The sequence below is a fragment of the Choristoneura fumiferana genome, chromosome 15 (assembly GCF_025370935.1).
Source record: "Choristoneura fumiferana chromosome 15, NRCan_CFum_1, whole genome shotgun sequence".
In the NCBI taxonomy this organism is placed as follows: domain Eukaryota; kingdom Metazoa; phylum Arthropoda; class Insecta; order Lepidoptera; family Tortricidae; genus Choristoneura; species Choristoneura fumiferana.
The window spans coordinates 13,794,834-13,866,922 of NC_133486.1; the positions used below are offsets into that span (position 1 = coordinate 13,794,834).

Genomic DNA, 72,089 nt, shown 5'->3' on the forward strand with positions numbered 1-72,089 from the left:
CGTACAAAACTACAAAGAGCTGCGCATTCATGGAAAGAAAAACAAGAGAGAATCGATAATTATGGAATTTTGATTGAGATTTTGATCTTTCTGTAAGTGGCCAGTTGCGCGAAGAGAATATGTGTGGTGTTGTGTTATTCCAATTTCATTCTTTGCCATGTTACGAGTATAATGTGTTATTCCTTTTTTTTTTTAATTCTGTGGTCATTTTTAGTATGCTTGGCGTTTGTTTTTTCGTTACGAAGATAACTTTGGGCCCTGTATTGTGTAATGTGTTGATCTGATCGTGTTTCCATTGTTAGGCAGTTGTCTCACCGCCGGCGAGGAAACGATTGGCTATCGACTATTTTCTCGCTCAAGAAACGAACAAAATATATAAGATCCTGTGTGAGTAAAAAAGACATATATATATTAATAGTTGATCGCTGGCGGTTCACACTGCCGGCGAGAACTCGCTCTTACATCTTTTGTCGCAGCGACAAGAGCTATAAAACTCGCTGAGCAATAAAACTAGCTCAGCGATACTCGCTCAGCGCTGTTAGCTTGGCGGCCGCCCGGCTCGAGCGAGTGGAGGGAGTAATCGCCCGTCGTGCTCGAACACTCGCTTTTCACTGCTCGCCCACTCGTTTCTAGTTACTCGCTCTGCTCGCTTCTCGCTCATCGTCGGCGGTGGGACAAGTGCCAGTAACTTGATAATTCAACCATTTTAGCCCTGAGACGTACGCTGTTGGAAGTACTTCAAGTCAGTTTCGTTTTTATTGTTTCAGGAATGTCAGCATTTTTTGTCATGGCTATAGTATTTTTCTATTTAATGCGATGTTGATAAAGGCACATTTGTATGTTTCTACTTATATAAGTTTTTTTTTTCATATTTTTAATGAAATATGAAACAAGGTGTTGCTAGAATTAATATTATACATATAAGTCATGGTAACTTGTGCTCATATAACATACTGTAAGTGATATAATATAACGTGTACCTAAGTACCTATGTTGTAATTTGAATGTATAAATAAATTAAAAAAATAAGTAATAAAACAGTCCAAATCAAAAAATAGCTTAATTATTGATACCTTTTTTTTTACTTGCAATCATATTTAATTTGTTTGTGAGTTGTGGTTTAAAAATTTGTAAACAGTTTTTCGATTTTGGTATCTAATTTAGCTGAATTTTGGTATCTTTATAGAAGCTCGGTGACAATACAATAATCTGATGGTGAATAAAATGGTGAAAACTTAAGTACAGTCAACAGCAGTCAGAAAAATACAAAACATTTTCTTTTAGATTGAGTTTTCAGATATATATTTCAGATAAACTCTATTACCCAAATGATGCCAACTTAATCATAAGATGTATGACTTATAAAATAAATGAGGTTAAAAAAATACCCAAATGATTCTCGTGATATGTAAACAAAATCTGTTCAAGATTTAGGAGTCTCCAGGATGAGAAGCCCCAATATGCCCGCTTGGTCGTTATCAAACCCCATAGGACGTCCACTGTTGGACATAAGCCTCCCCCCCCCACCCCATAGCTCCAGTTGTTCTGGTTGAAAGCGGCCTGCATGAACCCGCGGCTTTAACCAGGTCATCCGTCCATCTCGTTCGTGGACGTCCTGCGCTACGCTTGCCGATTCGTAGTCTCCATTAGAGAACTTATTACCTGGCCATGCCACTTCAATGAGCTAATTCGCTTGGCTCTACCGGTGACCCTCGTTCTTTTTTTAAATATTATATACTAGATTTTGCCCGCGGCTCCGCCCGCGTGGTATTCGGTTATCGCGCGCTGTTCCCTCGGAACTGTGCATTTTCCGCCTATGTCACTCTCGGACCCATAAACTATCTCTATGCCAAAAATCACGTCGATCCGTCTCTCCGTTTTACGGCGTGAAAGACGGACAAACACACAAATATACTTTTGCATTTATAATATTAAGTATATGGATGGATATGGATATTTAAGAGAAAAATATTTATATTAATACATATAGTCTTATATCAGACAGAAAGTTGAATTATTTGTTGACCAACATACGAAACATAGCGATACTAATACTACCCAGTGATTAAATTGAAACGGTTCATTCAAGTGTAAGTTATTTTTTTGTTAGAAATAAATTTTACTCGTTTTGTTCTTACATTGCCGTCCAATCTACTTAGATTAAATTATTTTTTTTTATTTTTATTTGACTGGATGGCAAACGAGCATGTGGGTCTCCTGATGGTAAGGGATCACCACCGCCCATAGACACCTGCAACACCAGGGGGATTGCAGATGCGTTGCCAACCTAGAGGCCTAAGATGGGATACCTCAAGTGCCAGTAATTTCACCGGCTGTCTTGCTCTCCACGCCGAAACACAACAGTGCAAGCACTGCTGCTTCACGGCAGGATTAGCGAGCAAGATGGTGGTAGCAATCCGGGCGGACCTTGCACAAGGTCCTGCCACCTGCAATTTGAAGTATTGTTTAAAAAAATTGTTATAAATTATATTTTTAATATAAATGTTTTTGCTAACAATACTTTTTGTTGACTGTTCTTCTGTTCTTGTAAATTATTGTCATATCATTGTGTATCCTATGTTTATTGTACACCAAATTTTAAAACAATCCAACCAGTGCAAGTGAACAAAAATTAACTTGCAAATTTGACCCACCAACAAATAAACAGGGCAAGTTAAATAAAAGCTTTTAAAAAGGCGTGATAGCCTAGTGCAGACGTCTTCAACCGGTGTGCTGTATTTTTCAGGTGTTCCGCGATTGCCGCGAGTGTATGCTGCATTGAAATCATGTATAGCTATTTTAATGAGAAAATAGTACGAAAATAACTGACGCGTGCCCTGTGCGTTTAATAAACCTCCGCTGTCCGTTATGTTATTCATATTATTATTGGTATACTGTGAACCCTCTACGCGCCAGTCCGACTCGCACTTGCCAATTTTTTACTGGTGTTGCGTGAAACTTTGATAAACGAAAAGTGTGCCGTTAAAACCAAAAGGTTGAAAACGCCTGGCCTAGTAAGTATGGCTCATAAGCCATAGCCTATTAACCCGAATGTTGTTGATTCGAGTCCGAACACACAGTATCCGAGGTTTTCAGAACTCATGTGTGAACATTTAAAGCTAACCTTAAGCTTTTCCGTGAAGAAACCTGCAAAAAAGTTAATTGTTCGTAGTTGTGTGTGTGTTGTTGTGTTTTCCAACCCGCGTTGGACTCGCGTAGGAACTATAGACCAAGCCTTTTTACCCTGATAGGAGGCTTGTGCTTAGCAGTGGGTTGTATATAGGAACGTATTTTTTTTTTTGCGACAACGAGGTGTAAATCTGGTCGAATGTATAGGCTGTGCCAAAGTCGTAATTAAGCGACGCCACATAAGCATAAACACTGCGCGCATTCGCTATCTCGCTTGCTCATCAGAGGTCGGCGCGCGACGGCTGTATTCTGTGACTTGCTGTTATTCATGTTATGACTATTGGAATTTTGTGTCTTGAAATGGTAGTTATTCGTGAACATGTTAGTTCTCATATTATTTCTGTATCTACCTACCTATAAAAGAGCGATCTAACTGAATGACTGACTCACAGACAACGCGCCATCTAATGCATTGGAGCTAGAAACTTGACATTTGCAAAACATACCTATTTCTTATTTTAGATATAAAATGAAGTACCAGGGCGACCGAGCTATGCTCGAGCTAAAACTCGTTAATAAGCATTTTCCTAGAGATAAAACCAAGCTAGATCTCTTTGTCATTCAGGAAAACCCCTACATACCAAATCTCATCGAAATTTTTGGAGCCATTTCCGAGATTCTGATTACTCGTTGAAAGGTTTTAAATAGATAGATAGATATTTTTGTAAAACATTAAAATCAATGCAGAAAATAGAATGTCGAATATGTATAGTATGGCCAAACTGCATTATCGTAGGTAAATGGGATTTTTCGGAATTCCCGTGTCATGGGAAATGACAATGATTTATATTTTGTTCCAACGTGTTAGTTTACTATAACGTTATTTTTCCTCTCTAAGCAAACGAGGCTCGGGGCAAAACCTAGTCTTCATCATCATCATCATCATCATCAGCCCGAAGACGTCCACTGCTGGACAAAGGCCTCCCCCTTAGAACGCCACAATGAACGACAACTTGCCACTTGCATCCACCGGTTTCCCGCTACTCTCACGATGTCGTCAGTCCACCTGGTGGGAGGCCTGCCAACGCTTCGTCTTCCGGTGAAACCTAGTCTTAATATAATATTAAATTAATACTATTATAATGAGTTAGCAGATTGAATTGATTGATTGAAAGAATTAATAAGTTGATTGCGAACTTATTAATTTGGCCCAATTCTAACATTTGTTCAAACGACGCTAATTTAATAAGCGAGACGTCAACAAAAATGCGCCAAAACTTGCTACAACAATCACATTAACACACTCGCACCACAAAACAAAAATAGAACAACACATAACCGATTCCAATTAAATTTGAATCTTAACACAAGGCAATAAAATTAAAAATAAAAACTATGATGGTTTAGACTTAATTCATACTGGCCAGCATGTCTTACGTCATGCAGTTTAACGCACTGTGGCGCTCGCGCAACTCCGCAGTTGACTACCGCGCCGCATGCACGCTACGCGTCCCAATTACGAATTCGAATTTTAAATTATTTTTAATCTTAAATTTAAACGGTTATTGTGGCAATGACAGCTCCATATGACACGTAAGTGACTGGTTTTAGGTAGATCTTTTGTTCGTTATACTCGTATTAGATGTAGTAAGATATGTAATGTGATGATGGATGTGTTTCTGTTAGCTGGCCGATTGGTTTTTGCACTGTGACTGAGAAGCATGAATATACCTATATTGTGTACTCGTACATATTCTTGTTAACTTGTGCCTATTTATCCTTGCCGGTTTTTCATGAACGATTTTCTTATAATTATCGTTTTATATCTCACTAATATTATAAATGCGAAAGTTTGTAAGTCTGTTTGTTTGTTACTCCATAATCTAAACCGCTGAACTGATTTAGATGAAATTCGGTATACAGATAGTTTGAGTTCCAGGGAAAGACATAGGATAGTTTTTATTCCGGAAAATTGCGTAGTTCCCGCGGGATAGCGCTACCGAATTCTAAGCGGACAGAGTCGCGGGTAACAGCTAGTCAGACAATAATGGCATGAATTTGCAATAAAATATTTTGCTTATATTCCACATAATGTCATACGGTCTTAGTGGATAATTAATACAATATTTTATGAAGCAATCAATAAGTATCTACAGGAAAAAATGTTGCACTCTGACGTTAATAAATACGTAATCGTTAATCGGCAAGAAAATTCGTGTAGTTAAAAATACATTGCAATTAAGTTTGAGTGCGGCACATTGATTATAATTAGCTATGCCTGTGATAAAAATATTTCAAATTAAGCAAATGGTAATAGGTATTAGGATTCAGTATGTTGTTGTAATGACATGCTAGAATATAATTTTGGTAATTAGGCCAAAGCTGAACAATTAAAAACAAGCTGAAGTTGGTAAACCTGCTTACGCTTCATCATCAGATCCTGGATACCATTTTTGTCAAAGTACCTACAGTATTTGCATTTTCATCCAAACCACATATAAAATACGTAACCGATTGCTTAGTCAATCTGATCACTAAGATTGGGTTAATATTGACTTACGTACAAAATCTGTCATTAACTATTAAAATAGAATCAATCATACGTTGCTAGTCAATGTTAGGTCAAAAAGGACATAAATGTGTGTGTGCTGCTTCAGTGTTTTTTGATTGTTTTGCTAGTAGGTATAGTTAGTATATGACTATCTTTTCTTTACTTATAAAATCGTTATTGAAACTCAAATAAAAGCTTGCAAAAAAGACAAACGAATGCGAAAAGGATAACGCGATAAAAGGGAAAATTAGATTTTTAACGAATCAACACTCTTTTACAAATACTCTCACTGAATTGAAAATCGGTGTGAATATAATCTCATTGGGAAAATGCGCCAGTGAACTTGAAAAGAATTATTAGAAGCAAAGATAGCATTAAAGAGAATGGGATGATGCTAAAACATGCAATGCCCATTATTTAAAGAAGTTAGCGGTATTTTCTTTAACAAACAATTGTTTAGTACTTAATTATCAAAGAGTAACATACTCGTACAGTCAGCGTTAAGAACGTAGCAGTCAAGATTACCAAATACTTGGAAACACCCAAATAGTCATTAACATTGACCCAATCAAATTGCTCAGAAAATCCATCGTGTAAAAATAAATCGGAGCACGCACGACGCACCTCACCACTGGTAGCGTAGCAGCCATAATATCCAAAAGTATGGGACACACTAGAAAACTGAGCTTTATTTAAAAGGTTTAAGGTTTAATCTCGAGTTGAGTGCGAAATAAATTAACACGTCATAAGATTCGACTTTTTGTTTTTGACAATCACCGAAAAGAGTACCAACTTGTCAGTGATCGTTCAGTCTTTTTCATTTGAAGCCTGACGCCTTTTTTCACATTTTTATTTACATTGTCAGTATTTCGGATTAACGGATTTCCTTTGAATTGGCCAGTATAATAACATTATAAAAGAGTTTTTATTTACTTAATTAAAAAGGTAATGACAATATTATGTGCATTTAGCACCAAGAGACTGAAAATGGAACACCGTTCACATTGATTAAAGATGACTAGCTAACTAGATCATTGGACCTTATACGGTGAGTAATAAAGTCAATTTTCCTGTGGTGTCCTATACTTTTGGATACTTTGGATGCTACGGTACTAAGGTCGGCTTGAATGTTATAAAGTATTTGGTGACGTGCGTGAAATTTGCGGTAAATGGGATCAAATTGTTACTTGTTACATGTTAGTTTTCTGCCTATATAGGTATCCATAGTCTTTTAAAGTAATGTCACATTTTTAAATTATTACTTTACTTATTAGTTACTTATTACTTTATTCCTAAGGTTAGTAATATGTAATATTAACCTGTGGTAACTTTACTGGTTGGTGTATTAGCTAAGTTTTCATATGTAATCAGCCATATTGTACCGTTTGTACCCAAATAAACATTAAAACTTGATAATTATGTACTGAAATCTGTTTTAATTAATAAGATTTACGTGGTTCTTAAAGCGAAGGATTTCAAGGAAAATCATAACATTTCCTTAAGGAAAATTGTAACTGGTATTGTTAATTTAGATAAGTATCTACAAATTGTTCAAAATTATCACTTTGTGTGTAAGAGATTTTCATAGCCCTTGTTCTTTTTTTTTCAAGGATTGGGATGAGTGGTGGCTTTGGTTGAGGGTTTATTTGCGTTTCATTGTTTATTTTTATTTTGCAAGCAGAGGGACGGGAAAAGTAACTGCACGATTAAAAATATTTGGTGAGAGAGAGAGAGAGAAAGAGAGAGAACGAGAGAGAGACATTTATTTACACATATTCGATATACAATATTCGATATAAAACTTGACAGTCCGACGATAGTATGGCATCCAAAACCAAGATGCTTCAACCCGTCCGTGGATAATTTACGTCATAAAGTTTAATCTTGATTTTGTGCACAGCTATTATTTTATAAACATTAATCTACTTAATTCTTTTCTTTATTTAAAACTTGTAGTTAGAAAATTGTGGACGCGCGGCCGGTGCGTCAATAAATAAAAAACTCGGACGATTGTTAGGCATATTGGTCGCGCACTCCGGACCGACAAGTGGTTAATGAGGAAATAACAAATGAAATAAAAAAAAACATCGAATAGTATAAATTGTGCCTCAGCGTGATACATATTTTGCTCGCAAGGCTTGACCACGGCCACTTCGCGGAAGAGCAAAATAAGGTTATCCATTTTATTTTATAACCAAACGGCCTGTCACTAGTGCCACTTACAAATGTTTGAAAGATGGTCACGGTCATTGCAGCTATTGTTTATTTACTTAATTACTTGAAGCTAAATGAAAGAGGTCAATCTCGATAAAAGAGTGACCGTCTCGTCTATTAATAATTGTTGTTAATTTAACACAGTGATGTCACGACTCATGGAGTTGTCAACCAATTGGAGAGATCGACTGTTTAAAAACATACACTTCCAATTTCTTTCTTTATTTCTTTCACTTATAGGTTTTATAATACAATTCCAAAACGAAAAAGCTTTGTCTAAATAATCTCTCCACGTGTTTATCTAATTATCATGCGCTGTTAAATTTGTTTTATGTAAAAAAGGATAATCAAAACATTAAAATAAAATAAAAACGTAATCGTGACATTAGAAGGGAAAACTCATTTATTTATAAAATGTGACACAGAAGACAGTAATTGTAGATTCCTTAATATTATTTCTGTCTTATACAAATAGCATTTTAAGTTTGCTGTATGTTTTTTTTAGTTATTTTTTTTAACAAAATAGCACCTTTTTGAGTAGGGCAGAGTTGATTAGCAAAAATTTTACTTTAAATTAAATAATGTAGGGATATTCGTCGTACAACATAAATGAAGACCACAACGCTTTATTTATCAATGCTACCAGACTTAATGATTCACTTAAACAAAGCCACGAGTAAAAGCTTGTGTGTGAAACGCATATTGTTGTAAAACTGATGTTTGTAAATTCGTCAAATTCAAACTCGTTCAAGCACTCATGTAACTAGACATTCTTTTACAACATAACATTGTGTTGACTCATTGTTTGATAACTACCGAAGACAATGCAATATTTTATAAACAATCTTTATAACATCCGTAGGTAATGCAATACAAGATAGCTACAGTCTGTTGTAATTAATAAAACAACAGAAGATTAGGTATAATAATTACACTGTAGGTTTTAGTAAATTTATAAGTATTACGGCAATCAAATTACTAACTATAAAAATAAATTCATAAATTTGAGAGTTAATTATTTAATTGGTTATTAGACATTTTTCATGGTTAATGTTTTTATTACGTTTAATAAATAATATTGTTGTAAAGAAATATCTGTTGCTAGAGTTTATCCGCGGCTTCGCACGTATAATAATAATAATATCATTTATTTCAGATATAATAATATTATCCATAGTTTGTATAAATCTTAGATCCGGTGGTTGAATTGGATTCCCAAAAATTTTATCGTGAATTTCATTAACATTTCATAAAACTCCGATGACTTAGGAATAACAAAAATGTATTAAAGTTTATTATTTGTCTTAAAGTGTCAATATTCGATCAAAGCCGATAAGTTAAACGAATATTATACAGAAACTTTGAATTTAAAAACATGTCTCAATTACCTATTGTTCTTTTCTTAAACCAGGCAATTATATCGAGTTATCGGCTTTCATCACGCAATTATTGAAATATGCAAACTCTTATGCAAAACTAAATAATCCCTTTTTTCAAACTATTCTGCAATTCATATAATAAATTCTTGAGCTTGGCAGCATACACATAAAGTCCCTAGCAAATTGTGTCAATTTTCTTCTAATGGCTTTCCTGGTGTTGATTTCAAATTCAATTTCAAGTCCCAACCCAGGAGTCAACCCAGAGAAAATAATGCTATGATAGTGCCAATTAAATAATGATTAACCAATAGCCAAGACTGTTTAGACACTGCTCGTTAAAGCCTTCATGCACTGAATACTTTTCCTTAAAGGTTGCAATACTGGTTTTGTTTAATGAATGGCACGCCGAGTTTTTAGCGCATTTATTGCATTCATTTAAACCTTTACTGTATAATTACTAGTAAAGCTTTAGTTTTTAACTCGCATGTAAGATATTTATTTGAAGAATATCATACCTACACTGTAGAAATGCGATCACTTGTAGGTAGTTTGTTGAATAGAAAAAATTCCAAAAGAGTCTAAAAAACAAAACACCTACACTTAGTACGGCGTAAATATTGCGCATCAGATCATGAGTTTTTGAATGACAAGAAAATAAGATGTTTTGTATCGAAAATACCCTAACCATTTTGTTTTAGTAATACAAAGAAAATACCAAAAACGCGTGCGTTCTGACCAAAATATCTTGAGCCGCCGAGTTTCGCGCCCCTATCCTCCTTCACTTCCCTTCCACATTGATCCACATTGATTACCGCAAAAAACTCTGTAGCCCCTTAACAAGTACAAGCACATACTTAGGCGAATATTGCCAGAAAAGACTAAAGGGACGATTACACTGAGTCGTTCACCGCATGCTGCGTGTGGCGACCGCAAAAGTGTAAAGAATACGGTAGTATAAGACGCCTAAGTAATTTGACAAGTTCGGCGATCGCGTTATGTGAACGCATTAGGTGAACGACTGAGTGAATTCGTCCCTTAATAGTTACAATCATTAACTACTTTACTATGGTTAATAGGTCAAAGGCAGCATCATACAGGGGTGCCTGTCGTATCGCACATTCGATACATAGAAAAAACTCGTTAGGAAGAAATAATAAATAAAGAAAAACATCGAATAGTATAAAAAATAAAAAAGCATAATATTCCTAACATAAAACCTCCTAAAACCCATACGTTGAAGCGAACGAGCGAAGCGAGCGAGCAAGACCTTCCGGGGCACCCCGACTCGGATAGGTTAGGTTAGAAGGCTAAGGCGGGAGCTTCGCTATTTTGAGGTTATTTTTTTGTCATCCCTAACCGATCCCTACTATAATATAACAATTACAATTATGCGCATCAATCATTCGACAGTTGAATCTTAGCCACATCAAACGATGGGACAAATAATATTTAGGACAAACGATAATAGGAGCAACAATTTCGGACAATCAAAAATATGCGGAACAAAGTGTATGCCATACGTTATTAGGACAAAAGATGTTATGCGACACAACGATAGGACTAATAATTGTATGCCATCCGATATAGACCCATCATACAGGATGTCTCTGACCGCTTTAAATGCACGGTTCGATTGTACTGCGAGTAATAATCTGAGCTATTTTTATTTGTAACATTTTGAAATAACTTTATATACATTTTTTAAAGAAAATCATGAAAACTCGTGAAATTAACACACTGCTGAATATAATTAACACCTTCGATATTAACACTTCAAAGATATTTAAGGAAGGTGTCATTTAAATTCAACACGAGAGTCCGTGAGTAAGGCTGCGTGTCCACTGGCTAGTGCTGAGAGGGTAATGCGGAGCGAAGTTGCGTACAGTATCTATCCAATCAGTGGCGTAGCTATTGTATGGCCAGGTGGTACAGTGCACCAGGGCCCCGGAACTCAGGGGGCCCATTAACCTAAGCTTTGAAAAAAGAGGAGCATAAAAAAATCTTGTGAGCAAGCTCGAGCCATTTTTTATGTTTTGAAATGTTTTTGAAGGCCAATATAACTTCATGCTACGTGAAAAGAGGTGGTGAGGGCCCGATTCTTTCTCTATGCACCGGGGCACTTGTCCACCTAGCTTTGCCACTGTATCCAATACTTCGTTTTTTTTGGCATTAGAAAAAGGGTAAGAAATCTTGGCGAGTCAAAAACGTTAAAACGTTAAAAAACGTTTAAAAAAAACAGTAACTATTACTTATTAAACCAAAAGCATGTAAATGATCACAATGTCCTTGCTAATCGTTACCATTTGCTGTTATTTATTTTTCAAAAGTGTTTTTCAATAAAAATACACGTGATAATCGCTTATCTTCTTTCTAATGCTAAAAAAACGAAGTATAGGTGCGGAGCTAGATAGCGGAGTGAGAAAGTAATGAGGTGCGGAGTTGCGGACTGTTTCCATTTGCAGCGCTACCATGCTTCCCTGCTCGCGCCTCTTTCTCCGTTCCGCTTCTCCGCGTCATCCTCGCTACGCTTCCCGTTTTTGTATGAATTTTGCAGAGGAGCGGAGATTTTATGCAATACGGTATTTGACAACTCCTGATTTTGCCATATCTTAATACTAGCTTTTGCCCGCGGCTTCGCTCGCGTTAAATGTGGGGTAACACAGATTTACTTTCTACGATCTTTATTTTCGTGTTTTAATTGATGTTTCGTAGAATTCTATTTGCAAATTTTTGAATTTAAAAATCAACCTAGATAATCATAATTCGTACAAACTTTGAACCCCTATTTCACATCTTTAGGTCAGGGTTGTAATTTTAGGAAACCCACGTGTTTCATTTGCCCGCGACTTCGTACCTTACGCGGCATAGATTGTTCCCGCGGGATAGGAATAAGTAAATTCAATAGAAAACCACACTGTCCGCGATTGAATTGAAACAGGTTTCCATTATTTCAGGTATCGATTTTTAAAAAGCTTTCACTAATAGATTTTTTTAAATCAGCTCAGTTTTTCCAGAGATTCCCCCAAACCAAACAAACAAAGAAGCAGACAAAGTTAAATATTTCCTTATCCCATGGGAATTTCGAAAAATCTTTACTTAGTGCACTTCTATGATACTTTATCTACATGTGTGCCAAATTCAGGTCTGTAAAATCTGTATTTTAACTACGCGTCGTCTGTCAGTCAGTCAGCCTGTCACAGTATACTGTTGTATAGGTATGGATACATTTTGTTACGTAATGAGTTGATTGGTTTGGTGTAGGTACTTAATGTGTCCTCCTAACCGTTAAGGAGTTATACCTTCTATCATCAGCTCACCTGAATAAACAGAAAGAATACAACTAAAAGTGTACCTATACATGCATATGATATTTAAAGAAACTTCCTCTAACTCCTAACCGTTAAGGAGATTAACCTTCCATCATCAGCTCACCTAGATAACATGAAAGAAAACAACTATCAGTCTACACGTAAATATAATATTTAAAAAAATATCCTCTACTCCTGACCGTTAAGGAGTTTTACCTTCCATCATCAGCTCATCAACATGAGAAGATGTCTACCAGACGGAAATACTTAAATAACTCGAGAAAATATTATAAAAAACGTAATGCGTGCCTACAAAATTTGAGGGTTGCCCTTGATTTCCCTGAGATCCCGTCATCAGATTCTGATTTGGTGACAATGGGACAACCTCGGGAGTAGATATTCCTTCGAATAAAAAAATCATTTTAAAAATCGGTCCACAATTGAGTAAGAAATCAGTGAACATACATAAATAAATATATATAGCGGAACGCATAACCTCCTCCTTTTTTGAAGTCGGTTAAAGGGCTTTTTGCAGCGTACGTGCAGTATAAACTTTTGAATTTTGAAATTTACGCTTTCTACAACCAGTAAAACGCAAAATCCTGTTTTTTCCCGTTCCCATAAGAATTTCGGGAAATGCTCTCTCAATGCTCCCCTACACTCCCCAAGGAACCCACTTGCCAAGTTTCAGCTTTCTACGACCAGTAAAACGAAAAATCCCGTTTTTCCCCGTTTTCGTGTGAATTTTGGAAAGTCCTCTCTCAATGCTCCTCTACATTTCCCAAGCAACCTACATGCCGAATTTCAGCTTTCTACCAGTAAAAGAAAAGTCCCGTTTTTTCCCTTTCCCGTGTTTTCCCGTTGACGTCAGAATTTCGGGAAATCCTTTTGTAGTGCTATCCTACACTCCCCAAGGAACCTAAATGCCAAATTTCAGTTATTCAGATATTTTCCCGTTCCCGTGGGAATTTTGGAAAGCCCTCTCTTAACGCTCCTCTACACTCCCCAAACAACCTACATGCCGAATTTCGTCTTTCTAGGACCAGTAAAACGAAAAATCCCGTTTTTTCCCCTTTCCCGTGGGAATTTCGGGAAAATATTTCTTAATGATTCTCTTCACTCTTTAAGCAACCTACATGCCAAATTGCAGCCTTCTACGACCAGTAAAACGAAAAATCCCATATTTTCCCCTTCCCGTCAGAATTTCGGGAAATTCTTTTGTAGTGTTCCCCTACACTTCTCAAGGAACCTAAATGCCAAATATCAGTTTTCTAGGACCAGTAAAACGAAAAATGGATTCCGTTAAACTGAATATAAATCCCGTTTATTCCTTATCCCGTGGGAATTTCCCAAAATACTTAACTGTTTTTTTTATTATAATCACCTACTTCTATGCCAAATTTGAAGTCTAGTACTAATTATAGTTCATAGGATTCCATGAAACTGAATATATAAATTCCGTTTTTTCCTTATCCCGTAGGAATTTCCAAAAATCCTGAAATCGATTTTTTGATTAATGTAATACCTACTTGTGAATCAAATTTGAAGTGTCTAGTTATTATAGTTAACTGAGATAGGGTCACTCGGAATCGAATATATAAATCCCGTTTTTTCCCGTTTCCGTAAGAATTTCCAAAAATCCTTTCTTATTGGATGCTTACATTGTATAAGGTATCTATGTGCAAAATTGTAAGTCTCTAGGTCCAGTGGTTTCGGCTGTGCGTTGATATATCAACGATTGGTTTTTGATTGACTTTGTCACCACATTACCCCCTTTTAGGGGTTGAATTCTCAAAAAACCTGAAACACGTAATTGCTTATTTGTTGTTAAGAATACTCCTGTGAAGTTTCGAATAAAATAGTCTAACTAATCTTGTTTCCCCATACTAACTTTGGACCCCCATTTCACCCCCTTAGAGGGTGAATTTTGAAAAATCCTTTCTTAGTGCACCCCTAGACCTTAAAAGGAACCTCCGTGCTAAATTTGAAATCCCTAGAACCAGCGGTTTGGGCTGTGCGTTGATACATCAGTCAATCACTTTTGCCTTTTATATATATAGATTATTATGAAAATGTAGATATACAGATAGTGTTTAGCGAAGAGAAAATTTAAATCGGTTGAAAATTAGATTTATAGTGATTTTTTGAAAAATCTATATACCTGTCTCTTTCTCAAACGCTTTTCTCTATGCAGCAAGTATGGCGGTACTGGCGTGTGACGTCACATGCCACACAGTCTGTCTAATCTTCAATTTCAAACCTTTAGAACTTTGTTATTTGTGAAGGTAGCTTAAAAATTGTTTTTCTATTCGATAACAGGCATTGTGTAGTTTTAATTTATAAAACATATACAAAATAGTCAAATACCGTATTCTATTGGTGGTTTTTTATCTCGCTCACACCGCTGCCTCGCTCCGCTCCAGTCGACAGGCAGCCTTACCCAAGAACACGATACTGTCGTGTTCACTTTAATGACCGTATCTTATGTTCTTGAGACAAGGAAAAAATACACGAGCAAGCAATAACGATATAAACAACATAAGAGGTAGGTAACGTCGCAAAAACTGAGTTATGTTACGTACATAACTCAGTTTTTGCGACTAATTGATTGTGGCTTCATAATTATTATCTTCTATCATCTCGGTCCCACTGCGTCTTCTCAGATTGAGATTGGGTTGAAGTGCCCACCCAGGTTCAGTGCGAATTGAGAACTTCGTGGGGACTACGGCCCAAACACTATGTCTGAGGGTCGGACAGTGAACAGTGGACCTGCAGTGGAACGTAATAGGCCAAGATCATGATGATAATGATTGTAACCCCCTGTTTCACCAACCATTGATTAAATTTAAATTTAAAAATTATTTTTTGACGACCGGATGGCCAAGTGGTTAGAGACTACGAAGCTTAAGGTCACGGGTTCGAATCCCGATCGGGGCAGATATTTGTTTGAATAATACAAATGTTTGTTCTCGGGTCTTGGATGTTTAATATGTATTTAAGTATATATTTATCTATATAAGTATGTTTATCCGTTGCCTACTGTCCATAGTACAAGCTTTGCTTAGTTCGGGACTAGGTCAATTGGTCTCAAGTTTCCCATGATATTTATTTATTTTATTTTTTATTTGACGGATAAATGTGATGCCCTCTTGTGCGTTTGCTCGAATAGACGGAGACGGCATCACATTTATCCGTCAATGAAAATTAATCAATGGCTGGTGGTATACTCTTTATTGTACAAAAGAAAAGAAACAAAACGCAATTGACAAACTCTACCAGTCAACCTAAGAGTAGATGAAATTGAAAATACAAACTTAGGTTTTACGGGATGACCGTAAAAGTAAAAAATTTGAATTGAAATAAAAAGTACAAAAATATTCCAAAAAAACAATCTTAATTTGATTGCTTCGTAACGATATCTCTTGTCCGGGTGAGCGGTTAGTTCCAATGGAGTGCCGAATAAGTTTCTCGATGAGGGCTACGGTATAGATGTCGCTAGCGTCACTGCTTAAGTGACTAAGTAAGAAACAAACAAGCTGAGATATGAGGTGCATAGGGGAAATTCGTGTCAGTACCGTTGACCATCAGTGGTGTAGCGGTATAGCACGCGGTACGGATTACCGAGGACCTGGGTTCGATTCCCAGTGATGGTCTTATTTTTCTGTTTTTTCTGTGCATCTATATTTCAGTTTGTATTTTCAATTTTGTAATGAGAATTACCAATTAGTACGAATAGGTAATAGCGACAATGCATAAAACATCGACGTAAAGTGGCAAAAGGCTGTGTGAAACAAAAATGAATTTATAAAACTACGCCTAATTACAATGTATTTTTCCAGTATTTCTACGACGTCTCAGTCGCGGACCGACACGCTGTTCACAAAATGCTGCTGCTGGATTCCACTGCGGCAGGGGTGTTTTATACTCGGATATCTGAATTTGGTAAGAATTAATCTGCTATTCTTGTAATGAGGGTGATTTTCAATCGGTGATCAGGAATAACAAAAAGCGAAAAAAATACCCGGGTTTCATTCATTGAGGCTGGTGTGGTGCTGGTTTTCTATGAAATAGCTGATTTTTTTACCCCGATTTTTGTATAGGTCCCATGGGAAAAGTTGTTCAGTATGACCGTCCTTATCGCTTTTTACCCGACTGCAACCGTGCAATAAAACCTTGGTGGACTAGTGACTATGGCTATGACTTGGTGGACTATGGTCTCTCAAGTAGAGGGTCGTGGGTTCAAACCTATACTTAGTTTGGATAGGTATTTTACTAAATGTAAACAAACTTCAGCTGCCAGGTTTGGTATATTCAAGGTTTTTAGACATTTTACTTATCTATCAATGTAATACAAACTAGACTAGTGTAATTCAATACAGAAATGTAAATGTTAAGATAGTTTAATGGGGGAGTTTCAATATTTAAGACACCAATTGACGTTGTTTTGTTTACATTTAGTTAAATACCTATCCAAACCATGTATAAGCTCGCATCTTTGAGTTTTTCGTAATTCATTTGCAAAACCACATTTGAAAATGACCACGAGGTTTACGTTGAAGTTTCCTTCGGCGTGACATCGTGAGGAAACCTTGCACATTTGTGCAGATTGGGATTTCCCACAACTACACAGCAAGCGTAGGAACTACTCGGATGAAGTTGACGAAATATTTTCGATTAATTTACTCGTGTCATGTACCGCTTATACCTACTATCCTAATCTCGCTACGCTTCCCAAGGCATCTTTATGTTCTTCTACTGTCAGTAACCTATTCAACAAAAGCAAGACTAAAGTCGAAGTCGATTAAACTATGGAACCAGCTTCCTGGGACCACATTCCCGGAGCGGTACCTACAACTTTGGGATCTTTAAAATGAGCCTATCAATCTCTTAAAGGGCCGGAAATAAAAAAAAATCTTCTAAACCAATACGAAATACAATAGCCTTCACGCATTTCAGGTCTTCAACACCTATCACACCCTCGCCCTCTTGACCTTGACAACTTACATCGGCATCACCACCCATGGGTTCGACCACTTCGACTCTGACCGTCCACGAGAGGTTTCCGACCAGATGCCGGACATCGAGACCATTGAAAGACCCTTCCTGAACCAAGTTGGCATACTTCTAATGGTGGTGCTCTGCGCTAATATAGCGTGGCTTATGGTTAACGTGGCTTGCCTCGTGGGATTGCATAAGGTATGTTACGAAATCCAAAGATATTTGAGATATTGAGACGCACCCAAAATTATTCCAGCGCTAGCTCCTCCCGTACAATCAATAAAATTGTATGTTGCATAGATAGGCCTCAAAAAAAATCGAAACGTTTATTCTGTAAGTACGGCATTGCAGTAGCATGGATGAATTTAAAACATTTTTTTTTGTAGAAAAGTCCCGGTCCCATTCGCGTGTACATTGGCTTCGCGACAGTCCGTCTGCTCCTGTCCCTGGCTGGCTTCGTCTACCTCGTCATGACTGCCAGCGCCAGTACCCAGTCCATCATCATCCACAGCTTGGACCTTGGTAAGCCATATTATAATCCTACTAATATTACAAATGGGTGCTGATAAACTTGAGCTTTCACTATAATGAGCATTCTAGTAAACACAAACATAACAAAAACAAAACATAAATATAAAACAAACTAAAATATAGATGTCGCTAGTGTCGCTGTTTAAGTGACTAAATAAGAAACGCAACATACAAAGTAACATGTTAAAAAAGCTTATAAAAAGTCGACCAAACCAATTCCACGAATCAGTTCAAAGTAAGTACTTGCTTGTGTAGAGTTGTCCGGCAAAAAATATTTTCATGGAGAGTTGGATCAACGCCCCGAAGCATAGTACAACACCCTTTGCTTTTTCTGTTTGCCAGAACTCGTCACAAGTCTCACCTTTGACATTTTTCACGGTTGGCCCGGAACGATTTTCCGACCAAACGAACGAATTCTGTATCCGGGAGTTATTGTACACTTAAAGTTGTTTTTTTTATTGAAAATGTTGGGTTCAATTTAATACGTCAAGTGCTAGGGAGAAATTTCGTAACATTTACTTGACAAAAATGGGGGCTACTTAAGTTTTATCGGTTTATGTTGTATTGTTTTTGTATTTTGTAACTTTGTGTGTATGTACCTATGTATTAATAATAATAATAATAAATAATAAATTCATTTATTTCAGGCAACTTGGCCCATACAATAAATACCTTACAGACTAACATACATATTTATATTTAAAACTAATTTAAAACTAATTTGGTGACAAAACGGCGTGACCCCGTTGAGTCACCGTCCCCGACGTCGCATTCATCTGCGGCATGGTGCCCCGGTACCGCCGGAACACGACGTCTTTCGGCCAGAAGGCAGCACTCGCGATGGTCCCCATCAGCAGCCGCGGCACGCGCACCACAAACGAGCTGAAGTGCACGTAGTGGCGCGACTGCAGCTGGAACACCCTCAGCGTGTATCCACTCTTCCGGCGGACGTATTCCACCACATCTGCGACTGCGACGGTGTGATGCAGACGCGACACATACAGTGCCGTATTCGGTGTGGCCGCCCTCAGCCCGGAGCCTGGATCCGGTTCAGCAGAGCCACACAGACTCTTACAAGGTTTCTTGCGAGCCTTGCTTTTCTTCTGCACCAATATGAACCCCTCCTCGTCCACTTTAGTGCTCAAGGGCCTGTTCGGCGTCGAAGTAGCCCTCGGTTCAGTAGCCTTAGGCGGCGCAGGAGGCTGGCGCGGCGCGGCGGCTCGGCCGGCCGCGTCAGCATACCCGCGCCCAGCTGGCTGCTTGTTGGCGGAGTGCTGCGGCCCGCGCGGGGGGCGCGCGGGCGGCGGGGTGGCGAGCGGAACACGAGGCTCAGGCCTCTCACGTTGCACCGGCGGTCGTTTCGACTCGAAACTTGATGCCGCTGAATCGGCATCTGCTTCCAGTCGATTGTTTACATTAGAATTCGACGCATCAACAGGTGACCGAGTTACCGGGGCACTATTGCGTAAACTGGTGATTTCTTTACGCAACTCGGTGATAGTATCCTGCGATACATCGAATTTTCTTGAAAGTTCGGCCAGATTTGCCTTAAGGGTCACGATGTCCTTTAGCAAAGTGGTGACGTCGACGTGGTCGAATGTGACAGGGGGCAGCTTCCGCAGCTCCTTTGCCACAAAAGAGGGCACTTCGTCCGGATCGGTCGCCTTGAACATCGTGATGATGTCCTGGAGACTCTTTATTCCTCCATCCCTTCTGCGAGACGGCATCTGGTCGGCCTTGCCGAGCGTCTGGAAGAGCAGCGCCTTGCCACTGCAAATCTCATCCTCCTTGAAGTTGGACTTGCAAATCTGCACGATGCTGACTTCATCCATGGTGTCGATGGCGTTTTGAATGAACGCCAACAGTTCATTCGCAATGAGTTGTTGCGAACTCATAGCGTCGTCAACGGGCAGCGGCTAGGCCGCGCTACGCGATTTCGCAATCTTTCGGTGCAGTGAGACACGTCCGTTTCCGAGCGTTGCACGCACTGCACTCCATGTATTATGTATTATAAGCCTATTTTAAATGTATGCCATACGATTAAATAAACTTCCTGAGATATTCATCTTGAGACAACCCTCAGAGAAAATTATGAGAATTGTGATAAATAATGACACGGAAATTGTCACGCGTGACCTCCATTTTTCTTATCAACTTGTCAATTTAAAACCGCATTAAAAAAATAATAATTTTAATTCTGAAAAAGTCATTACAATTGTAAGTGGTCAGTTAGTAGTCAGTGCACACTTAAAAAGCTTTTAATCTAACTCACTCTAACCCTGTTTCACCATCCATTGATTAAATTTATTTGACGGATAAAATTAAATGTGATGCCGTCTTTGTTAGTTTTGTTCGAATAGACGGAGACAAATTAATCAATAGGTGGTGAAACAGCCCCAAAGTATCTGAGTACCGATAGTTTCGGTGTGCTCTAGTACCACAAAAACAAATAGGTAGTACGTAAGTTACATTGAATAACTAGATGTAGTTGATCCCGTTACATTGTACCTTAAAAACTTCAAAGTCCACTCGCTTTTCACAGTATTAGTATCACAATAAAATGAAACGTGGTTTCTATGTTTGTATCTTTTTCAATTTCTCACTCCCGGCTAGCTAAGCACGTTTAATGGACGTGGTTATAAACTCCCACATTGTTGATATAATGCCATATTGTTTTGATTCGTATTTCTTTTTCTCAATTTTAGAGTACGTGTAGGCTAGTCGACTGGGAAAAAGTTTCATAAATTATTTTTCTTTATTTGCTATGTTTATCTATGAATAACTGTTTTCCGTGACTTCATTTGCGGGAATTATGTAGGTAATTTTCCGGGATAAAAACTAATGTTCATAGGGTCTCAAACTATCCACAAAAAAAACACATAGCAAGTTTTTACTGGCAACATTTTATCATAAATCTTGCTAATATAACGCTTCCTTAGTTTATTTAAAGTTCATATTGTTATGGTTCCATCGGGTATGTATTATAAGACCGATAAACGAAAGACCGAATTTCACAAGACCTATGGACGGAAGGCCGAATATTAAAACGTCGAATGGATATATGACCGAAAGTTTGAAATCCCGAAAGTACATTTGACCGGCAGCCTTAAACCCGAAGACTACAATCCCGAAGATCAAAATACCTACACTCGAAAGGTCGAAAACTCATAATGCCGAACAGTCATAATCACTACAAGTAAATAATCGACAATCAATATATCGAAAATGAAAATACCGAAACTGCCGTTATACCAAAGACGAAACAAATATAGCAGGAAAAGATTTGTGCGAGCGAGCGAAGCGAGCGAGCAAGACGGTTCGCAGCAGAAGCGACTCGGATAGGTTAGGTTCAGAAGGCTAAGGCGGGAACGAAGCGGAGCGGAGCGGAGCGTAGTTCCCGCCTTAGCCTTCGATGTTAGGTTTTTTTTTATAGCAGGCAAGATACTTAACTGCCACTAAGAAAGTAGGTTGGATAAGATTCAACAGCAAAGATCATTTGTGAAGCAATATTATCCGGGCTGCTATAAAAAAAAACCTAATATCGAAGGCTAAGGCGGGAGCTACGCTCCGCTTCGCTCCCGCCTTAGCCTTCTGAACCTAACCTATCCAAGTCGCTTTTGCCTCGAACCGTCTTGCTCGCTCGCTTCGCTCGCTCGCACATATCAAACTTTTTTTTACTTTCGGTATTTTGTACTTTCGGTATTCTGAATTTCGATTTGTTAAGTGTCGATATTTCGACTGTAGGTAATATGATTTTTCGGTATTATAATACATACCCCATTTTCGGGATTTTGTACTTTCGGTCATTTAAAAATAGATTTTTCGACCTTCGGTGTATCGGTTGTCGGTATTTTGTACATTCGGTATTCTGAATTTCGATGTGTTATGCGTGCGTCGACATTTCAACTGTAGGTATTATGATTTGTCGGTCTTATAATACATACCCGTTCCATCGTAGCAAGCAAATAAGCCAAAAGTATCTATTGACTTCAAAATTAATCTTTGAATTTCTATACTACTACCAAATTAAGTTTTTAAAAAGGATGCATTCGAATAAGTTGAATTTTAATGGCCCAGTGATTTCACAAAAGTTAAGACAGTAACATTTTAGAGACTTAGCTATTTTTATTTTTATAGTTATTTTAACCTACAACAAGGCTACTGATTACTAACGATACAAGTGGAAAAACAGAACTCAAAAAATAAAATAAAAAATTGCATGGAGATATAAATCTTCCTGTGACTCAACTTTCATACAATACTTAAATTATTTTTATCAATTTAAAATATTTTTTTACTTATACGAGTACATACTACTAAAATAATTATAATCGTATTAGTAATCGTAGTCTTGATGTAGGTTAAATTAGCGTACAGGATTTTTTAACACCATGTACATTTATAATTCTGTCTCTAGCCTGTCGCTATCATTTTGCATTATTCAACTCAAGGTTAACTATAACTTTACACCATACCAATTAACTACGTAACCTTAAACCTGCACCTTAATACGGCCACATAGAGTCGCATATTGAAGTAACCTTCACACAATGCTGATGACGCGGAATGTCCAGCTACGAATCATAATTGTTGTTTACTGATTATTCTTTTTTTTGTAATTTTTTTCTTTAATTTTGAACTGTAGTTTTTAAGTATTTTATTTGTTCGTATTTGATTTTGAAAAAAAAATGACTTTCTGCCATGTTTCTTGCGGCGCATTCTTCTTGGCAATGATGGTCTTTCTGAAAGCGCTGGTAGTTTAAGGGGCTACCCGAGGTTTTCATCGATTTTTGACAAGTTTTGAATCGTATCTCCTACTTTTGCACTACAGATAGAATTATAAGACAAACGGCTATCGGTCCTCCAACTTTTAATCTCCATTTTTGTCTACCGGATTTTGAAAAAAATGAATACTTAATGTTGTATAATTTTTTTAAACATTGTCTGAAAAAACACTTAATTTGTATCTCTTTTGACGTGAAAGATCTAACATATACGAAATCTAAATACTTGAGTTCGTCTGTGACGTCTCGAAAACTAGTCGAGGGTTTTGATTTGAAACTAATTAACACAAAAGTTATGGCCAGAAAACCAGTTTTTTGGCCTAAAATTGTTAAAATTTGATACCAAATATCTCAAACAATGAACTTTGAAGTAAATATGGGATACTATATTTCTTAAAGCCGTTGTTGTTAATATAATAAGCTACAAAAATCATTAGAAAACTAAGGAATTCAGATCGAAGGTCATTGGGGCATGGGATCCCCTTAAAAAGTTACGTGTAAAAGTGCCCATTGCGGCCTATTTACTGAATAAATGATTTGAATTTGAGCTATTTGATTGAAACGGGACCCCATTTCATAAAGCCATGGTTCTACCAGGTGGGCGGGCCCTTTAATAGGAGCAAATAATTAAACACAGATCGTACTTGTCAAACTGAACGACATTAGTTCAGTGACATGTGGCAACAATTGAAATCGTGTTTTAATTATTTGCTCCTATTAAAGGGGGCCCATTGACCCCGCCATCTGAGACTCAATACCTCAGGTCTCTCTTAATTGACATAACATTATGTCCTAACATAAAAAACGGCCAAGAGCGTGTCGGATACGCCTGGGATAGGGTTCCATAGCCGTTCGAAAAAAATAACGACGTAATCCGTACGTTGTAAGGATTTTCCGCAATGTAGCGCCTGATTCAATTATTTTTACATTTAAAATGAATGACGCTTTATTCCAGGTCTGGCTGCCTACTTCATCCTTGTCTATTACATCTACGCTATTCACCTGGAGAGAGAGATAGAGACACGAGAGCCCGAGCCAGCCGCAGATGTCTCTTTCGTGTATCCTGTCAAGATAGACAAGGAGAAACTCGTCTTGTAAAATGGGAAATTATAGGTGTTTCAACTTCAAACATTCACGAAATAAAAAGACTATCTGTAATGTCGTCTCTGTTTGTTTTGATCCAATAAGCAAAAATGACATCACATTTATGTCTATCACATGAAAATGATCAATGAATTGTGAAATAGGTCCTAAAAGCCAGTTGCGCCTCTGATACACTATGACACTGCTGTCTGATAATAAATAAAAACAAAACAGATATAAGCTCATAATCTGTCACATCACATCAATCATCAGGAACTTTATCAGAGAGTAGTCAAATAGGCCCTTGGTGCAATGTCACGTCTAAAATTAAAATTTAACTAGCACATTATAAACCTAGCTAAGTTTCAATAAATCAATTTAAAATAAAATGGACTACTCGTTATTATCTTCTGATTCTGTATTTGTATCTCATATATTCTCGAGGCAGTTTCTATTTTTTTTATTGCGAATGAAACAAATATAGACAGCATCGCAGATATATCTGTCACATTAAAATAACTTAACAGAGTGTGGTGAAACAGGCACTTAATCTTTAGTATTTTTAGTGTCAGTTCACACCGCGATGCTACGCGGGACATTCTATTGAGGAAACGTCATGGGTAAACTCAACGTAGTTGTTCCACGTTTCCCCTTGTGAAATGAACCTAAGCTTTTATTTAAAAAAAATGAGGCTGGTTGCAACTGGCTTGGCAAATAGAACATTATTACATTTTTTGGACAAATATGACCATATGCAAGTGCATAGCATGTGCATATTAGCAACATGTTTTCATAAATAAATGAATAAATGCTGTTGATTGAACTAAACGCTAGGGGCATATTAGTTATTTATTTCATTTAAAATTACGTATTGTAATAAAATATGACTAAGTAGTTTATAAAATAATTTAAGCACGACTTTATTATTATTTCACAATTTATTTGTTTGAAATATTGTAATGAGATATTTTGCTGTGCAGAAAAACCGTTGCTCAAGTGTATTACTATTTACTTATGTATTGAAAATATCGTTTATTTCATAACCTAATTTTGTTTTTCAAATAATGTAATAATTATCTTTTTTTATAAAATAAATACATTTTTATTCCGACATCGGAATATAAACAAATTTGTAAGTGATAAAATTGAAAATTCAAACCATTTATATAAATAATATAGTGTTGTCCATTTACATGGATCAGTAACTCTGAAATAAAAAGATCTGTCCTATGGAACTAAGTCAAAAATTTTGGTGACAAGAATTACGGCATATTTTATATCGCAATACACATACCCCCCTGCTGCCTGTTACATGGCCCCTTTTTTATTTTGAGTGTAAAATCCTTGAATGCAGTTTTTCTTGTCCCAAAAAACAATAACACGTTTCCTAGAATAGATTTCTCTGTCTAATTGTTTCAAAGCTACCTATACTGCTACCAGCTAAATGGTTCACCCGATATAGTTTTTTTTTTGCTTATTCCTTTTTTTATTGTATTTTGTTTCTTTGCCTTTGTACAATAATGAATTTACATACGTAAGTACTTACATATAAATTCTTGCCACAAAACCATGTTTATAGTTTATAAATCAAAATTATATTTGCAACATAATTTATGTACGTTATTTAATAAAAACATAAAGCGGTGTATACTCCTCTATCATTTCGGATGTCATTTATTTTCACGCCTATTTGCGACAAATATTTGCGATATTTTTCCGGGCGAATACCAGTTCTTTTCGTATCGAAAGTGTATCGGAGAAAAATGGAATCAACTCCCTAGGGTGCCCTTACCTGTTGACTGCTTCCCGATTCACAATATCTTGAGAACGTCGAGTTATGAAAGGAGAAATAGATGATGAAAGTGTCTGAGACTGCTTTATGACATGACAATACTAAAAATGTCCTATTAAAGATTAACTGAGAGTACTCGTATCACAAGATAAAAAGGAAAATTAGAAGTTTAGAGGCAAAAATAGAATGAAAATACGTTTTCACAACAATATTAGGTATTACAAAAGACAACATCAAGGCAAGTGGTTTTGAATAATTTATTGAATCAGGCGTTACTTTGCGGAGGTCCATATCAATGAACTAAAAGAATTTCCTTGCTCACCCGCGACCTTACGATAGCTAAGCTTATGCAAAATATGCGTGTTCATGCAGTTCCTCCACCTCCATATTGTAAGAACACACACAAATCACACAAACCCATCTATCACCACCACCACACTACACTGACGCGTTTCGAACTCAACCAGAGCTCATCTTCACCGTACACCATGCTACCAGTTGTTAGACTAACGAACCACAACCACCGTTTTAATTTGTCACTGTAACTCCCCAAGTACCCACATATGTCTTATGAAACAAAACAAAACTACCCACAATTTTTTTTTTAACCGTCCTTCAAAACTACCTTGATTTTTATTTATTTACTGTCAAGGCATGTTTTATTAACTACCATTGCTGAAATTAGATCCAAGCCGTAGCAAGGGAGATGAAACTAAATTTACCTTGCTCATTAATAATAGACCCCATACTGATGTAGTATACCAGAGGATTATCTAACGTTTCTGTCACTCGCGATCACAAACAAAATGATAGTTTTTGTACGCGAAAGCTGTCATTTGATTGCGTTCACGAGCCCTCAGTAGACCTATCTTTTATAGCGCACTTGGAATCACAACTGTTTTCACCACTTCTTTCTGTTCCCAATAGTGGATGAGAGTAGAAAGAGATGGCGAATGCGATCGCAAGCGCAATTGGACAGTCAGCGTAGTTAGACAATACGATCACAGGACATTCGACTAAAAACTATTAGCCGAGAGTTAGGTAGTAAGTATTATGGTCTCGGATTACCGAACTACACACTCCCTTCTTGCTGCTAGCCAATTAGTATCTATGGTTTCTAGGTTTATTCGCTTCTTGTTTATCGTCGGCGGTGGAACAAGTGCTTTAAATGAAGTCTGGAGCGACCTTTATATGCTCATATTTGTGATATAGTTGTTTGCTTTAAGTAAATTTACAGTACCCGGGCGACCAAGCTTTGCTCGGGGTTCTTTTTTTGTCAAAATAAAACAAATGCGTTTTTTTCAGACTTAAAATTAAAAATTGTAGCCAAAGCTTGTAAAAATGGGTATTAGGCAACGGGTGAACTTGAATTGATAATGCATACTGGAATATATTTTAAAGCCCAAGACTCGAGATCAAACATTCGTATTTTTAATACAAATATCTCAAAGTTTGTCAATTGTATTTTGTTCATTTTCTTTTGTACAATAAAGAGTTTACATACATACAAAAAAATAAAATTTTTAACAAAAGAAAATAAGATAAAAACAAAAAATGGAACCGACTACAAAAACCTTGAAAATATTTTTCTAGGTACCTACCTACTAGCTCGAAGTTGGTGCCTCAGCACGAGCCAGCATTTGCTCTCCATTTCTTGATATGATCTTGACATGGCGACAATGGAACCACCTCAGAGTACTCTTTCGAATAAAAAAAAAATTTTGAAAATCGGTCCACAATCGACTGAGAAATCGGTGAACATACATTGTACACACATAAAAAAATACAAACATTGGAACGTAGAACCTCCTTCTGTTTTTGAAGTCTGTTAATTACGAAATTTCATCCTAAATTGCGGAAAAATGATGGATGAAATCGGTAAAATCGTTCTCAAGTTATGACGTGACCACAAAGCATGTACTACAACAAAATTATCACTCGAAGGAAAAATATAAGAAGGTGTCTCACGTACCTACTTAAGTAAAAGAAAATACAAGTAAAGTGCCATCGACTTGAAGTGTACGGGAAAGCTCATGTGCGTCTATCGTCTGGTTTTAGGGTTCCGTTTAAAAAAAATACGGGAAATGTAATTTCATATCTCATAAAATGGACTACATGATACATAAAGGTACGTATACGCTCGCGTTAAATTCGGGAAAATGCGTAAAGCTAAGGGATTTTTAAAGGCGTATAGCTTTTGCCCACGGCTTTGTTCTCATCAAACTAAGATTATCATCTATTATTCCCGTGGTATAGGTGGTAGTACCTTGTGGAAGATCCGCCCGGATTGCTACCACCATCTTGTTCGCTAATCCAGCCGTGAAGCAACGGTGCTTGCACTGTTGTGTTTCGGCGTGGAGAGTAAGACAGCCGGTGAAATTACTGGCACTTGAGGTATCCCATCTTAGGCCTCTAGGTTGGAAACGCAGCCAGGACCAGCAACCAGGGGTATTGCAGATGTTTATGGGTGGTGGTGATCTCTTACCATCAGGAGACCCACATGCTCGTTTGCCATCCAGCTATGCCGATGAACATCGGGATAAAAGTAGCGTGTGCATTACCTATATAAGTTAGCTAATTTCATCCAAATTCGTGTAGCCTTTTGAGCGTGAAGGAGTAACAATCATTCACACACACACACACACCATTGTCCATTTTACATGCTTTTATTAAGTTTCACCTATCCCGTTGTCTGTCTGTCTGTCTGCAATCAAATCTTGCAAGTTAAATTCGACCAAGTTCCAATGGTTGGATTGACTTGAAATTTGGTATACTTATGTAAATTGCGTGACAGTACAATAATCAATAATCTGGTAGTGACATCCTGGTAGTCCAGCCAGGAACGTCTCCACAGGACGGAACTCTTCAACGGTTAATGGCATCGACTTGAAATTTGATATGAAAATGTAGTTTGGATGACAATACAAGTACAGTCAACAAAAAGTACAGTCAGCAAAAAAATCTTACATTAAAAATGAAATATTTACCAAAAACTCATTTTGACTATTGTAAATATTGTCTCTCAGGTCAGATTGCCAATATTTGTATTATTCTAGTTCTTGCTGTACTCTTGTAAGAATATTTTACGATAAGGCAATTTATTAGGTTGATTATAAAAGCCCTGTTTGGACACAGGCCTTCTACGAATCAACTAATTAGGACGTCGTCCTGTAGGTACTCATACTCATACTCATACTCATACTCTTTTATTGGTAATATCATTATTACATGTCATTTTGTTAAATTAATCTAATATATTCTAAGAACTAATTAATTAAATAATTTCAGTAAATAATAGCCGTTGGCTGAAATTTAAGGAACTCATCAAAAGTGTAGAATGTGTGCTCGACAAGCCAGTTTTTCAGTCTTTTTTTAAAAATGTCTAACGACGGAGCCGAAGTAATTGACTCGGGCAACTTGTTGTACACCGTCGGGCCTACAACATGAGTCACTTTGCCGGACTTAGCGAGCCGTCGTTTGACTGGACGGAGCCTTTGAGGGTTACGCAGCGAGTGGGTTGCCATATCAGCGCGCCTACCATACTTGCACAGATTACTATATACATATACACCAGTTTGGAATATTACAAGCGAGGGCAGTGTGAGTATTCCTAACTCCTTAAAATACATTCTTGCTGACGTCTCCTGACTCACCCCAACGACTGCCCGTACAGCTCTCTTTTGCAACCTGAATACACGCTGGTAATCAGCCGCACGCCCCCACAACTCGGCGCCATACTGAAGGAGTGAATGTATTGTGGCGAAGTAGCACGACCGCACCGCGTACCGTGGAACAACTCGAGCCAGGCGGCGCAATGCAAAGCACGCACTCCCCAACGCACAACACAGCTTATCTATGTGAGATCCCCAACTAAGTTTGCTGTCAATCTGGAAACCTAGGAAATTCGTAAATCGCACCTGCTCCACAACTACGCCTTCAGCTTGAACCTGAAGTGGTCTGGGAGTCCTACTTCCCAAATAAAAATGAATAAAGTGTGTTTTAGTCAGATTAAGGGCCAGACCATTTAATCTAAACCAACGAGATAGCTGGTTTGCGGCATCATTCAGCCGATTTTCCAGACAGTCAACATTTGGAGCCGCAACAATCCCAGCAACGTCGTCGGCATACATCAAAATATTGGCCGCCGAAACAGATTCAGGCAAGTCATTTAACAAAATAGAAAAAAGAATATTTGACACCGAGGATCCCTGGGGCACGCCCATTGCCGTGGTCAGTGGGTGCGACCTGATTCGTCCCCCGTCGCCCACAACAATCTGCGATCTACCACGTAGAACGTCCGTTAAAAGATTATGCGCATTTCCTCTTATCCCGTAATGCTCCATCTTTGTCGCAAGAATTTGATGGTCAGCCACGTCGAAGGCCTTGGAAAGATCACAACAGAGAACTGCAACTTGCTGTCTGTCTTCCAAAGCATTAGTGATTCTACTCACAATCTCACGAGCCAAGTCGGTCGTCGAGCGGCCACATCTGTACGCATATTGGCTATCTGACAGCGCATTTATTGATGTGAGGTACTCTGTAAGTCGCGAGCTCAGACCATATTCAAAGACCTTCGCCGTGGCCGGTACTATAGACACCGGCCTATAACCATCAATGTTCTCTCTCTTTCCTTTTCCTTTAAAAAGGGGAGAGATTTTACTAGCTTTCAATGCTTCCGGAAATATACCTTCCCTCAAACATGCATTATATAAAACTGCCAAAATTGGTGACATAGTATCGGCCACACTGTTTAATAGCTCCATGGACACGTTGTACACGTCCTTCGACGGTTTGTGCGATATCTTCGCGGAGATTATCCGATGCACCTCGTCGCGAGTAAAGGGAGTGAGTCTCATGGAGCGGTCCGCCGGCGCGCGCGTCGCGGCCAGCACCTGGCGCACGCGCCCCAGGTCGGCCGCGGGCGCGCCGCACGCCGCTGCGGCGCCCACAAACCTAGCGTTTATTGCATTAACTACGTCCTGTTTAGAACTGTATTTCCGACCATTCGAGTCGACCGCGATCTCTGTGATATCCGCGGCAGGTCGTCCGGCCTTACCTCGCTCCCTGTTTACGATATCCCACATAGTCTTGCATGAGTTCTGTGCATTGATTATGCGCATAGTATAATATCGCGCCTTACATTGCGCCACCGCGGAGTCGTATTTGGAGTGCAATCGGTCTATCCATTCTTTTAATACCTCGTTATCAGGAAATTTCCGTCCGAGCGCAATTGATTCGAACAGTAATGATTTAATATTTAAAATGTCTTCCGTTACCCACGAATTTCTTGTTTTATCCCCATTTTTTTTCCTTAAAGGGAAGCATACGTCGATTTTCTGGGACAGATTATTGTTAACACAAGTGGCTAAGATCCCTGCCGAGCCCCCACTCCGTAACACCAAATCTTCCCAATCAATACTTGACACAGCAAGAACAAAATTAGCGCGATTAATCGCAGAGTAATCTCTAACGCGACGCGAGTCACGCGGCGGCGCACCGCGGCGCGACACCGCGACGCGCACAGCGTGGTGGTCGCCGACGCCCGCCGCGACGGCCGCCGCCCGCACCGTGCCCTCATCCCCATTACAGTAAACATGATCGAGAGCCGTGGACGAATTCGCAGTAACTCGAGTCGGAAACGTTACTTCGTTTCTAAAATCATGAGCCATCAAAACTACTTCCAAGTCTTTCATGTCTGTAGTCTTTTCACCGATACAATTAACATTCATGTCTCCTACTATAATAAAGTCGTTACTATATTCATTGGCTTTTTCGAGCACACACTCCAGGTGGTTCAAAAATTCTATAATACTGCTTAAATTAGTCCTATAAATACATAATACAGTTAAGTTAAAATCGATCAAATAAATTGCTGATATTTCACAAATTAATTCTTTAGATAAAGCACATAATTCAGGCACATGCACGGCTTTAATATTATTCCTAACGTATAAGCACGACCCACCGTGTAACGATTGCTTACGGCAGTACGATGACAATAACAAGTAATTATTTAGCGTAATACACTTAAGATTATCGTCCGAGAGCCAATGCTCAGTTATAGCCAAAACGTCACATTTTAAATCAGTACCTAGAAGCACTTCTAACTTATCTGTTTTGTTATTTAGCGACTGCACGTTCTGATGGCATACAATAATGGGCATACGCCTAGATGCATCCATAACTGTAGTTGTCTCGGGCGCAGGCGCGCGCTCACTGCGCGGGCGGCGACTGCGAGTGGGAACCCCGCCGCGCACGGGGTCTGGCAAGAAACCAGTCTGAGAAGCGTATGCCCGGTGGCCACGAAGTCGGCGACGTCAGTCGTTCATACATACTCTCCGGGAATCCAATTACAAATGCTGCGTGTTTATCAGTTTTTATTTCTCTTTTTTCTATTATATAGTCGTTTGATTCTTCAATTTTTTGCAAGTGCTTCATAATGTTATCTTTAGTGGTGTCTGGTTTGAAAGACCATGCTTGTATATATTTAGTTTTTTCTACAGACTGCAAATTATTATCTTCTGTGCCGGCACCGATGGTTACCGACAGCTTCGTTTTCCATTTTTTCCGACGTACTTCGTCGACGTATGTTGAAGATACGAATTTTCTGTTTTAATTATTGTGATTATAAGAAAGAAAAAAGGTAATACATTTATTCACAACAACACAAGACACAAAAAAGTATTACAAATAGACAACACGAAGGATAGTGTGTCATTGGGTGGGAATTGGAGACTGGCTCAGCATAATGTTGAAGCGTTGTAACACCCCAACACTGGTTTTCAGTAAGGCTCGGTTTCAACCAGAGATGTGTGAGGATGTGTTGCGAGAAATGTGTTTTTTATTAACCAATAGGAACGCTTCATTTACCTCGCCTCGCTCCGCTCAGCTGTTTCCACCAGAGCGGTGCTGAGCGAGGATAGGTAAATGAAGCGTTTCTATTGGTTCATGAAAAACACCTCCTCGCACATCTCTGGTGGAATCACAGTCCTCATACTACACACTAATAACTACATGAGACTACACTCTTTTTCAAGTTGGTATGTACATTCATTCCTTGAGCGGGTGAATGTTTTTACAAAAGGTGTTTACAAACACACCCCTATGAAGGTTTTTCAGGGTTACAATTCAAAACGACGAGAAAACTCCATTGTCGCAGTACACCTTAGATTAATGTACGAAAAAATTATCATGTAAAATTCATTAAAAAAGCCTGAAAAATAATGAAAAGGGCGCGAACAAGAGGGCTTGGATCGCAGTTCACACGCGAACTCAGTGCGGATTGGGAACTTCACACGCATCATTAAATCTCTTCGCAGGTAGGCTGGTGTGCGTTCCTGTGGGAGGCAGATCAACGGTCAACTAAATATTATTTTAAAATTGAATAAGTTTCTAAACTAAATTATTAATAATGGAATGGAATAGAATAGAATAGAATAGAATAGAACAGAATGGGATAGAATAGAATACGGTAGAATATAATGGAATAGGTAGAGTAGAGTAGAGTAGAGTTGAGTAGAGTAAACTTTATTGTTTGGCCGTGTTACATAGATGATATTAAAATATTATAACGATATTCAAATATTGTGAGATCCTATAATTGGCTTTATTGATACTATAAAATAAGTTTACTCTGTAAATTAAAGCTCTTGGTTCTCCGAAAATAGATAAATAAATATTTTTTATGATTTTTTAAATATATATATTTTCTATTCATATTTAAAGGTGTTTCAAAAATTACGATAAAGATATGTTTCAATACCCATTACAGCAATAAAATTTAATAGGTATGTTTTCTGTCTTTCTTTCAGAACGTTGTGAAATTGACACGTTCTCGTGCAAAGGGGTTATTTTAGGATACTCTCGATCCTAAGGATTACTTTGTTCATTGTTTTTCTCATATTCCACGTACAACGTACGTGTGTAAGCATATTATTATCTTAGACTGTAAAAGGTGCACATCTGCTCAAAATAACAATGAGGTAATGGAAAAACAAATAAGTTTCTGTAAAAAAACAAAATTTTGGTACTAGTTTTTTTGCAGGCTGTACTTTTTGTGGACTGTTCTTGCAATGTCATCTAACGTGCAGATGTATACCAAATTTCAAGTCGATTTGAGCTCTGGAAGATGGTCAAAATGAACTTGCAAGATTTGACCCAACAAACAGGACAAGTTATTTTAACTTTAAGGTATTTCACGTCGCTACAAGTTACAATTTACAAGCGGTAGCCTTTGTTTAACAGGATGCATTAAAAAGAGACTACCGCTTGTGAACTTCAACTTGTAGCTTCGTGAAATGGGCCACTGGCCACTATTAAAGAGCCTCGAGTTTTGTGTAATCACTATAAATTTTACATAGTACGAAGGCGGAGTAGGTTTTCACATACCATTGACTTGCTTTGTAGGTTTGAACAGGTTTCCTCACGTTATTCCTCCACAGTAAAGCTGTTAAAATTTTGAACATGAAACTACCGTGAGACTCACTCATATTAAATATAAAAAAATGTTAAAATTTGAATGTAATTTCGCACAAGAATTTGTGGAGTAAGTATTCAACAATGTAGTTGTTGGAATTTATTTATAGTTGATTTGTAACCTGACTCAGTGAGTGCCAAGATACAGACTCAGCCTAGTTTAGTACTTACGGGATAATGTTGATCATTTTGTAATCTTGTAATTTGTATTTTAATAAACTATTCTATTCTAACTCCGAAAAACTCAGAGGTTGTTAGCCCGGGTTTAAACCAACGATCCTGTTGAATCTGTAGCAAAATAACACTCTAGTTTGTTTGTAGTTAGTCTATAAAAAAAAAAGTTTAGTCTATGCCGAACACTGCTGCTGTTTCATTAGATCCTGTGCTTTAGAGGCTCATAAATCAAATGGCCTGTTTCAAACCACTAGTCCACCACGTCTTTTATTAAATATCTACGAGTATCTATCTGTCTGTCATATAGTTTTTGTGTATGTACTACGATTATTCAGCTAAATTATTAACAGTGGCAAATGATTTAACATCGACTGCACCACGTATGTCTAAATAGTCTAAAATTATAGCAACACCATCCTTCTCATAAATTCATCTAGATTCTAAATATAATTAAGGCGATCTTGAGCCGACCTTCAAAAACATTTCGTCTGTGTCAGCGCCATTGATTTATACTAAAGATTATCCGTCATCGGCCTGTTTTTCCAATACCCCATTCATCAGAAACGTGTTCTAAATATTAATGCCTTGGCTTGTCTGAAATTTGTATCTTTACTTCACTAAAGCGCGATTTCAATCATAGATAAGTTAAATGCTCCTTTTATTACCGCGAATAACTTGTTAAGTGAATTATTCACGAAGCATTGTCGCCGTAAAACCTTGTCTTGCTTCTGTTTAATTCAGGAACGGCGCGAAGTAAGGAATTAGGAGCTGGTAACACCGACTGTAGTGCAAACTATTCTCAGACGAGCCGCAACTCCGCAAGGCATAAGCGGAGTTTTTGCATACATAATACCTAATACGTTCACCCATGTATGGTTTATGTCAATTCAATTTATAGAAAGGGTAAACAAAGACGCCATTAACCCGACCACAGACATTGAATGATGTGAAATAATTAATCTGTTCAGTAAATCGATTAATTTTTTAATTGAATAGATCAATGTATTTTTGTCTATTTTATTATTTACAATACTTGATTTAATTCCAAAGACTGTTTATTCAATTGTTAAAGCAGTAACTATTTTTTTTATTGTAAGGTTAACAAATAATAATCGCTTATTCAATCGAGTATTAATCAATTTTTAAAATGTCAAATTTTCCACCATCTCTACGCTAGTCTACGCTACTACATGTTTTGTTGTTGTTGTTGTTTTCATACATGTTTCTGTGCTGCCGTACTACCGAAGAAGGCGGCAAAGTGACAAAAGTAACTTTCGAGAAAAACGGCAAAAACTTTTCAAAATTTTAAATACCTGTATCTTAGGCATAAATTGACTTACAAAAATTTTGATTACATTAAAATTTAGATAAAAAATCACGTTTTTTATGTATATACTTTTATTATACAAAAATTATAAATAGTATTAATTGTGGAGGCTTTTATGTTATAGCTTAGGATTTGTGAATATTATTCGACGAAGAATAATAAGTTAAAAGGCCGTTAGCAGTACCCTAGCGACTTTTAAGCTTAGTATTCTACATAACTTTTATAGTATTGTTATTTTAAATGAAAGTTAGGTGCGATTAATACACTAGAAGGTCGTTACTACGGATAGCCGCGGTATTGTCTATTATTGCTAGTAGAAGATGCACGTTGCGTTGTAAATAAAAATGAAGTTAAAGTACCTTAACCGTTTTAAAGCTTAGATATTTTTTTAACTTTTTAATCAAAATTATTAAGCATCAGAAATATTTACTTTCAATACATTAAAAAGCCGTAATATGCGAGTCGCTCTGTAGATAACGGCTTTTTAGGTTATGATGGGACTACGATTATTAAGAGTTATGTTGTTTGAGAAGAGGTAATGACAAAAAATGAAAAGGCATACTATACTGGGTAGTTCCGAGGTCATGAGCTGGAGTGAAAGGGGTGATGGGGAGATTCACACTGAGCAACTTTTACTATGAGACCAGCCCGAAATCGCGAAAAAAAAACCATCTAATCAAGAGATAATTGATCTCAAGAACTAACTGTCATAGAAAAAAAAAGTCAATACCGTTCGACGCAGAATTTTTTTCTGAGTATGCATGTATCAAAAAGTTAAAAAGCCGCTAAAGTCACTTTGCCGCCTTCTTCGGTAGGACGGCAGTGTGGCGGTAGTGTAATGGATAACACAAAATTAATGAAAAACCGGGGTCGTGGGTTCAAACCGCGGCTCGCACCTCTGAGTTTTTCGAAATTCATTTGCGAAATTGCATTTGAAATTTACCACGAGCTTTGCGGTGAAGGAAAACATAGTGAGGAAACCTGCACGAACCTGAGAAGCGATTCAATGGTGCGTGCGAAGTTCCCAATCCGCACTGGGCCCGCGTGGGAACTATGGCCCAAGCCCTCTTGTTCTGAGAGGAGGCCTGTGCCCAGCAGTGGGACGTATATAGGCTGGGATGATGATGGTGATATGAAAAACCTGGGACACTTTTATTTATGTGGACAACTGAAAATGGACAACTTTTAAAGAAATTGTCAAATATGAACTCTGGACTCTAGCAATGCGGTATAGAAAGCAAGCGAAAACCTCTTTGAGAAGGTTGTCGTGTAGGTTCACTACTGATTCCCAACTAAAGACCACGACCACCCTGTCAAGAGATTAGCGACATGAAATCATAACTAAATGAAACACCGACGTACCAAGCTATTTGTCGTTCATTGTGGCAATCAATCTAAGGAGGAGGCCTTTGTTCAGCGGTGGAAGTCTTCTGGCTTGTTCCTTCAGTAATTTAAAAACTATCGTAAACCCTTCGTCTTCCCGCCGATGTACTCGCCGCCGCCGCGCGCCCGGCCGATTTTCAAATTAACCGCCCGCCAAAATGTCAGTTAGCGCGTCACCTCGCCACGGGACCGAGCTTGCTCCGCGCGCATTGCGTTCTCTTGCTTTATGTCTTGTGTTTGGGTGTTTAATTATTCAGTCTCATGTTCAAAACGTTATTGATCTATTGTGAAAGTGTGTACAGTGAATGCCAGCTAATAAAGCTTTGGACTCCTATTTATCCGGCCTTTCATTTATTCACGTATACAACAAAACGCTTTTCTTTACAAACTTAGAGCAGACGGTATCTGATTAATTCCAGCTTTTCAGCTTACTGTGCGGCCAAATTAAATTGTTGCAGTAAGTGTGACTCTTGCCACTGGCGACGAAGACTGATCCGGTGCTGGTTAGACAGATGAGGTGTCTTTGTTGAATTAGCATTTATTGTTATCCGTACAGCCAAGCGCCACAGAAGGGCATAATACACGTACAATTTAAAAAGAGACGACGAATTAATGAATTAGTGAATGAACAAATGATTGAATGAACGCACGAATGAATGAATGACAGATTGAATGAATGAATGAATGATTGAATGAGTGAGTCAATTAATTAATAAATGATTGAAGCCTAGACGTAGCTAGCATGTGGTTGCATAAGGTCGCAGGTGAGCTAAGTAAATGTTTATAGTTCATTACACAAAACTAGCCCTAGTCGTCTTCCATTAATTTATCAAAAACAAATACAGTAATTACGATCACGAGAAACTTTTCAATTGTTGCTTAAATTATACGAACCAAGTGATCCATCAAAGTCACTTAGTCGGATTAAGTAGTGCAACTCTCAAAAACTTGTAACAATCTTTGCCGCTGCCGTGCTTATTCTACTGGGACTGCACCACTGGCTGTATGCATAAAAACGATATTACAAATTTAAATAAAACAGAAAAGGATTTTCTTTCGAATTGGATATACATTGATTCTAGCTAGACGACTAAAAAAAATGTATAGTCCGTCAGATAATTAAAAAATATTGTACACGTATTTTTCTTTTGTTTAACAAACAAAAAAATGACGAGGATACGAGGATACAGACAGTGCTTGGAAGTTTCGAGTGAAGTCACTATATGGTACGATTTTTACCTAATAGTGACGTCACAAGCCCCCACTCCGGAAGTTTGATGATCTATCTATACTATACCTTTACCTTTGTCGATTTTTAATAATTTGATAAACCAAAAAATGTCCTATATTTTTCCATAATCTAACTGTCGGACTAAATAGAATGATATATTTTTAACCCAGTCCATCACTATTGTGTGCGTGAAATCCCTAATTCACTCTGGGCCCGTGGTGGAAACTACAGTCCAGTCCAGATATAAGTGTTTAATATTATTTTATGTACTCGCATTTTTAAATGCTACATTTTGGCCAATCCTCTTATAAGGAAGCGAGTCCTGGACTATCAAGCAGGAACTCAAGAAACGGATAGAGGCTTTTGAGATGTGGTGTTACAGACGCATTCTAAAGATAAGCTGGACACATAGGGTGACTAATGATGAGGTCCTACTCCGTGTCACCGAGAAACGATGTCTTTGGAATATCATCCGTCAAAGAAAAGTGGCGTATCTGGGACATGTGTTGCGACTGGACAGATACTGTCTTCTGCAGCTCATTATGATGGGAAAAGTCACTAGCAAAAGACACGTAGGCCGACGAAAGAAGTCTTGGCTGAGGAATCTTCGGGAGTGGACCGGCATCGCGAGTGCTGCCCATCTATTTCGCCTCGCTAGAGACAGGGAGAAATATTCAGACCTGACTGCCAACCTTCGCCAGTTGGAGAGGCATCTTAAGAAGAAGAAGAATAATATTTTCAGCTTGTTACTTCCACGCGTTTCCAAGAAAGAAGTTCTTGATAGACGGACAGATGGACAGTGCCTAGCTCTTTTAGCACGAAAGAGTAACAGAGTAACAAACACACTCACTTGTTTTTATTTTATTTTTTATTTGGTTTTGTATTTTTATGTTTGATATCTAAATTTTATTACAATTTGTTTGTTCCTTTTTTGGTTTGTTTTTTGTGAATTTTTGCCGCCTTACGTGAAGTCGCCAAGCGGTCACAGCGGAAGACCAGCCTTGGCCTCTACGGCCAACACTATGCTGAGCCAAGAGCGCTTCGCGGTTTCGCAAATACCTACCCCTACTTACTACGTACTTAATACTTACTTGTTTTTTTGTGTTTTATGTAATTTGCGAAGTGCGAATACAATATTTATATTTCTATTTACTCGAAAACTTTCTCATTTAAAACATGAAGCAGGTTTATATCGTAGTAATATCGTTACTCATGATGCACTCATAGCGGGCCCGCCGCATAAACTATTACAGCCAAAGTTAAATCAGTTTGTTGTCTCCTTGGGTTTCACGCGGCGTATGCCAATTCCGACAAGTGAGAAATAAACGGATTTAGCGCCTCAATTGTATATTTTTAACCGGTAGGTATATATATATACTCGCATAATGTTCGCAAGTCATAATATGATGTTTGTCATAATTTTTGTTATTCATAATTTTCTCCCGTTGAAACCATTTTTTAGAAATTATTAATTGGTTATCTTGGCTTTTGATTGTTTGAGTGATTATTGGCATTACACACATATAATTACAACACACATAATTATGCCCAAGTAAAATTTTTGAATCATTTTAAAGTGAACTCTAAGTCGAAGTTGCAGCAAAGTCAATAATTCCCCGAGTTTCTTGTAAGTTGCTTTATGTAGAAGTTACTTGGGAGAGTTTCTAATATTTATAGATAGCCACATGCTTCAAAAGCTGGGGATAAGATATCGGCCTTATGAGTCTTGAGAATAAGATTTTTTTTTATGTTTTGTTAAGTTACACAAGGTTTTTTTTTTGGGTTTCGTTCCCTAAGGGTCACGGAGCCATACATTGCTGTTACTCATGTCTCTGTCTGTCCGTCTGTCACAAAGTTTTTACAGTTAAATGGTGGAAGTGGAGCTAAACAGTCGTCAATTTGACACAGTAGGTATACACAGTAAGTTGTTAAAAAAAATGAAAATATTATTAATGGAGAGAAAAAAACCGGCCAAGAGCGTGTTGGACACGCCCAAGATAGGGTTCCGTAGCCATTACGAAAAAAATCAAGTAATATTATGTGCGTATGTGCGTTATAACACAATTAACACTTACTACAGTCTTAAAATCTATTACTAGAAAAAGATCTTCACGGCAATTACATCCTTTTGTTGAGAAGCGCAGTTTTTCGGAAATAACACAAAAACGGTATATCCGATCATGTTGAAACCAATTTTCGTTGAAAGTATTTATTAAGCGTTACCTTTCCATATTTTTTGCATATTTTTTGGACAAACTGTTTACAAGATAGAGGGGGGGGGGACACAATATTTGCTACTTTGGGAGCGATTATTTTCGGAAATCTTCACTTAAAGTAATCAAAAAAGTTTTTGAGAAACCTTACTATCTTTTCAAAAGAGCTGTTGAACTATGTGCCAAACGTTGAAGCGAGTAAAAAGATTTTTTTTCAATTTCTGTTACGTGTATGGAGTGCCCCCCCTATAAATATTTATTTTTGTAATTTAACTACAAAACTAAATAGCGGCTTTGACAAGACATCTGTACTCCAAATTTCATTGATATACATCTTGTAGTTTTCGAGTAAAATGCCTGTGACATACGGACGGACGGACAGGCAGACAGACAGACAGACAGACTTGACGAAACTATAAGGGTTCCGTTTTTGCCATTTTGGCTCCGGAACCCTAAAAATGTGTCCCACGGGCTCGTTAGCCATCCTTACTAATTAATACCTATCGGCAGCCGATCGTAAAACCCGCCAGATCACGAAATTCCTACGCATATCGTTAAATGGTGCCTTTTGATTTATTGTCTAAGGGACATCCGCCATATCGTTAAAAACTCACCGTTTAACGATTTGCTTAGTGACGTTTATGCGGATCATGAAATTCCTAGGCATCTCATGAAACGCCGCCATTTCATGATTTGGCCAGTTTAGGCAGATCATGAAATTCCTAGGCATATCACACACGGTCACAATTCATACTATGAACCTATGACCGCTATGACCTTCAAGTTTTCAAGAAAAGAGCGTACTCCTACCTTCAAGGCCGGCAACGCACTTGTGACTCTTCTGGTGTTGCATGTGTCCATGGGCGACGGTAATCGCTTATCATCAGGCGATCCGCCTGCTCGTTTGCCCCGTATACCATAAAAAAAAAATACTAACGCTTCGCTCGCCGTACCTAAATTTTTCTTCTTTTCGGCATATCACGATGTGCCCGGTATAGAGCTAGGAATATCGACGAATGCGTCTAATCGATCTACCGTATTGTTTCTCAGGCACATCGTGATATGCCTGGCCAACGGCGACAGCGGATTTTACGATCGGCCGCCGACATATGACACTGAAAGTAACTCTGTCTCTTACCTATTCCACTGAACCGATTTAGATGGTACGAGTATAAAGATAACTTGAGGTCCTGGAAAGGACAAGGGTAGTTTTTATCCCAGAAAACTACAGGTCTTGAAGGATAGTGCTAAACGATTTCTTCGCAGTCGGGCACGCGGGCAACACTTAGTATAGTAATAGCTCATAAAAAATACCTTTTCACTTGTCATGCTCGTAAAGTTCGTGTTTATGCTGGATCTGGTCTGGGCGACATAAAATGACTTTTTATGCTCTAGTGCATAAAGTAAAATCTTCGTCTAAGACCAAGGTCAACTGTCTCAAACAAAAAAGTTTCTATACATTTTTTAATAATTTTAATTTTATGTAAAACTAAAAATCAATCAGATCAATCAAAATAAATCAATAAAGCTAAAAATTTATAACTATATAGTAATCCATGAAAAATAAAAGGTACCTAGCAAGTGAACAATTGTTTGCACTGTTGCTATTTCATTTCCTCGCCTTTAAGTGAAAAGCAGTGTGTAAAACTCGAGCATTACACCCATTTTCCTCTCGACGTGTCTATCCACCCTCGCCGTACCAGCAGGGCTACTACGAAACTCGAAACTCGAAGTTCGTGTCGTGCGGTCCCTCTCGCTCTCGTATTAAATAGTGTAAGTGTCAGAGGGACCGCACGACACGAACTTCGAGTTTCGTAGTAGCCCAGCAGCTCGGGCCCTTTGATGAAACGTTTGATGAAATCTCAAACAAGTTCAAGTATTTATGACTTACTTTTTGCCCAAGTGAGGAACCCGAAATATTTTCCATTCGTATTAAATATTGTATCACCTAGGGCGCTGCCTATTCATTTATAACTGCAAAGTCAACTGTGCGGAACGGAACTGTCTTGGAAAAACACCGTGTATCCAAATTTTCTTTTTTGTTGAATTTAATTCTTTTGAATCATGACACAAGATTGTTCATTGTCAATTATTTTTAATTTGTATACTGTTACGTGGATTTAAGAGTGTATTAGTTACATGCATCTATACAACTATAGGTTTAAACGACATTTTATTAATCGGAAAAATAAGTACGAAAATTATTTTATTCCTCTTTGTTCCTCATAAGACTTAACATTTTTAGCAGATGTACTACTTAAGACCTAGACGTAGGTAAAAAGTAATCTATGTGTTATTCCAGATGTCTAGCTATTTACATACCAAATTTCATCCAATTTCGTCACGCAGTTTTAGCATGTTGAAATAACAAAAGAAAATTCCTGTGGGAATTCCCAAAAGCTATATAAACTTTGTATTCTTTTGACGTTGATAATGATAATGAACAAGAGTGCCAACTTTCAGGACTCTCAATGCAGCGGTTAGGATTTCGATGTTTTATCTCGATCCCGTGGGAATATCTATATAAAAAGTAACTTATGTCACAGAATATATAATAGTACTAACGTACACAGAATGGCCACGCTCCGCCCTGCACCGGTTCGAGTTACCCCACCCCTCAAGCGCAGATTGTAGGAAAACCGCAGGAAAGCAGTCGGGTAAGCAACGCGAACGCGATGTTATGTCGGCCGCACGGCACTTAGTAATTTTGCGAAATGGTAACGGTACCAATAAATAAAAATAAATAAATAATGATTTCTGAAATTATCGCGATTAATATATGAAATAACTTCCCACCGAATACTTCGTTTAAGTTGGTAGTCGTATATCTATTGTAATTGAAAATAATAATGCTTAAATACACATAGTATACAGACACATTTTAATTAAGATTAAATAAATAGGTAAGATTAACGATTATTTGCACTATCTAAGCCATACCACATATAAGTACCTTAAAATATCATTGGTGGCACTTATTAGGGTTTTACGATAGTCAACCGTGTATCTTACGCACACAGTGGCGCGTGTACAGACGTCGTCGTGCCTATGTAGATTCAAGAACGCGTATTTTGTACGGCGTGGCCGCCGTGTGCTTATGTGTTAGGTACTCCAGATGTCCAGCCAGCTATCTACATAATAATAAAATTTCATCGTACAACATCATCATAAAACATCGTAGAACAGATAACCGTTGGGGGAGATAATACGTGTGGTAACCGCGAACCGGAAGACGAAGCGTTGGCAGGCCTCCCACTAGGTGGACTGACGACATCGTGAGAAATGAGGTCAACCGGTAGATGCAAGTGGCGAGTTGAAGTTCATTGTGGTGTTCTAATGCTGATGACACAAACTTTTGCATTTATATTATCAGTAGGATGTAATAAAATAAATCGAAATAATATAAAAAGTACGATACCCGAGGCTCACCTGGCGCCCGCATCGCGAGGCAGCGGGCCGTGCCATAATGTTGCCATACATCAGCTCGAGCGCTCCTCGCGGTACCATTCATAAGTTGCATGATAAAAAGCCTCACTGGCGAACGCCCCGAACTTACAAGGGAATTTTTAGATCAGGAACAAATTTTAAAGTCGCAGATTTTGTTTGCTGTACCGGATTTGTAAAAGCACAAACTTTACTAAAGTAATATCAAGGCAGTAAAACATGATTAGTACATATTTTTTCTCCATGGGATTGAGTTTAAAATGACTTTCAGAAAAAAAGTTAATTTTGCCTTTGGTCTCTTAAACAGAAGTTTGTGGTTTCCAACCCAGGCTCGCACCTCTGAGTTTTTTGGGATTTATGTGAAATTATATATGACGCAGGAAAATGGACAAATCAGAAATTTGATCAAATCTCTAAGGGATATGATGAAATTCCAAAGAAAAAAATCAGTCATTTGATCAAAATAGTTTAGTGAATGGTGGTATCCGCCCGTTTGCAGTGGGCTGTACTTTTAGGCGCCTGGCTTCCAAACTCTGCTGCCGGAAAGTCCACCAGAAGCTGGCAATAACTTTCAAGCCCCGACAGCTAGGATTTGGCGTCAAAGGCGGCTGTGAGGCGGCTGTACACGCTGCGCGCACCTTCCTGAATCGTCCGGATTATAAAGTTTTCTTAAAGATTGACGTCAAAAATGCTTTTAATTCGGTTGACCGTGGTGTACTGTTGGCAGAAGTCAAAAAAGAGGTACCAAAGCTTTACCCTTACTTATGGCAATGCTACGGTGCTCCTTCTAAATTGGTTTTCGGTGACAAAAATATTTTTTCAAGCGTGGGTTGTCAGCAAGGAGATCCGCTTGGGCCTGCCATTTTCAGCTTGGCCATTCACCCCATCATATCCCATCTAAATTCTAAATTTAATCTTTGGTATCTAGACGATGGTTCTCTTGGTGGAAACGCCTCAACTGTTTTTCAAGATCTACAGCAAATCATAGAAATTTTTTCAGATATTGGCCTCACTTTAAACTTTACTAAATGCGAAATTTATCTACCGAATCACCTTTCTTCTGATAAAAAAATTGAAATTTTGACAAACTTTAACACACTTCTGCCTAACATTTCCGTTCATTCAAATTCATCTCTGACACTTTTAGGCTCACCAATTTTCGATGAATCAATTACCCCCGTCATAACCTGTAAACTAAATTTATTTAATAGTACATCAAACCTCCTTTATCAGATAAATCCCCACATGGCCCTTTATATTATTCGTTTCTGTTTATTCACACCAAAATTCATGTATCTACTCCGCAGTTGCCCGATTTGGAAATCTCCGTCCATTCTCTCGTCTATTGACAACTCTCTCCAGACAACTCTATCCAAAATTCTCAACATTAGTTTCGATACATTTTCGTGGACTCACGCTTGAGAACAGCTGTTCTCCCCATTCGATTTGGTGGCTTGGGTGTTCGCTCATCGTCCAGTGTGGCATTGCCTGCTTTCCCATCTTCCGCTTACAGCTCGCTGTCTCTCGCCGGTATAATTTTAAATAACTCACAGATACCCGACGTTCAGTTAGCGAGCTTGGCGGAGGCCGAGAAAGCTTGGTGTGACTCGTGTCCAGGAGCGGATACCCCTACCATCAAACACATCCAGAAGGCCTGGGACACCCCCGCCTTAATGCAACCTATGCTTCCTCCTGGAAAACTGTCCGAACGATTCAGAACGTGCCCGTCTGCTGGCTGTTTCTGCTCCCGAGGCAGGCCATTGGCTAAACGCCTTGCCACTGCTGCAGTACCTTCGGCTTTAGAGCCAGCCGGCATGGCAAGGGACGATGGCAAGCGTCCAGACGGGGTCACCCTGGTGCCATAGAAGCTCGGTAGGGCCCTGGTGTGGGACGCGACATGCGTTGATACTTTCGCTCTGTCCCACATCCAGGCAACTAGCTCACAAGCCGGCGCTGCGGCTGATCAGGCTCAAATACTCAAGCGTCGCAAGTACTCCTCCTTATCAAAGGATTACGAGTTTGCGGCGCTTTGCTGTTGAGACCTTAGGGCCCTGGTCAGCCGACATGAAGTTTTTTATAAGGGCCCTGTCGTCTCGGTTGGTCGACGCTTCTGGGGACCCAAGAGCTGGCGCGTACATATCCCAGCGGATCTCACTTGCGATCCAAAGGGGTAATGTGGCCAGCGTCATGGGAACTCTGCCATAGGCAGATCTTTTAGACGGGGTATTCTTTTTATAATTTTCATTGTTACAGTTAGTTAAGTTATCTTAGGTTAGTTCTTTTTTATGTATGTAAACTCATAATTGTACAACTTTAAAAATAACTTGATACTAAATAATATGACAATAATAAAGTTTAGTGAAATGACAAATAATTATTAAACATACACACACATACTTACAAACCTTCGCATTATATAATATTGTAGAATAAAATAAATCTATAGAATCTAACTCGTGGTTGAGATTGACCGAAGATTTTTGAGATAAAACTGTATGTAATTAATTCACTGGAGACTCACAGGTACAATGCCGCCCGGACGGCCTTACCCCCGATAGCAATCCGGTCTGCCGTGAAAGCCCTTAAACAAAAACTATTGGAGCTAAAACGATTATAAGAATTCAGTCCGTATTAGCCCCACTGATAGGGCTTTTATTCGACATCCTCTCTGTCAGCGGTATTAGTTACATAACCGTAGTGTAGAAGCATTTATCGATAGTTTTTTTTCAAATTCAAATTAAAATTTTTCAAATTCAAAATTCAAATTGTGTGGATGTCGTAAGAGGCGACTGAGGATATAGGTTAAGACGACGAATTGGGCATTTTGGTGAAAAACATCTAGTTTTATCTCAGCAATTACAAAACATATCAAAGTGATATTTGAAAACCTGATTCTTCATTTCAATGACTTTGTTTTCCAAGTTGCCGAAACACGATTCGTAAAATTTTATAGCACAGAAAAAAATATCAAAGATACCTCTTGTAAGACAGGGATTTGCTTGTTACAGGCAACCCAGATCAAATTAAGATTCCAAATTTTCATATTAAATTAGTTTTAACCCATACTTCAACCTTCAAGTTGGATTTTATTTTATTAAATTGTAATTTGTAGTTGAAACGACAAAAACCGTTTTGTCGCTTACGACATTTTAATATAAGCTAGCGCGCGCTCGTATTTTGTATGAAACCCTATGAAACCAGTCCCCTCTCAGCGCATGCCTCAGACCGCCGCCGGCGTTGTCAGCGACGGACCTATGTTAGTCGAACTGCCACGCGCCATCGATCGCATATAAAATAATACCGAGCAATAAATGGGAAAAAAATGACGGATCTTCAAAAAGGAAAAAGAAAGGTTGTTTAATTCATAAATGTATGGTTATGATTAAGAAAAGGTGAGTAATCATTATATTTCTACAGTTCACTGGCACAAAACGTAAACAAATCGCCATGACAACGTCAGTTCTTAGTTTGTCGCCATGACGGTTCATGACATATGACATACTAACAAAATAATATGATATTTACATCGAAAGTAACAGAGCTATATTTCCAAAAATTTTATTGATATAATGTGATATTTTGGTATCTTACGGACATTTAAAAGGCATTCGATTACGGTTTGTGCTAGTGCTGCATTCTGACGGCAGAACATTGCAGTAATATTCCCTATCTGCTTCTAGTTTTATACGAGTATAATAGGTAATACCTAAGTACTTACCTACTTTTTAGATAGGTAAGTAGGTAGGTAAGGTAATTAATAGTTAAAAATATTCTAAAGTACGCGAAAACATTAACTTCTAAACTTTAGAAATCTAAAGGTACTGTAGAAAATCGATTTTATTCCTTTAATTATTGCAATTCAGTGTTTGTACAAAAAGCCATTGACTATACCTACAAAACTATTCACATTTCAATAAGCAGTAGGTAACACAAATAATAAAAATACATTATTATCTTTCAGGAAGCAATCATTAGAACAAAGTTCTGAGAATAAAGTCATGGAGCCGTCTTCGAATTTAGGTGGAAATAAAACAATGTCAATCGATTTTATGCAAGGGTATGTAGTGGTATGTATCCATATTAATTTTAAAGATCTACTTACTTTGAATATCAACTCAAGTTAATATCGCTTCATTTTAATTTCGTTTCTTTAGAAAACGAGAAAATTCGCCAATGTATGCAGTTACAAAATGTATTAATCTCGTAAGATTTTAGTACCTACCTGGGCGTTTTCACAAAAAAGCGTATTCATTCTTTTTTTTCAATTTTGGAAAAATATAGTTTTTCCTTCTCAGAATCAAAGGTACAATCGATTCCGATGGTTTAAAAAAAAGTCCCTATCACAAATGACAGTTTTGTAACGTTTTTTTTTCATACACTCGGTATGGGCGTCACAAAACTGACTCATAAAGTTTATATGAAAAAATAAATACATTTTGAAAGAAAAAGTACACTTTTTTTTGAAAACGCCTACCTACCTACATAGTAATTATAGTATAATTAATAACAAATTCAAGTTTATAAATAAGAAAATTTATTTAAGGACTGCAGATAAGAATAATAAGGACTTTCTTGAAGAAACTATGTAGGTCTACAGCTACAGTAAGTATTTCTTTTATTGCCAATTTTTACGTGAGCAGAATAAAGATCATATTTTTTGGTTTGAAACTTGTAAAAATGTTTTTTTTTCTATTATAGATAGAAATACAATGTGAGAAAAATAACTCATCTCTCAACATAGTATTAGAATGCGCATCTGAAGTATCAGTAAGTTTTGTATTAACTTAAAGCCAGTAAACGAATGTACTTTGGTGTACAATAAAGAGTCGGAGTATTGTATTGTTTTGTACTTAGGTTCTAAAAAGGTTAATTTTAAAGATATGACAGCTTTTTTCTACTTTGCCTTTTTTTACTGTGATTTCACTGTATAGTCAGCACCCAAAGTAGCGGATCATTGTATGGTGTAAGTACGTTGTTGTATAACGACAAAGTTTAAAAATACGCAGCTACTTTTGATGCTGACCGTACTGATCTGTGGTGTTACGAATATTTGTATTGTACTAAAAATAACACAGTTGAACCTTAAATAAAAAGTTGACCCTTACAATATCTAGAGTAAAATAAACGTTTGTTTCAGATTGAGACCGAAAATCAAGATTTGGGGCACCGAATAATTGATTTTAATCATTTTATAATGGAACTTGTAAAACTTTCTCAGCATAAGTGTTCGTTTGATTGCAGATTAGCTATAATGAAATTAGTTTCTGAAAATCAAGTACGAGTAGGCTTGCAATCTGAGTTTTCGGTGTGTAGCTAACGTTGACAACTCAAATTATGTTATGTCAGTTTCCGAATAATAACGGTGTTAAATTTGGGTAATTCTGGGAAAATACAAACAAACATAGATGCACGGAAAAACCAGAAAAAAGAGACCAGCGCTTTCCTGATTTTTCTGATCTATGTTTCAGTTTGTATTTTCGATGTGGATTTTACGGGATGATCGTAAAAGTAACAAAATTTGGAGTTGAAATAAAAAAAATACAAAAAGACTCCAAAAACCAATCTTAATTCTGGGAAGAATAAAATACAGATTAATTGTTTGGTGCCGACCGTTGCCGGCGGTGATGGCGGAAAAAAGGCCTTTATTTCTAAGAGTTATCTCCTTATATACTAGTTTTAAGCCGTGGTGGCCTAGTGGTTTGACCTATCGCCTCTCAAACAGAGGGTCGTGGGTTCAAACCCCGGCTCGCACCTCTGAGTTTTTCCAAATTCATGTGCGGAATTACATTTGAAATTTACCACGAGCTTTGCGGTGAAGGAAAACATCGTGAGGAAACCTGCACAAACCTGCGAAGCAATTCAATGGTGCGTGTGAAGTTCCCAATCCGCACTGGGCCCGCGTGGGAACTATAGCCCAAGCCCTCTTGTTCTGAGAGGAGGCCTGTGCCCAGCAGTGGGACGTATATAGGCTGGGATGATGGGATGATGATACTAGTTTAACAACGCCCTCTTCGGGCTGTTTATAGAACTTATTGGTTAAATACCTTATTGGTGAAGTAGCTTTGTTACAAATACGTAACGCCATGCAAGTGATAAATATGTATTATTGCGGCAGAGTGACCAGCTGCTTTAGATGCTGACTGTACATGCAGACTATAACTACAGAGGAGCGGTGCCTCCTGACACAGGCTTTATCAAGCTTAAAAGGAGGCTCCAGCCATTAATAAATGTCATGTAAAAGAAATTGTTATTGAAAATAAATTGTTTAAATTGTTTTAAATTGTTTAAATACAGCCATTGGCAGATCTTGTAGATCTAAATGAATAAATTTAACAAACGGCTATAAATGATTGTGTTGTCTTTTAATAATGTTTGTGTAAATAATATTTTTTTAATATAAATAAGTAAAATGTAAAATATAAATACCTATGTAAATTAGTAAATAACTGTGTTAAGTGTAAATAAGTAAAATATTAATATTAAAAAAGATAAATATAAAAAATTACCTGTAAAACCGTATGTTTGTATTATTTACTTTTTGCTCTGCAGTACTTGCCTACATTTACGGCCCGAGATTTCTTATGTCTAATGGGTCTCAACCTACTTACTATCAAATGGACAATATATGGTGGCAGGCGAAATCTATAAATTTAATTTTAATACAAGCTCTTGTCGACTGTGCTTTTTGTGGATTGTACTTGCACTGTCATCCACCCCACATAAGTACCTATGCCAAATTCCACGTCAATCAGACCACTAGAAGTGAGTCAAAATTCACTTGCAAGATTTTACAAACAACAACACAACAACAACAACACACAATACAAATATTGCAAGTTAATACAATTTTGTAAAATAGTTCCATAAGAATAAAAAATTGAACCGACTACAAAAAAACATGAAAATAATTTTCTACCATTCAGAAATCGGTGCCTCAGCACGAGCCAGCAGGAGTGGACCTATATAGTCGTCTACCTCACCTACATACTATACGCGTATATTGGGCTTCAATTACTCCTGCTGGCTCGTGCTGAGGCACCGACTTCAGAATGGTAGAAAATTATTTTCATGGTTTTTTGTAGTCAGTTCAATTTTTCGTTATATTTTTTTTTTCACGCCTTTCAGTGTAAAAGATCTAAGATACAATAGTTTAATGTCAACTGCTCGTCACCTTTTACAAAAAATTGCTTTTTCCGATGCAGAGACTTTCATTATTGAGGAGTCCTGGTGCATCGTCACCCGTTCCATTTCACCATATGCATTACGATTAACTTAAATTGCTTAGCAACTGTGTTAAAGTCATTGAAATTCAACCCGTGAGGTACTTGTTATCGAGTAGTAGCTCGGTTGGTCAAATGTGGTCTTCATCATTAATAGTTCCACTTCACGAAATGAAGATTTTCAAGAGCAAATGCACAAGTTACTACTAAAGATATCGAAATTACCATAGGTGTCCCTACAATATTTGAAGACTTCCCTCGATTTCCTTAGGATCCGATCATCAGATCCTGATTTGGTGCATATGGGACCTAATTGAAAGCATTACTAGACGAATGACGGAGTTCTGAGGTAACAAACATAAAAAAAGAAAATACAACCGAATTGATAACCTCCTCCTTTTTTTGAAGTCAGTTAAAAATACTCGTGATTTCATTACCTACTGCTATTTGCAAAAAAACTAAAAAAAAGTTGTAAGGGCAACTCTAAGACGTCTCTGTCTGTTTTAGCGCGCTGTCTAGGCGCTGTCAGTGTAACATACGGTCGACTGTGACACGCAAGCCGCGTAAAAAGTAGAGGGGTGTGAGCGGGTTGCGGGGTACAAACGCTCTGTTTTCGATTAATTGTTTAGCGATGCGTCACCTTAAGGTATACCGTAGGCGACAGGCTAGCAACCTGTCACTATTGTACCGTTTTTGTCAAACTTAAAACCTAAAATTGCTCAAAGTGGCTCCGAAGCGGTAACGTTTCGTGTGCTCTGCCTACCCCCTTTGAGAATACAGGCGTGATGTTTGTGTGTGTGTTTATAATCGACTACGAGTACCTACTTAGTCTTTATCCGCGGCTTCCAATAGATCCAGCAAGCAGTTGAATTGAAAGTCTGGAATTTTACTACATTCCATCTTGAAAATAATTCATATGTGGCCAATTTTCCATTTGAATTATAGTCATCATCATCATCATCAGCCTAAAGCAGACCACTGCTGGACATAGGCCTGCCACATGCCTGCATGGCCTCCATGGTGCGCCACAACACTGTCTTCAGCCCCTCCCATCCATCCGCCGCCAGCGACCCTCTTAAGGTCGTCCGTCCACCGTATCTCAGGACGCCCTACACTACGTTTTCCCGTCCGTGGTCCCCATTCGAGGACTCGTCTGCTCCACCGTTCATCAGTCCTGCGATAGAATTACAGTATGAAAGAAATAAAATATTGCAAGTTAAATGAAAGCTAACTATGAACTTTTTTTTTCTCGGGTCTTGGATGTTTAATATATATTTAAGTATGTACTATTTTAACTATTTTACTACTTTAACTATTTTACTCTTATTTTTAATCTGTGCTATATTATATTTTATCTGTATTGTTTTATTGTTACTGTCGGCAAATAAATATTTTCTTTCTTTCTTTTTTCAAAGCATAATTGGTGGTACTTAAAGACAGGTCCAAACTGAAACACGAATTAAGCCCAAGTAACAGCCAGGACACATTTGTTTAGTAAACTAAGTACCTATTTTAAATACTTGAACCACTTGCTGACAATTCTCGCTATGTCGTCTGTCCTCCTTGTAGGCCTGCCGAACGCCGGGATTTTACTAAATTCGCATGAGTACCTATTCCCAAAAATTACATCGTGGTTTCTGCATACCAAATTTCTTCCAAATCCATCCAGCTGTTTTAGCCCAAGGCTACTTGTACACATGCTTGTTACTAGCATGCTAATAAGCATGCTAGTACAGATCTGCAGTACCTGTATGAGACTAAAAAAACATGCTTAATAGTAGCACGTTTCTAGACACACATGCTAGTAGGTAGTATTTGCTCAATACTAGCATGCTTTTGTGCTAGTAACTAGCATGTGTACCAGTACCTTAAAGTATTAACAAATACAAAAAATACACACTGTCACATTTTTAATTTACTAGGATTAGTAGGATTCAGACGTTACCCTTTAGTGTTACCCGCTCGGGGTAATTACCCCGCTGGTCGGGAACCGCAGGTCTAAGCCCCGAATCTACAAACAAAACACGGGTAAACAAAACCCCGAGTCAAACAAATCGGAGCGGTGATTTAATCTCGCTCTTTGTACCGGTATCTGCATATCAAGGGGCTTGATTGATCCTTGCAAACTTGACCTACTTACCCTATATGCTATTGCTTATGTAGTCATCAAAAAGATTCAATGTCAAAGTCAAAATATCTTTATTCAATTTAGGCTATAACAAGCACTTATAAATGTCAAAAAAATCTACCACCGGTTCGGAAAAACCTGTGTTGAGAAGAATCCGGCAAGAAACTCAACGAGGTATATATTTTTTTTAAACAGATTTACAATATTATTAAATGATAATCTATACATCACAAGTATTTAACACAACTTTATTTTTAACACAGTAGGTTCGCTATTTGAAGGGACGGTCAAGTTGGTACGGCCAAGTAACAAAAATATTTACCCATCATCATCATTTCAGCCTATATACGTTCCACTGCTGGGCACAGGCATCTTCTCATTATCACAGTCGTCCATTACATTCGTGAACTTTTTGGCGCCAACGGCCATCCGTGTCAGGCATGCCCAATGGCCACTTCAACGAGCTAATTCGCTAAATCTGACGGTAAATATATAAATTCCCTTATCAAGCAAAACATGGGATTCTACTTTGCCTTTTTCTATGAAAAGTTTCCACAGTAGTTTCCAAAGAAGGAAAGAAAAAATACAGGTTAAAATACAAATATAAAACATACCATCGCGTACCGGGATTGTTGAGCCACTCGCCACTGTTCATAATTAAACCGAGTTCAACATATACGTAGTAAATATTGTCATTAATAAACCAAAATAGGATTACTCGGCCAAATTATGAACCGTGACAAGTGGCTCAACAATCCCTGATCTATCAGATACTGTTATAAAAAGAGGTCCCGGCTCATTATGTCCTGGTTGAAAACTAGCACCGGTCTTCCGCCGGGCCACAGAAAAGTAGAATTAGGATCAATTTATCAGGAATCTTTACATGCACACGATACATTTTAAAAGGTAATTTCCATGTCTCCTATTAGTATACATTTCACATCAGAAAAATAAAAGAAGCGAGCGAGAAATCACCAAACGCGTGTTTTGAACTAGAAAAGTGTATACTTACGCAATATTTCAAAGGTGAGCTGTGTTGGAGTTCAGAACAAGTAATTGAAAGCAATGTTGTTGTTGACGGCTTGTTGCGTAGGAGTTTGCATATTTGAAAAGGCTCAATTTCCTACTTGAAAACTTTTAAAGTGACGCTTTGCACGACATACTTTTGATTGGCCAAGTCTACTTACATTGAGGTTATGTCGAGATGGCTAAATATTAAATACCGATTATTATTATTCAAATTATACACTATAGCAGCTCTTAGAGCTGATGCGTGTATATCACTGCACTTGTGTTTTTAGTTTTTTTTTTAATGTTTATCTACCTAGTCTAATGAACTCTAAGAATTTCTTTGCTCACCCGCGACCTTATGATAGCTAAGCTTATGCAAAATATGCGTGATCATGCAGTTCCTCCACCTCCACACTGTAAGAACACACACAAATCACACAAACCCATCTATCACCACCACAATACACTGACGCATTTCGAACTAAACCAGAGCTCATCTTCAGAGCACTACAACCGTACACCATACTACCCGATGTTAGACTAATAAACAACAACAAACGTTTTAATTTGTCACTATTACTCCTTAAGTACCCACCTATATTTTTTCTCAAACAAATTACCCACAACATATTACTATTTTTAAAACTGTACCACAGAATAAGTAATAGTACAAGTACAGAAGTTTCACTGCCGTACAAAAGTGACGTTTAGGCATAAGAATCGTGCCTACTGTATGCTTCTCTGTCTATCGCATAACTCGTGTTCACTCGCACGCGTTGAGTCGCACTGAATCCCCTCAACGTTGGGGAGGCGCGGTATGTACTTGTAGCTCGGCGGCGGAATGGCCTAGTGACACCCCCCTGACTGTACTTTGTGTGTATTGACGCGTTTTCGAATGAAGCATTTAACATTCACCAAAAAATTTACAAATTTAATCAAGTGACTTCTATTTATTTGGACAGATATTAGTATTAATAATACGAATGTTTGTACTCGGGTCTTGGGTGTTTAATTATGTATTTAAGTATGTTTTTTATCTACATTAGTATGTTTATCCGTTGCCTAGTATCCAAGCTTTGCTTAGTTTGGGACTAGGTCCATTGGGGTCAAGTGTCCTGTGATATTAATTAATTTATTTTATTTTATTATTGTGCTATAAAAATGTAGCTATGCATTGCAGCCACAAAACACGGAAAAAGATGGCCATTGGGACCAAAAAGTTCTCGAATGGAGACCGCGGATCGGCAAGCGCAGTATAGTAGGACGTCCACCAACGAGATGGACGGATGACCTGGTTACAGCCGCGGTTTCACAGTGGATGCAGGCCACTTCCAACCGAAGTAATTAGAGGGGAAGCTGAGATATGTGGTGCATAGGGGAAATTCGTGTCTGTATCACTGTCCACTGGTGGTGTAGTGGTATAGCACATGGCACGGAATGCCGAGGACCTGGGTTCGATTCCCAGCTGCGCTAGTCTTATTTTTCTGGTTTTTATATGAATCTATATTTAAGTTTGTATTTTCGATATGGGTTTTACGGGATGACGCGTAAAAGTAACAAAAAAATTGGAATTGAAATAAAAATACAAAAAGATTCCAAAAAAACAATCTTAATTAGAGATCTATTGGGAAGGCCTATGCCCAATAGGCGACGTCCTACGGCCGATATGATGATGATGATTGCGGCTATAGCCATTTCTAGTAACTAAACCCATTAAAGTACTTGGAGTGCCTAAAAAGTAAATTTATTCACAAAATAGATAAACTTTGACGAACCTCATCCAACTTATTCAATATCAACATAATTCTTGAAATTGAGCTTAAAATAATACTTTTGTTCTTATAAAAGGACTAGTTTTCACCCGTGATTTCGCGCAAACCATTTAGTAAATCCCAATGGTATTTAAAGAACATTTGCGCAAATTTCATGGTATGGTGCTCCTACGTTGGCTGTTATAAATGTTATATACCGTTATAAAACACGATAACGTTATCTAACACTTTATAATATTGTTACAACTTGTTAGATGTTATAAACGCTCCCACATTGGTATAAAAATGTTAAATAACACCATATACCAATTGCATTTGCAATTTGTTGTATAACATTTTAAAAGTTATATAACCTGATAAAAATATATAACATTAATTACAATTTGTTATACAATGTTATAAAACAAATGTCTTATAACGTTATTTAACTTTAACACTTACACCTAACAGACAATGTGGGAGTACCATTAGGTACAAGACTCAGAGGTATATAGATATTGAGATTTCATACAATATAATAATATGTTTTAAAACAAATACAAATAGTATTTAGGCTTTGGATTTAGCGCATGAAAGAAATTTTTAGTTTAGCATTAACTACCAGATCGTTATTAATTTTTGCAAGCTTTTATTTAACTTTCCCTGTAGTCCGGCCAGGGTCGTCTCCACAGGACGGAACTATTCAACGGTTAATGGCTACTTGAAGGGTTTTCAAATGTAGTTTGGGTGACAAAACAAGTACAGTCAGCAAAAAAAGCTTGTATTTAAAAATGAAATTTTACCAAAAACTTATAAATCGTTAAATTTGCGGTTATAACAAAAATACATACTGTAGACATACGTTCTAATTCCGTGGCCATATCGAAACAGAAAGTTAACCTTTGTGTTATTCCATAGTTCCAGCTATCTACATACCAAATTTTATTCAAATCTGTCGTTTGGTTTTACCAAAAAAAAAATACACGCCCACACTTACAAACTTTTACATTTTAGATACGAGTAAGATGGGATAATTCAATTGAAACTTCGGAACTCAGCAAATATGTTTCTTCACTTAATTTAATTCAAGTGTAAATTTTAAAGTACGTGACACGCATCAAATCTGTTATTCAAACTCAAGCTCTGACAAATAAAATCCAATTAAACTTTCAAACCTACTTAGAGAAAAGTTTGTTTTAAGCCCGGTTTAGACTAGCTAGAAAAATCTTGCAAGCAGGCGCTGGAGGTAGATAAGTATGTAAAATTTGAGGACGAAATTCTACTTTAAATTAAAACTTCAAAAACTGCGTTATCAGTCTTTGAATAAAAAATATTGCAAGGGCACTATTGTGACCTTGCTCAAACTCTGGACTTAAAAATATTCTGCATCAATTTTGTGTTGCTTGCAAATTTTTATGTTTATTTAAGTCAAGTTTATTATTTTATGTAGTTATACCATTTTGTTGGCGTGGTTGATAAGTACACCTATTTCAAATTACAATCTTCTATAACGAAGAATCTTTGAACTAAACCATGAACAAGCAGATAATATGGCAAAACTATAAAGGTTTCCTTTTCATTATTTTAGCTGTAAATATTTTAATTTGTAATAATTTTAGCCGGTCTGAGTGGAGAGCCTTGGGGGAGGCCTATTGTTCAGCAGTGGACGTCTTTCGGCTGACATGATGACGTGATGATGATGGTGATTTTAGCGGTACCTACAGAATCCATACTAATATTACTAATGCGAACATTTCATGATATGCCTAGGAATTTCATGATCTGGCGGATTTTACGATCGGCCACAGACATTATATAAGTACCAGACAAAATTTGGATGTAAAACTCACGCCGATAAAATTCAGCTATCAAATAATGAACCCGCATTGCAAATAAGAATCGGTTCATTACGAGTCAACGATACCATAAATACTCGAGACACACAGTTTAAAGGACAAAGACTTCTAATTTACAACCCTTCTTGGGCTGCGTTGCCATCAGAGATGCGCGAGGATGTGTTGCGAGGAATGTGTTTGTCATGAACCAATAGAAACGCTTCATTTATCTATCCTCGCTCCGCTCAGCTGTTTTCACTAAAGCTGCGCTGTGCGAGGATAGGTAAATGAAGGGTCTGTCTTGGTTCATGACAAAACACAATCACATTCTCGCACATATTTTGTGGAAACGCAGCTTAGGTAGGTAGCTAAGCGGTGCGAGGATGTGGAACGTTGTGACTGTTTCCACAAGAGATTTGCGAGGTAGCTGAGCGGTGCGAGGATGTGGAACGTTGTGACTGTTTCCACAAGAAATTTGCGAGGTAGCTGAGCGGTGCGAGGATGTGGACCGTTGTGACTGTTTCCACAAGAGATTCGCGAGGTAGCTGAGCTGGGGTGAGCTAGTGGGGTGCGATGAGGCGGGGACTCACTTGCCGCTACTAGTGTCAGAATACTTCGTAAACACATCCCTTGCAACATATTATTTGCACACATCCTTCTCTTGTTTTGTATATATACGAATACCTCGCATTTCTATTGGTTCATGATAAACACATTCCTCGCAACGCATCCTAGCACATCTTTGGTGGAGGCGCGGCCTTAGTCTGGGGCGAAAAACACAATTCCCGCCCGGCGTACTGTTCTCAAGTGGACGAAATGCGCAACCAACTCAGATTCTCGTATTATTGGATTCTTGCACTTTTCACTTTTTTTCCCGATCGAGACGCCAACAACTGGACAGCTTTTGAAGCTTTCGCTCCAACTGTTTGCTTTTAAAGCATTAGCAGTGCCCGGAAAAGTGTTTGTTGATTTGAGTTTAAAAAGTATACAGGAAAAAAACGTTTTGATCTACCCCCAATCAAAGTTTGTGATTTTTAGAATGTATTGTTTCTCAATGAATATTTTGAAGTTTTCAAAGGAAAATCTACGTTTAAAAATTCTATTAGTATAAGTATGTGTGCTGTGTTTTTGGGTTCCGGAGCCAAAATGGCAAAAACGGCACCCTTATAGTTTCGCCATGTCTGTCTGTTCGTCTGTCTGTTTGTCTGTCTATCTGTCTGTCTGTCTGTCCGTCCGTATCCGTCCGTCGGGGTATCGTTGGATAGGTCTTTTAAAACCATTAGGGGTTTTTCGATTCATTGTTTTTTTTGCGAAATATTCAACTTTAAAGTGCAAATTTTCATTAAAATCGAGCGTCCCCCCCCCCTAAAATCTAAACCAGTGGGTGGATTTATCAAGAAAAACTATAACGGCTAACTTTGCTTGAGAATTATTAGTAGATTTACTCTTAAATAGCAGCGTAAGGTATAAAATATACCTGAACTTGGAAGATCCGTATAAAACAGGAAATTCGTAGAAAAATAATACCTACTTAATATTTTCGTAACGGCTCCGTAACCCTATTTTGGGCATGTCCGACATGCTCTTGGCCGGTTTTTTTTCTTTACTTTCTTAATTACCTACTACTTACTTATTAATCCCTTAATCGATTTTAGTTTTATTTTATAGGTGTATACGTCGAACTTCAAATTACACGTTCAAATTTTAAATCTAATTACATTTTCTTAACAAAGTGTGAAGAAAAGGGGCGAAAACAGTGCGCACTATGAGCGGCGATACATACATTATATACCTTCAGTTGTTTCGGTTAGAAGCGGCCAGCATCCACCGTGAACCCGGGGTGTTAACCAGGCTATCCGTCCATCTGGTTGGTGGACGTCCTTCGCTGTACTTACCGATCCACGGTCTCGATACGACAACTTTTCAACCCCAACGACCATTCTGTTCTCCGTGCATATGCCCTGGCCTGCCCATACTTCTTTACGGCACTATTATTAACAGGTTAATTAATATTTAATACATTCGTTAAACTTTAATTTTAAGTCCTTCCTGAATTTTAAGGGTACAACAACAAAGGGATTATAGAGGAACTGATTAAAAGTTATACGAAGCCGAAATAATGGAGTTGAGTGGTACACAATTAGTTTTGTGTGAAGAAGTGTTTAAGGCGGTTTGTGCGAAGTTGAGCACTTGATTACCCTACTAATATTACAAAACCACAGAATAAGTAATAGTACAAGTAAAAACAGCAAAATTTTGTAAGTATGCGTGTGCGTGTTGTTTGTAACTCTTTCGCACTATATAACGGCCGGACTGGTTTGGATTGTATATTGATGACGTCAGGAATGAAAAAAGTGTTTATATTGACCCACACAGTCCGTATTCAGTTAATTACACTTAAGGTCGCTTCCAACCGAAGCAACTGGAGGTCTATAGGGGAGGCTTGTGTCCAATAGTGGACGTCCTACGGCTTATATGATGATGATAATGATGACTACCAAAGACACCCATTTAACTGGAATACGGCCATTTGACTACCATCCATTTCAGCACTCTTCTATCACTGCTTACTTACTTACTACCAGGGCGTAGTGACCCAAAGTGAGTCTTGGCCACCAACACCAGATTACGCCACGCTTTGCGATCTTGAGCCAACTCGTGCCAGCCTTCGACCCCAAGGTCCAAAAGGTATTTCAGGACCTCGTCCCTCCAGCGGTACCTGGGACGACCAACCGACGTCCACTCGGTCGTCCCAAGTACGCTCTCTTCACGGCTTGATCCTCTCCCAACCTTTCTACGTGCCCGAGCCACCGGAGTCTGGACGCCTTGGTCTCTCCTATAACATGGGGCTCAGATACCAGGTCCTCAATTTCCCTGTTCTTTCTTATCCTCCAGCTACCCGTCATCTCTCTGAGTCGGCCCCAGAATCTTCCGCAGAATCCTCCGTTCTGCCACGAGCAGCTTATTCTCTTCTTTGAGCGTTAGTGTCCAAGCCTCGCCGTACATCAGGACCGGTCTAATGACAGTTTTGTAGACGCGAATCTTAGCTCTCCTGCATAGTAACTTGGACACTAAAATCTTCTACCAAAATTCCATAAATAGAAAGAGGCTTTCTATCAACTTATAAAACACTTAGGCGCCCCGCTCAAACACTTAATTCCTTGTTCAGCCTATTAGGCAACTTTTACTTTAAATTCGAGCTTCGCTTCTCCTGTTAAGATAAGGAACTAGCTTATGTACCCGACCGTGACATCGCAGTTAGTTAGGGGGATTAATCGGAGCATCTAAAGTATTTCAAACTGAATTTAAAAGCCGACAGTTCTCTACAATTGAATCGCTAAGAGTCATGTTACACCATAGCGAATGCATGGAAATTAACAAATAAAATAATTAAGATTGGTTTTTTGGAACCTTTTTGTATTTTTTATTTCAATTCCAAATTTTTACTTTTACGGTCATCCCGTAAAACCTAAATTGAAAATACAAACTGAAATATAGATGCACAGAAAAAACAGAAAAATAAGACCATCACTGGGAATCGAACCCAGGTCCTCGGTAATCCGTAATAAATCCGGGTGAGCGGTTAGTTCCAAAGGAATGCCGAAAAAGTTTCTCGATGAGGGCTACGGCATAGATGTCGCTAGCGTCGCTGCTTAAGTGACTAAGTAAGAAACAAAAACAAGCTGAGATATGAGGTGCATAGGGAAATTCGTGTCGGTACCGTTGACCATCAGTGGTGTAGCGGTATAGCACGCGGTACGGATTACCGAGGACCTGGGTTCGATTCCCAGTGATGGAACTTCGCCGTAATGCTCGATTTTGTTGCATCATATGTGAGTGGAGAGCCTTGGGGGAGTCCTATGTCCCGCAGTGGACGTCTTTCGGCTGACATGATGATGATGATGATGCTGAAATGTTCAGCTGTCCCGTGGGACGTGATACCAAGGTTTCACTGTCTTCTTGCTGTAACTCGTACGCTAGTAACGTTGAAACAGCTCGTGTAACATCTTCATCATCAAAATATCTAGCTGATGTTGAAAACTGCATTAAATTACGCTGCGTAGTTTAAAAGGCCAAAGCGTAAATACATACATACAGTATAGACAGATAGTGAGTAATGTTTTTATTAGATATTATTTATGTAAAGAAGATGGCAGAAAAATTACGAATGCACAGAGTACCTTTCCTTGGAAAAACAAATACTTATTCCCTTAAATGTTCGCTTAATTAAACAATTACGTTCCGGTGTAACGAAAATCCTCTTAAAAAGCTCTCCAAATTCACTCTCCAGCAAAAGTTGCCTTCAAATGGACTGCATTTATTTTGAATTTCTTTCGGAATGAAATTTTCTTCGGCTCTGCAAACACGTTTGATGGCAATTTGAATAATGCAGTAACACTTTGGAATGGGCCACCGAAAAAGAATTGTAGAAAAAAAAAGTTCTTTCATTTCTAGATAAATCGCGCAAGCATGCAAATTGTAAATTTCTTTGAGAGTAATCGAGGTTATAATGAATCGCGGGAGGGCGACATACCTACTCACATTCACGCGATATCGTTATTACAGCAGGTACAGCAGGTTGCAGGTGGTAGGACCTTGTGCAAGGTCCGCCCGGATTGCTACCACCATCTTGCTCGCTAATCCTGCCGTGAAGCAGCAGTGCTTGCACTGTTGTGTTTCAGCGTGGAGAGTAAGACAGCCGGTGAAATTACTGGCACTTGAGGTATCCCATCTTAGGCCTCTAGGTTGGCAACGCATCTACAATACCCCTGGTGTTGCAGATGTTTATGGGCGGTGGTGATCTTTTACCATCAGGAGACCCACTTTGCTCGTTTGCCATCCAGTCGAATAAAAAAAAATTACACTTTGGGACATTTGTGATGAAGTTTTCTTATAGCTTAAAGCGACCGACTTCGTCTCCATAGTCTTAAGGAGACGACTTTTGAAGAATGGAGGATAGATTCGTGCATGTGAGTGAGAACTTATTACCAGTCTTTTTAATGCAAAACAAATTACGAGCACATACACGTTTTGAATTCAAGTTTGTGGATTACGAGTTTGAATGTTTTTTGTACAGAAATAGACTTGCGCTTGACCACAATCACGCCTGATCGTAAGCGAAGATATGGACGAACATGGCGCATGCTTGCCTAATAAATGCCCATTGTAAAAAATGAAAATTGGTATGTTACCAAATATGTTATGTGTACCTGAAGGTTACCTGTAGATAGAAATATAATACTTTTATTTGAATATTCTCTCAGCACAGAAAAAAAACAAGTCAACATGAATTCCAACAAAGTAGTAGAACTGGAGACACGCCAGCCTTGAGCAACAAGGTCTTAAAGGTGATACACGATTCGATCTTTGTCTCGGGAGAAAACATTCATAATGAGGGCAACGGCCTGGGGAAATCAAGGCGATTTATTAGCCGAGGAATAGAAATCGCACTTACGCGAATTAGTGGAGAGGCTGCGCCGGGACACGGGGCGATTCCGACCCCGGAATGAAACCCTTGGGCTGGCTTACATTCCTTTACGTGACTGGATTAGACGCCTGTTCGAATGCATCACAATTGTCAATAAAAAAAAAAACTAATGTAACTGTTACTAAAGCTTTGGTTTATTTGTTCTTTCGCACATAATTAAGTCTAGAGAATAATCAATGAAGGCTTCATGTGTGTCTTTTTTACTGCCTATTGTTCCTTTTTTAGTGAAAAGTCATCATTAGATGAATTTTGGCGTGTTGCCTGGGCACTACTTTCGTGACTGACTAGAGCGATGCGAGAGCAACATGTTCGTCCACAGGCCTGTCAAGAAAAGTTTGCGGAATTTGGTGGTGGTGTTGTTTCTGTCTTTTGTCAGCAACAGTTTTGAACCAGGCTTCATTGCAATACTTGCAAGCATTTCATATAAATTTGCGCCAAGCGGTGCGTTTTGCTGCTGGTTTTTCCCAGTCATAGTGGTCAATTTAAAAGGTGGCCATAACTCGCGAAAAAATAACCGGTGGGTATAATTGCTTCCTCGCCAGTGGCGGAACAAGTGCCAAGGAAAATGTTTCTTGAAAGAAACATATAAGTAAGATATTTTATCATTTTTATAATATTTTATTAATCCTGTCATACTTCTAAGTAACTTGTTCTTCAGTACATCCGTAGTTTTCCACTCGACAAATAAAGTTTCACGCGACTTTTTAAATCAGGTGCAGATTGCAAACAAATTGCATATTCTTGTGTTTGCGGACGTACAAAGGTCTAGCGCGAGAACTATCGAGATTGAACATTCTAGCACGAGACGAGTTGCTATGTCGTTATATTGACTGTGGGAATTCAAATGTCACAATAAGTCAGCTGTGCTCAAACTGTGGCTTGCCAAACTTCAGAGTCCCACCTGGCATAAAAATTGATTCTATTTGGTCTATATTAACACTGCTGAGAGTCAATTGCAACATTTAATTTTTTAATGTTTTAACTTTATTTTATTTTTAGTATTTGTTGTCATAGCGGCCACATCTGTGAAAATTTTAAGTATCTAGCAATTACGGCTCAAAAGATTGAGCTCTGTGACAGACAGACGGACAGACAGACCGACAGAGAGCGGAGTCTCAGTGATAGGGTCCCGTTGGTACCCTTCGGGTACTGAAATCTTTAAAAAAAATATACCGCTCTCATCAGAGAGTGTTCTAAAACTTCCAAACAGCCTACTGCAAGGGAAGAACAATTAGGACGTTTTGTCATCAAGTTTTGACACCCTCGTTTGACCTACGCAGTAATTTTCTCATCCCGCCCCCGGTGGAAAATTATCGCAATTTAAACCCAGAAAGGTATTAAAAACACTAAGTTTAAATATCTAGCGCTTGAATTACCACTGACCTAGTTTTAGAGATTATGATTCCTCTTCGTAGTGTTTTTTAGATTTTTAGTCTGTTTGTCTCTATTCTATACAGTCATGGTGTCTCTGACTATGGGGATTTGAATGCAAGGTTCGATTCTCCTCCCAAAACTAAGATAGTTTTGTTTGATAAAATTTTCATTATAACTTGGATTTCAATAATTTTATTTTCACTTTGTTGTTTCTCAAATATTTCTTTCACTTTCTGTTACATTATAATATAAATGGAGTACCCCCTAAAAATATTTATTTTTATTATTTATCATCCAAACTAAATTGTGGTCGATAGTCCAAATTTCATCAATATACGTCTTGAAGTTTTTGAGTAAAATGCCTGTGACATACGGATGGACAGACAGACAAAATTATAAGGGTTTAGTTTTTGTCCTTCCGACTACAGAAACTTCAAAACACGACCTGCCATAAAGTATCCTGTAATCGATTCTAATCTCGATTCTGTACAAGTTTGTTACTTAAAACAGTTAATTTCAGGTTTTCAGTAATTTAATTATCACTTTGTTCATCTATAATGAAATGAAAATGAAAAAGTTTATTCGGAAAACAGACAAATAATATGTAGATAAAACAACAAAGATAATATTAATAAAAATAATTGTTTGTGCCCTCAATGGTCTGCTTCAGCATAAAATAAGGGTAGTGTTAACAGTTCTATTTATGATCTACCTATAAGCTGGTGTTGGCAGCAGCTTTCTGGAATACGTATTTTGGCTAAAACTAAACTTAAATTCTCTTTCGATGGCAAGCGCTCCGACACTAAACCACCTTGCAACTGGGAACTTTCCCACACACTATTTCATTTCGGCACAGAACAACAGCCGCATAACCATTTGCCACGTAACCGTTTCAGCACATCGACACGTAAAATATATTTATTCGACATACACCTTCACTCCTTGGTACGCAAATTGGCTGCCTCCGTTCTGTATGCGGGACACATTGTCGTCGGACGTTCCCGGAATCGCAATGGTGCCTATTATTTTATACAAAATTGAAATGTCAGCAGGTTCATTCTGCCACAGTTTGCTTCGACGCAGTAAGGTACAATTAAGAGAAGTCTCTTCGTCAATTCTCCATACAAACGTAGTCCCGGTCTCATTTTAAAACTAGGCAACAGAAATAGATGAAATTTTGTAAGTATAGACTAGACGTAATTATCTATGCCTGTGGTTTTTCAGATCTTCATATAAATGTATAATATCAGAATTACAGGAGCTCAAAAGTCGACAAAAAAAAGATGCCAACTTTGCACGAGAATTACAGACTTATAAAGCATTTTTTCAAAATCGAAAAAACACAGGCATAGAAAATATAATAAATATCTTGATTGTAAAATATTATTGATTTCTGTACTATACTTTTCGTATAATATGAGAACAACGAAACCCAAAATTCAACCGCTCAAATCTTGAAAAGCCTACAGCTATCTCGATATAAATTACGGACGTCGTTGTGGAAGGCATGGGGGGGACGGCTGCGAGCGCTTATGTCACGAGCGATAAATACAGCAATATCCCAAACGAATACCTAACGCGGCCGCGCGGCCGGCAGGGAAACTTCTCTTAATTATAAAAATAATTGAGCCTTTAAGAAGGGTTTCAAATTAATAAGGCACTAATTATCGAGGCATTACAGCCAGTTAATAAGTAAATAGTAAGAAACATGCACGACGGTCTTAAATTAAGGCATGACGCGACGTCCAACCCAACACCCTAACGAGGACAACTGGTTTATTGAATCAGGCGTTACTTTGCGGAGGTCCATATCAATACACAACTGGACAGGACAACTGGTTTCAAAATTAATTTGTCTGTCTAAAAATAAAATACTTGAGGTATCCCATCTTAGGCCTCTAGATTGGGGACGCATCTTAAATAGGTACCCCCAGTGTTGCAGATGTTTATGAGCGGTGGTGATCTCTTACCATCAGAAGACCAACTTGCTCGTTTGCCATCCAGTCGAATAAAAAAAAACAATTTCCATTCTTATCTTTTACAATAGCTAAATTCCAGCATATTACTTTACTAATGTAGAAACCAGTAAACTAAAGTTATTACTTACCACATCTTTCGTATCATCATTTATGACAACTGCTGATGGATAATGATGAAGCAATGGCGTTAATTTAGGACAGTACCTACAACTCGAAGTAAAGTTTCGACGAATCAATTTGGTAGAAGATAAAATTACTTACTGGTGAATTTGATTGCAGAAATTGAGTATCTACGGAACTTCTAAATGCTTGTTCTCAATCTTTTTTAATTATTTGTACTCTTACTAGTACTAATGATACTAAATATTTGTTTATAAGTTTGTTTATACATAATCTTTCAAATTTCCATGAATTTTACTCATTATGACGATTATTTATTACTTTAGAGACTTGAATATTTAATAGGTAATCAATCTGAATTTGATTTTGACTTGAGAAAAAGGTTTTGACAAAGAAATGAACCACAAAGTGATCCTATTTATGAGTCGTAATTAAACAAGTAGCTAGAAAAAAAAACTACTCGGACGGATCGGAATCGGATTTCACGCCCTTCTTCGCGCCGTGCTATTAAACATAATGTACGCATTGTAGGATCATTTCAGATTGGTTATAGATATATTTACAAAAATAAGACTTTCAAACTTTTCATATCGGTTATGATAAAAAGTCAAAGATATTTATGACCTCGACTGTACCTACCCCCTAGGTTTTCATTCCACGCTTTGTCTGGAAACATCTTTTTAACCACCGACGTTGCTCAGAGAATTAGTTCGCTGAAGTGGCGCTGGGCTGATCACGTCTGTCGCAGGACCGATGAACGGTGGAGTAGATGAGTCCTCGAATGGAGACCACGGACGGGAAAACGTAGTGTAGGGCGTCCTGAGGCATGGTGGACGGACGCCCTTAAGAGGGTCGCTGGCGGCGGATGGATGCGAGGGGCTGGAGACAGAGTGTTGTGGCGCGCCATGGAAGAGGCCTATGTCCAGCAGTGGACTGCTGTAGGCTGATGATGATGATGATGATGACAGGCAGGTACAGTCATCAGCCATTGTATCTGCCACAGTATGGCTTTCGAGACATATCTTTCTTTTAGTACGTATATTTCCCGCTGCCGGTTGCACTGAAAATGATGATGATGATGGATCTTTTTAATGACCGTATATTTTAATTTCCTTGACTTAGCAGTTTCTTTTTCTTCACTGCTCCATGGAGTATTTGATATTAATTTAAGCTTCATATCTTTAAGCATTTTTGAGAAAAAAGATCTGGTTAGACAGTCGGACCGACAAGAAAGTGATCATATAAGGGTACCGTTTTTTTATAGAAACGAAACCCCTAAAAATAACCACCATTTACCATTTTCCTCAAGTATTTAAACAGCAGATAAATTCTCCCGTCGTCTCGTTGGCAGGTTAATCCTGGTGGACAATGTTTGATGAATGTTGGTTCGATGCCAGGTTCGATTCAATTCTACGCCATAAATTGTTGGTCGCCATTTTCTTTTCAGGGCAAAATAAAAATTCAATCTTGCTTAAATGCTTTGTTTATAGGAATCAATACTCGTATGTTAAATAAATATTATTAATAAAAGTGAAATTACTGGCACGTCAGGTAACCCATCTTAGGCCTCTAGGTTGGCAACGCGTCTGCAATACCCCTGGTGTTGCAGATGTTTATGGGCGGTGGTGATCTCTCACCATCAGGAGACCCACTTGCTCGTTTGCTATCCAGTCGTATAAAAAAAATATGTATAAAAAAATACCAGATTTTATAAGTTCAAAAAACACAGATTTTTTAAATATCTTTTTCATCGAGTGTGGTTCCAAAGATAACAACATCGTTTTGATATAACTGTACCTTACACTGGGCTAGAAATACTTACAATGTCCCCAAAAAATTACAGTTTTGCGACGTTTTTTTCATACACAGTATGGGCGTGACAAAACTGTCTCATAAAAATGTTGTATGAAAAAATTGGTCATTTTTTAAACGATCGGAATCTATTGTGCTCTTGATTCTGAGTAGGAAAAATTATATTTTTTCCAAAATTTGAAAAAAAGAAAGGGTACACTTTTCAAAAAAAACGCCCTAAAACGTGCGAGCTAATGGCAAATGTATTCCCGAGTAACTAGAACACATTGGGAAATCCAGAAAAAAATGCTGGCACTGGAGATTGAACCCGAGTCTTGGTCAATCTATGGTGCGCCCTTGCGGTTAGCATACACGGCGAAATTTACCAATGTAAGAAACACACTAACTTCTAACTGTAACTTCTTGTTTTAATTTGCGCACTTTTGTTATTAATTCTTTTAGGCAGCTCGCGTGCTAGACGGCCACGACCACGTCCAGTGGCCGCTACGACCAGATTTAACTAAAGAACCGGCCAGTTGGCATACTCGTACACGGCGAAATTTACCAATGTTTCTTTACACTAACTTCTAACTGTAACTTCTTATTATTTTAATTTACGCACTTTTGTTATCAATTCTTTTAGGCAGCTCGCGTGCTAGACGGCCACGATCACGACCAGTGGCCGCTACGACCAGATTTAACTAAAGAAGCGGCCAGTTGGCCGTTGCGGCCAACGAGGGCTATCGCGTATGAATTCGCCGCTAGAAGCGCTAGTGTAGCGAGAGGTCTCCAAAATGTCACATGTCACTGTTTTTGGGTGTGCGCGGGTTTATTTATAATTATAATAATTTTGGGAATATTTTGCAATACCTGAAATTAATTATGGTAAATATGTGTTATGGGGCGATTAATGTCTGTGTTTTGAGACAGTTTTGTCTTTCGGAAACCTTTGTCCTCCCTTTTTTCCTAACAAAACGGGTCTACGCAACACTGTGGCATGCTCGATATTTTTATGGTACGGTTTTAAGGCATCAAATATGATTTAAATGTAAATTTTGTTTTCACGCCCGTAATAACAAACTAACCACTATACTTCAGACAGGACTTTTGTCTACAGTGTGGCGCCAACTGGTGAGCGCAAAAAGGGTAGCCCTCATTGCGCGACGTTCATGTGGTTTCTTTTGTTTGTTAATCTGGTCGTTGCGGTCACTGGTCTTGGTCATGGACGTCTAGTGCTCGAGATGCCTTAGAGATCCCCCAGTCTTTCGAGCGTCGTCGTCGTGCCGGCTGTCGAACGCCGGGTTTACGCAGCGCTGGCGTCGCGTCGCGCGAATCAGTGTACTTGCTCGCAAAAAAACGTTGCGCTGGCGCCAAGATAACGCGACGCTGGCGCTGCATAGGTTCGGCAGCCGGCCAGCGCTGACGTTGCGTCGCCGCGTCGTCGACGTATATACGCTTGAAAGACGCTAGTGTACCCCCACACTTTGCATTGAAACGAAAAAGTTTACATAAAACAACGATTAATTTCTCAGAACATTTAGATGCTCATTTACGTTGTTTTTGATCATTTAGCGTTATTCAAGTAAAATTGTAATAATAAATGTCCCCAAGAATTCCGTTTCAGTTACATTTACTTGTTTAGAAAGGTTAAACTTTGCTTCAATTAATTTAACTTAATTAATTTGATTCGATTATTTCTTTATCTATATATATAAAAGGCAAAAGTGATTGACTGATGTATCAACGCACAGCCCAAACCGCTAGGTCTAGGAATTCCAAATTTAGCACGTAGGTTCCTTTTAAGGTCTAAGGATGCACTAAGAAAGGATTTTTCAAAATTCACCCTCTAAAGGGGTGAAATGGGGGTCCAAAGTGAGTATGGGGAAACATGATTAGTTAGACTATTTTATTCGAAACGTCACAGGAGTACTCTTAACAATAAATAAGTAAATACGTGTTTCAGGTTTTTTGAGAATTCAACCCCTAAAAGGGGGTAATGTGGTGACAACGTCAATCGAAAATCAATCGTTGATATATCAACGCACAGCCGAAACCACTAGACGTAGAGACTTGAAATTTTTCACATAGATACCGTATACAATGTAAGCATTCACTAAGAAAGGATTTTTGAAAATTCTTACGGGAACGGGAAAAAAAGGGGATTTATATATTCGATTCCGAGTGACCCTATCTCAGTAACTATAATAACTAGACTCTTCAAATTTGATTCACAAGTAGGAATTACATTAGTCAAAACATCAATTTCAAGATTTTTGGAAATTCCCACGGGATAAAGAAAAAACAGGATTTATATATTCAGTTGAATGGAATCCTATGAACTATAATTACTAGACTCTTTAAATTTGGCATAGAAGTAGGAGATTATAATAATAAAAAACTATTTTAAGGATTTTGGGAAATTCCCACGGGATAAGGAAAAACGGGATTTATATTCAGTTTAACGGAATCTATTTTTCGTTTTACTGGTCCTAGAAAACTGACATTTGGCATTTAGGTTCCTTGAGAAGTCTAGTGGAACACTAAAAAAGAATCTCCTGAAATTCTGACGGGAACGGGAAAAAATGGGATTTTTCGATTTACTGATCGTAGAAGGCTGCAATTTGGCATGTATGTAGGTTGCTTAAGGAATGAAGAGAACCATTAAGAAATTTCCCGAAATTCCCACGGGAAAAGGAAAAAACGGGATTTTTTGTTTGACTGGTCCTAGAAAGCTGAAATCCGGCATTGAGGTGTTTGGGAAGTGCAGAGGAGCGTTAAGGGCTTTCCAAAATTGCCGCGGGAACGGGAAAATACGGGATTTTTCCTTTTACTGATCGTAGAAAACTCAAATTTGGCATGAAGCTTCCTTGGGGAGCATAGGGGAGCACTATAAAAGGATTTCCCAAAATTCTGACAAAAGGAAAAAACAGGATTTATCGTTATACTGGTCGTAGAAAGCTGAAATTTGGCATGTAGGTTGCTTCGGGAGTGTAGAAAAGCATTAAGAGATAATTTGCCGAAATTCTCACGGGAAAGGGAAAAAAATGGGATTTTTCATTTTACTGGTAGAAAGCTGAAATTCGGCATGTAGGTTGCTTGGGGAATATAGAGGAGCATTGAGAGAGGACTTTCCAAAATTCATACGAGAACGGGGAAAAAACGGAATTTTTCGTTTTACTGGTCGTAAAAAGCTGAAACTTGGCAAGTCGGTTCCTTGGGGAGTGGAGGGGAACATTAATTGAGCATTTTCTGAAATTATTATGGGAACGGGAAATAACAGGATTTTGCGTTTTACTGGTTGTACAAAGCTAAAATTTCAAAATTCAAAAGTTTATACTGCACGTACGCTGCAAAGAGGTCTTTAACCGACTTCAAA

At 38.1% G+C, this 72,089-nt stretch overlaps 2 protein-coding genes across 2 annotated transcripts; one reads left to right on the plus strand and one right to left on the minus strand.

Annotated features, from left to right (window-relative positions):
• Positions 1-4,605: 4,605 nt before the first annotated feature.
• Positions 4,606-25,625, plus strand: LOC141435440 (uncharacterized). The gene is made up of 5 exons (XM_074098117.1): positions 4,606-4,722; positions 16,421-16,523; positions 17,538-17,777; positions 17,966-18,101; positions 23,850-25,625. The coding sequence occupies exons 1-5, from the start codon at positions 4,703-4,705 to the stop codon at positions 23,990-23,992; spliced, it is 642 nt and encodes a 213-aa protein (XP_073954218.1). The 5' UTR covers positions 4,606-4,702; the 3' UTR covers positions 23,993-25,625.
• A 3,196-nt stretch (positions 25,626-28,821) lies between these two features.
• LOC141435906 (uncharacterized) lies at positions 28,822-32,207 on the minus strand. Its single transcript, XM_074098744.1, has 3 exons — positions 31,987-32,207; positions 29,423-31,595; positions 28,822-28,890 (listed from the first exon to the last, which is right to left on the minus strand). The coding sequence occupies exons 1-3, from the start codon at positions 32,205-32,207 to the stop codon at positions 28,822-28,824; spliced, it is 2,463 nt and encodes an 820-aa protein (XP_073954845.1).
• Positions 32,208-72,089: the final 39,882 nt, after the last annotated feature.

Bases quoted from the DNA above. Each gene is read 5' to 3' on its own strand.
- LOC141435440 (XM_074098117.1), top strand. From the start codon at position 4,703: ATGACAGCTCCATATGACAC. The intron at 4,723-16,420 runs GTAAGTGACTGG...GTATTTTTCCAG, and splicing joins ATGACAGCTCCATATGACAC to TATTTCTACGACGTCTCAGT. The intron at 16,524-17,537 runs GTAAGAATTAAT...CACGCATTTCAG, and splicing joins TACTCGGATATCTGAATTTG to GTCTTCAACACCTATCACAC.
- LOC141435906 (XM_074098744.1), bottom strand. From the start codon at position 32,207: ATGAAGCACTTGCAAAAAATTGAAGAATCAAACGACTATATAATAGAA. The intron at 31,596-31,986 runs GTGAGCGCGCGC...ATGTATTTATAG, and splicing joins TCGCAGTCGCCGCCCGCGCA to GACTAATTTAAGCAGTATTA. The intron at 28,891-29,422 runs GTGAGTCAGGAG...GTGTCCAAACAG, and splicing joins CTGTACGGGCAGTCGTTGGG to GGCTTTTATAATCAACCTAA.